The sequence below is a fragment of the Tursiops truncatus genome, chromosome 18 (genome assembly GCF_011762595.2).
Source record: "Tursiops truncatus isolate mTurTru1 chromosome 18, mTurTru1.mat.Y, whole genome shotgun sequence".
NCBI classification, from domain to species: domain Eukaryota; kingdom Metazoa; phylum Chordata; class Mammalia; order Artiodactyla; family Delphinidae; genus Tursiops; species Tursiops truncatus.
The window spans coordinates 72,767,640-72,834,272 of record NC_047051.1 but is presented as its reverse complement, the minus strand read 5'-3'; the positions used below and the strand labels follow the sequence as shown (position 1 = coordinate 72,834,272).

At 43.7% G+C, this 66,633-nt stretch overlaps 1 protein-coding gene and 1 long non-coding RNA gene across 2 annotated transcripts; one reads left to right on the top strand and one right to left on the bottom strand.

Annotated features, from left to right (window-relative positions):
* Positions 1 to 6,736: 6,736 nt before the first annotated feature.
* On the top strand, positions 6,737 to 50,147 carry EFNB2 (ephrin B2). The gene is made up of 5 exons (XM_004313156.4): positions 6,737 to 7,217; positions 30,021 to 30,304; positions 46,493 to 46,585; positions 47,312 to 47,425; positions 49,169 to 50,147. The coding sequence occupies exons 1-5, from the start codon at positions 7,096 to 7,098 to the stop codon at positions 49,555 to 49,557; spliced, it is 1,002 nt and encodes a 333-aa protein (XP_004313204.1). The 5' UTR covers positions 6,737 to 7,095; the 3' UTR covers positions 49,558 to 50,147.
* LOC141277072 (uncharacterized) lies at positions 40,503 to 45,909 on the bottom strand. Its single transcript, XR_012327774.1, has 3 exons — positions 45,746 to 45,909; positions 41,776 to 41,854; positions 40,503 to 41,078 (listed from the first exon to the last, which is right to left on the bottom strand). It is a non-coding gene; the product is annotated as an uncharacterized lncRNA (long non-coding RNA).
* Positions 50,148 to 66,633: the final 16,486 nt, after the last annotated feature.

The following is a 66,633-nucleotide window of genomic DNA, read 5'->3' as shown; positions in this document are numbered from 1 at the left end:
TTCAAAGTGGGCCATCAGAAAGAACTTAGCTTTGTACTTTTATAGAAGGCTTAGGTAGTCAAATCATCTTCAGTGTAGGGTACCTGCACGTTTTTTGGGGGGACAAACACATTTAAACTTACAAGCTTTTGTTTTGTTTTTGCATGTTATATCTTATGGATGACTTTGCTACACTAAAATCTGCCTCATTTATCTTTACATATGTTTAAGTGAACTGGTATTAAAACATTTATTCAAGAAAAGGATATGGATATAAAAATGCTACCTGAGATGCATAGATATGTCATCAAAGTAGAGAAACTTTCCAGTATTTTTGAGACAGTTTTGATCAGTCTTTTAAACGTGAAAACATAACTTCATGAGATGACTAAATGGTAGATTATTTTGTTTGTGCATGCTAAGAAAAATGCTGTTGCTTTAGTTTGAGCTCTTCCATAAGTCTCATTGTGGTAAGGAACAATAAAATAAGTTTACATATCTTTAAAGATAGGATTTTAAATAGGCATGAACTCGTGAGAACTGACTTTTAGTAAACATGATACCTATTACTCGAAAACATTCACTTTATTTACCTGAAGAATTTAGGTTAGCTTTAATTATTTCATGATTCTTACACTTTTTTTTTTTAATGTAACCTTTTTTTTTTGGTGCCAGATCCATTGTACCTAAGTTGTATATGCAAGTTTTTGGAAATGTTCATTTAAAAGTTGTTTTGGTACACAAGTGTTCTAAACATTGTATCTAAGAGAGTAGCCTGGACTTAAAAATATTAGAAATCAGCTTATGCCTGCCTTTTCGTTTTTAAAAAATTTCTTCCTGCCACATATAGTGTGAAATCACAGTAAGTTGCTTAGTAACGTGCTGCAGTATCTGCTTGCTGTTGGAGGCTCACATCAGATAATGGAACTGTTCCTGTGTCAGGCTGCAGGAAAGAGGATGTCATTGTTAATAAAACGCACCCAATCCTTTCTGTGCTACAGCAATGTGTAGTAATTTGTTTTCTTCATTTGTTTCCACTGGTTTTGTAAAAAGTTCAAATTCTTTCCCAAACTATTAGCAGTTCAGATGTTCCCTAATTTATTAAGTATGCCTTTATTCACAATTTGTTTTTTAAAGTTGCTCTTAATGCATTATAGAATTAACTAATGACTGTTTATTTTTATTACAGTATTTAATATATGTAGTTATTGCCATTTATATTGTGGAGTTTGCAGAATTAAATCAATTGTATAAACTAAACCTTTAAATTAGCTATGTGTGAGGACTCTTTAATGCTTGCAAAGAGGGGAAGGGGTTTGTAGTTAAAGGTTTACTGCTCCAGTTTCTCTTACGAAGATGTAGCAAATTAGGCTCTCTGTGTCCTCCGTTAATTTGAGTTAGTTGCGCTAGTAACATATGTTCATAGCTTTTCCGTATGGCCACCAGTACTTCAAGAATTTCCCCCCAAAATAACAAAAGTTTACAAAAAAAAAAATTGCAAAAGGAAGTTTGTACTTTTTAATTTTCTGAGGTAAAATAAGTACAGAATCCTGGCCAATTGAACTCTGTATGTTGTTTCTAATGCCTCATTTTATATTCGGGTCCTTCTTAACTAAAATTTCTCCAAAGCTGTTAATAAAACCAGAGCTTCTGTTACCATTTGTCCCAATTTTCTGCTCCTTTACCCCAGAACCATCCATCTGCTTTGTATTGGCCATAAGAAATTCTGAAAACAGTATATCTTAATTTTTGAGACTTGCCAGTCCATCCAGGAGTCTTATAAACAAATACCAGAGTGTTATTAATTAGCAGAAGGACCACCGAAGGTAAAAAATCTAGAACGGGTGTTGAAGCCCAAGCAGGAGGCCCCATTCTTTCATTTGTTGAATTGCCAGTTTTGATTCTTCACCATCACCTTTGTTATTTGTAATGTTTCTTGTTTACTCTTATGTTTTGAGGGTGGGTTTGGTTTTTTTTTAACGTTCTGTTGTCCATAGGGAGTTGCCAGTGGTGCGGTAATTTGCTAATAACACTGCACTGTATGTTTTGTAGCAGATTTGCCATAGTTGGTTTTTAGATGATTAGATGGCATTGTCTGATCTATTATATATGGTGTATCTATAATTACTAGAGTAACTGACTTGCAGCTAGGAAGCAATGGAAGGGGGATACAGAGGGCCCAATAGAAATTAAAGTTGGTGTCTGTATGATTGAAATGCATTTTAAAAGAAGATTGTTCCTTACTTGAGCCTCCAGTGGTTGACCAGAGGATGTTGGAACAGTCTTGTTTTTTATACATATTTGTTTATATTTCCACGTCTAAAGCCAGTAGGTTTCAGAGTAAAAGAGTAAAATCATCGTTCAGTGGTTTTACTGTCACTCAGGCAAAGGTGTGTGTGTGTTCAGTAGTGTCAGTATCTTCTAAGATTAATACAACTGCTGATCACTAAACCTGGTGTATTAGGGTTCGAATAAAATGGGCTTTTTGTTCTTTGTATACATTTGCATGCTGATTGTTGCCTTCCTCATTTTCCAGGCTTTCACCATCAATTAAATTTATGACAACATGAATTAACAAAGGAATATATAATTGCAATTGGCTCTGTTGAATAGCTTATTGTAAGGTGGGATAAAGGAGCAAAAATGGTTTGACGGACCCATAATAGGAGATGGGTTGTCTCCTTATGACTGCTGTCAGTAATACCCCTTATATGCTGAGAGCAGAATTTAACTTTATTATAACATACAGTATGTGTATATCATATCAGTCCGCAAAGTGGGAGTCACAGAAATGCCAAAGTTAATAAGTGATAAAAGTGCACAGCTAGCTGTTTTGTTACCTGCGTGTTTATCTCCACCAAACTACCTAGGCGAATTTGGAATGGTGACTAGAAATAGCTGGCCCTCTCAACTTGTTGGATTACATATAAGGAAATGAGGTCTTGAGCCAGGTACCCTACCTAGTTGGAGCCAAACCTGTATTCTTTCCACATAGGCTGCTTTTGCATTAATAACGTTATAAAAGCAATGATAATTTGAGCTAGAGATTTAAATTACTGTAGTGGAAAATAATGGTTATTTTGATTCCATAAAGAATAGGTATGGTCTGTAAGGTATGAGTTAAGAAACTTCCCAAAGGGAAAAATGATTCTTTTGACCAAGAGCCCCATGTAATGACTAATACTTTTCCTACCAAACTAATAAGTAGATACTAACGTGCTACAATGTGTAATAGGAATTTTAGAAGCAGATAGATGGACAGAATGTATGGCGAAGTTGATCTAAAGAGTTTTACTCTTGTTTTGAAAGGTCTTCCCGTGGAATAAACCAAGCAAAGTGTCATTTGTGGGAGAGTTCTAAAAATTTCAGTGACTTGTATGAGGTAAACTGCATGCAGTTTAGTAGAGTCTTCCAGCTATGTAGAAAGTTCATGGCTTGGACAAGATTTAATCAACATACATAAAGCACAATAATCTTTCTGTAACGTTACATTTAGATAAGGCTTTTGTTCTTTGTTTTTATAGGAGTTAAAGATGTCTTTCGAAGTACATCTTAGAATCAGTGGATTGCTGTACAAGGAATATGTAAGAAACAACTATAAGTTCTAAAGACCAAAGCTTGCGTATGGATTCAAAAGGGGCAGAAACCTGACTAGTAAGGCACACTTAGTTGGGCAAAATTCATTGCCCTCTTATTTTTGAATTTTTTTTTTTTTTCTTTTTTTTAGCGGTACACGGGCCTCTCACTGTTGTGGCCTCTCCCCTTGCAGAGCACAGGCTCCGGACGCGCAGGCTCAGCGGCCGTGGCTCATAGGCTCAGCTGCTCCGCGGCATGTGGGATCTTCCCAGACCGGGGCACGAACCCGTGTCCCCTGCATCGGCAGGCGGACTCTCAACCCCTGCACCACCAGGGAAGCCCTGCCCTCTTATTTTTAAAACTGGAACTATCCAACTTTTATATTTGCCACTTCATTCTACATTTATTCAAATTTATATCCATCAACATTTATACTTGGCTATGTCTTTGAAATCCCCCCAATTTTTATTAATTAGGCTTTTAGAAATTTCTTCCTTAACTCTGGAAACAGTTGAAGTAACTTTCTTTGCTGAAACAAAATCTCATTTTTTGATGTCGGGTTAAATATGTGATGGTAGAATTACAGATTTGCAAAAATAACCACGTTTCTCCAACAATTGTAAAACAAAAGTCCAAATACAAAGAGGTACTCAACTGATGTGACAGGATTTAAAGTTTCAATGTCTTGTACATGCAGATGTTGCTGATTTTTTTTCCTCGCATGATATATGTACAATAGATACAAGTGGCTTGAGGTGATGCTTTTAATTACTGAAATTACTCTCTAAAGAGCAGTGGAGTTGCTACTGCTGATACTTTTCACATAGTTTCTACAGCTAATTATATTTACTGAAAGTAAGTTAATACATATTCACACACTTAAGTTATACAATAGGAATCTTTGTGTAGGGATTTATTTTTTGGTCAAATACACACTTTGTTTTTAAAAAAAGGAAGCAGTTTAAACATGTACATTTACATTTTCCCCAAGGTGAAGAAGGGCTTTGGATTTGAGAGTATCAGATTTACTAAAAATGGGAGCCAGGGTTATTTTCAGACAATGCAAATTTCCTTTATTTCCTCTAGTTTACTTGGCGAGAGAGCATGTAGGTGCTAAGAGTTCACAACTTAAATTTCACAATATAGGTTTGCTAAATGTGAAACAGTTACTGAGATACACTCAGTTTTAGTTCTTTTAAAAGAATATATTAAACTAGATTTATATTAAATTTCAAATGAATCCTTTAAATGTTGTAAGCTTATTAGAAAACGACTCTTTTGCCTTTGTGAAATAATACCGCCTGCTCCTTCCTGGTTTTTCAGTCCTCTGGGAATCTGACGATGACTTCGAATCGGTTTACTGTCTTTGAGCCTTTAAAGAAAAATGTTTCTTCAAAGTGGAGGCTTTCATTTAAAACTAGAAACTGCAGAAAATAAAGTTGTTTTCTTCGTTCACATACTTGGAATAATATGAATGTATTCGGTGCCTCGCGTGCCTCAGTGTTTTCGGTCTTAACAAACTAGTCTTCACAAGTATGTAACACTCCCAGTTAAAACGTACATTAACGTTTAATGTTCAAAAAACGAATACTTAACTCACCCATAAAGCCCTACAAAAGTTATTACAAAGAAGAGTGAAAAGAAAACATAAGTATCTAAACGAGATGTTTTTACCATATATATTTTCTCTTTTAAATTTAAATTCGTGGATAATTTGCCTTAAAAACAAAAAGAATTTGTAGGAATACTGGCCGGTTCTTTGCTTTTAAAACATTAAGGATGAGAACTGTTACATTTGTACTGTGCCTGATTTGTGCCGAGCTCTCCTTGCTGTTGGTCAGGTCATTTCTGCCGACCCTCCTTCGGACCCTCTACGCGGTTAGCTGCGCGGGGTCTGGGTCCGGGTGGCCCGAAGAGTCGTGCTCTCGCCGGCAGAGCGCGCAGGCCGGCCGCTAGTGGGAGCTGTGGGTCCGCGGAAGCGGCGGCGCGGGGGCGCTCGTCCCAGAGGCTCTTAGGCAGGCGCTTCGCCGGGAATCCAATGGAAGAATTCCTGCCGCCTCCCTGTTTCGGCGCTATTCGTCACGGTCACCCCTAAATTCCCGGTCACTCTGGGGAGGTATGAGCGCGGCCCGGAGGCTAATTAAGGAGAAGATCCCGCGGCGGGCGCGGGTGTGCCGCCGCGCACTCGGGGGAGAGGTGCTGCCTTCGCGGGAAGCGAGGTGCGGAGGGAGCGGGGCCCGGGCGGCCGCGCCCCGGGAGTCGGCTGCCTCGCCGGCGCCGCGTCCCCGGGAGTCGTTTTGCGTCTCCCGGCCCCACTGACTTAGCTCGGGCCCCAGCCGACGTTCGGTACCGAAACCAGGTGTGAAACACATCACTGAGAGGCCTGGTGGGCGCGGCGAAGGGCTGCGCAAGCGGGGTGTGAGCCAGTCTACGCAGAGGGCGCTCTGCAGTGAAGGAGGGAGACCCACGGGAAGCCCACTGCCTTCCGCTCCGCAGGGAAAGTTTCGCCCTCGACGTTGTACCTCTGCTGAAGTTTGGACACTTGCCGGGCAATGAGAGCGCGTGCTGGGCGCGGGGGCAGGTGCCCCGGGCTGTCCCGCTCCCCACTCGCCCGCCCCTACCATCTCGGGGGGCGCCGGGTGCACGCGCAGGCCCGTCTCCTTCGCGGGCTCCCCCGCGCGCCGCTCGCGCCGCCGCCCGGGACAGGGGGCGGGGCTCACCTGTCAGCCCGCGCCCCGCCTCGCGGCGCCCAATGTCGGGCGGGGGCTGCTGACGGACCGGCCGCCCGCCCAACCGGCTAGCGGCTGCCGAGCGGCGGGCCAATGGGCTGCGCGGTGTGGGGCGGGGCCCCGCGTTTATAGTGCTCTGACAGCGCGCTGGCCGAGCTGACTCTCCTCGGCGGGGACGGCGGCGCTGGCTGAGGCGAGGAGACGCGCGCGGAGCTGGTCCCGGCGCCCTCCCCGCACACAAAGGCCCGCGCGCATCCGGCGCCCGCGGCGAGCACCGAGCCCCTCCTGCCTGCTCCGCGGGCTGGGAGCCGCGAGGACTGTGGAGGCTCCTGTGCGCCCGGAGACGCCCCTCGCCGCCCGCGCACCGCGCTCCGCGCTCCGGGACATGGAACCGCGCCGAAGCGGCGCCCGCGCGCTCGGGCCGCTGCCCGCCCCCCTGGATCTATAGTGCGAGGCGGCCCGCCGCCTCCGCCGAGCCGTCTCTTGGCCTTTGTGTCCCGGCCGAGCGCCCTCCCTGACGCCCCGCGCCCGGCACCCTGGAGCCGCACGGGAGCCGGCTGTCCGAGCTGCGTCCGGCGCGGCGACCCGGAGCCCCGAGCCCGCCGCGCCGCCGCGCCCCTCGCGTGCGCTCCCGCCCCGCGCTCTGAGGGCCCCGAGGGGAGCGCCACCGGCCTCGGCGCCCGCTGGAGCTGCTCGGCGCGCCCCGGAACTGCCTGCAGTCTCTCCCTTGTCTGCCCAGAGGATTGGGGCTCCCGGCCCGCACCTTGTCCCTCCGACGCCAGGAGTGCGCGGAGCTGGGAGCGGCTTGGCCATGGCCGTGAGGAGGGACTCCGTGTGGAAGTACTGCTGGGGAGTTTTGATGGTTTTATGCAGAACTGCGATTTCCAGATCGATAGTTTTAGAGCCCATCTATTGGAATTCCTCGAACTCCAAGTAAGTCGCGTCCACGACCCCCCTCGATCGCCGCCCCGAGGTCCGCCGCGTCGCGCTGTCCCGGCGGGAGGAAGGGTCGGGCTGCGGAGCCTCGGAGCCTGTTTCTGGACCCTCGATTCCTCGCGCCCCCGGGTCCCCCACCACATTTTACTTCGTGGAGACTCCGCTCGGCCTTCCAGCCGGAGCGCCGGCCCTAAGGGGCGCTCTCCTCGTCCTCCTTCCCCCTGGGAGCTCCCCGGCGCTAAAAAAAAAAAAAAAAAAAAAAGGCCCTGTTGACTCGGGTGTCGCGTCCGGGAAGGTGTCCGATGGCGAGGCCTGACCCTCACTTCCTCCAGAGGACGGGAAGCCGGGCCACCAACAGGCTGAGCGGCACGCAGGGGCTGGCGGGCTCCGGAGAGGCAGGGATGCTGCGCTCCTGAGGAGCGGCGGAGCGCGGGCCGGGGGCAGTGAAGCGCACCGCGGAGAAGGGAGCCTGTGCTCCCTGGCACGCCCGGAGCTCGCGCGCCTGGGCGCCGCGCCGCCTGCCCGGGGGGTGCGCGGGGAGCTCGCTTGCTCGGGACAACTCGGGCAGCGGGCCCTTTTCTCCTCGCCCGAGAGACGGGCCTTAGGCTGCTCCCAGGGAACCCTCTGCACGTCGGCCTCTCCCTTTGCTTCTGAACCGATGGCCCCGAATTCTGTGGTCCCGACAGCTAACTTGATTTTTTTAGGGACGCTGTCTGCAAAAGCTTAATTAAGGCCCTGCCCAGTCGACGCAGCTCCTGAAGCCTTCGCGCTTGGGGAGCCTGGGCGGGAATGGGATCCTTGGATCCGACTTGCTTTTATCAAACAGTGCAGCCGGGAGAAAGCCAGGCCTTGGGGAGGTTTTCAGTCCGAGCAACCAGAGTACATTTAGAATTTAGAAGAGGCGATCCATCCATAAATATGTATGGCCGTGACTCGTAGTCGTCTGTGCGTTCAGGGTTGCATATTACCTCATTCTGGGGATACATTTCGAATCCTAGCCAAAAATGTTTTACAGAATCATGGAATTTTAACCTTGGGAAGCTTGGGGAAAGTATGAAGACACTGGCTGTTCATACTTTGTCAGAAGCAAAGTCAATGACCTATTTGAAGTTGAGTAAATCGGCCATGGATTTAGAAATAAAGGGATGGGGGATCGATTTAAAGATCACATCGTAATTAAATAATTACATCCACTCTTAAGAGTGGTCAGTTTCAGATTCACCAACATGTTAACCAAGAATTCCCTATTAAAGGGCGAAAGACGTCACCGCTGTAAATTGGATGAAACAGAGATTCTTGCAGGATGCTGGTTGGCGCTTCCCAACACTGCTCCTGTGTAGAAGTTACTTAATGCAGCCTCCTTCCCTGGAGCCTGATCTTGGATGGACTTCTTTTTTCTCCCTGGGTGTAAGATCATCGTAATTGCTGAGAAAGCCGCGGCAGTGACGGCTCTCGTCCACCACCGCAGCGTGAGGCGACGGGTGGTGCGGGAAAGCGCGGGGCTGGGACCTGCGGCCTGGGAGCCGGGCCGGGAGCCGGAGGAGCCGCCGGCTTCGCTTTCTGCCTCCAGGGGTCACTCTTTCCTGCGCGATGCTCGCCGCGCCGGCCGCGCCTCTGCCCCCCAGGCCTCCTGATCTGCCCCGCTTGGCGCTTTCGCTCGCCGGCCGTCTTCGGGAGCCGGTTTTTGGTTTGGCGTTTCCCTCCCCGCCCCCCAACAGGATTTAATTTTTACATTTCTATCTTGTTTAAAGAAATTCCCATTAATCCCTTCAGCGTTCGGCTCAGTAGACGTTATCTGGTTTGTAGGATCACAAATACCTACTTGAGAAAAAAAAAAAAAGGTAGAGCAGTCATTATTTCAGCCTAAGGTTTCGACACGAATGTCTTCTTTCCCTCGTGCGCTGGGGGAAGGGAGTGACTTATATTTCCTCACTGATATTTACTCACTAGCCTCCTGTGAGAGTCGGGCTGTTTTTCTGAGCTGTGGCCACTGATTTAGACCGTCCTGGAGGCCTGCTTTTGGAGAAGCCTCCCTCCCCGTACAGACGATGTTGCTGTTGGCGTGATTGCTCCTGCCCTCAAGAGTAGAATTTCTTTTAAAATTCGCACGTAATGGCTGGCCTAGAGGAAGGGATCATTTGTCCCCTGGAAAAGGTCTGCTTAACAAAGTTATGCAGCTGAATGCTAGCTTGAAATATCAGAAAGATTTCTTCCTGGAGGAATGATATGAAAGAGCCTTTTCTAAGTTTGAGAATGAATTAAAAAAACCCAGAAAACCCCGGTGCCCAGGAGTTGCCTATTTGTTGGGGAAGTCTCATGTTTATTTCCAGGGAAAAGTTTCCGTCAGTAAATGGGATGTGGCAGGAAGGTAATCAAAGGCATTGAAGTTGCACATCAGTTCCTCGGGACTGTGGAACAATTCATTTGTAATGAAGCAGCCATCAGTAATTAGATTTGTTTCATTCCGAGGTCAGCTTTTTTAGCAGGTGGTGGACAGAGGGAGCGTGCAGCAGCTGTTTGGATACAGGGTCCAGAAAATCCTTTGTAAATTCACCGTCTCCATAACTACTTTAATCACACTGTCTGCCTCTCCCACCCCCGAGAGTTTTTGCAGTAGTGGGAAGAAGTTCCAAATACTGAAACGGTAATCACTGCACCCATAGGTTCTGGAAGAGTTGTGTCAGTTGTAGCCATTCAGGTTGTGTAGTTTGTTGGTTTTTTTCTGTTTTTTGGTTCTTTTTTTTTAACTCTGGAGAGAAAAGCAAAGCCTGGCTTAGCATTTCAGTAGAACAATTTTTTTCCAGCACGATGTTTTTGCCAAAGTAAAATGGTTGGCTCTTTTTTAAAAAAGTATTGGTATGGTATTCTAGAGTGAGTTACACTGACTTTGTTGAAAATTTCAGCAGAGCATTCATTTCTTACGTCTAGGGGTGCGATTCCCTAGGCACCATATACTAGTTAACCAAGCGTTTTGCTTTTCCCAGGTCATTTTCCCCTACATAATGGTGAATTCCTGGTATTGATTGCCTTGATACAAAAGAATGGCTGGATAATATCCAGATAACCTATAATACATGGGCTCCACCACAGTCAGGCTCTGAATAAATACGGATCTGTCAGAGATTGATAAAATAAACTACAATGGATAGTGCTGTTTAAACAGTCCATTCAGTACCATATATAAGCCAGCCTGCCTTCCATTGTGTCTGAAATTCTTATTTTTGTAGGTAAACAAATGCACATTCAGCACGGATTGAATAGCTCCTTGAACTGTGCTCCCCAGTTTGCGTTTGGGTTAATCTTGTCGGTTTTAATATAGAGAGGAAAAAAAGCCCAAAGCACCAAGGGGTGGAATTGTTAGTGCTTTCACATCTACATTCCTCACATTTTGTCAGGATGATAAACTGTAGGCAATGGACTGTCGCTGTTCCACGGGACGACTGAGAAGGGAGAGCACAAAGACGGGGCTGCCGCGAGGTCGCACAACATGTTTGGGAGCCGTCTTTTCAGATGAGGACAGAATTTATTTGGGAATCGTGTGTCCAGGGACTGTACTTTGTAACCTCAGCAATTACAGCTTCGAGCCTCAGAAACGGGAGCTGGAGGTTAAGATGATTCTGTTAAGCACTTGCTTCTAAATCTTTCACAAAGCGGAGCTCTTGACACTTGTCCCAGGATGCAAAGAAATGCAAATGACTCCAGCATTCCGAAGTGTCCCTGACTCCCAGGCTGAAGCAGGGAGACAGGTAAATTAGCTATCAAGCCCCAGACCAGCTGAGAACTGCCGATGGGCATGGTTTCTCCATACATAGTCAGCTGGAGAGTAAATGGTATGTTTAGAATAATTATCGGTAAACCCTCTTATCTGGAAATTTACAGAGAGGAATCCTCTGGTCGGTGGGTCAGCGTGATAATTACCCGCAGAGGGGCATCGCTACCTGGCCTTGCACTGAAATGCTTCAGGTAGCGCCGGGGAGGTTGAGGGTGACACCCACCATCTGGCAACTGTTCCCAGCGAGGTCACCTAATGGGAAATGATTTGAGATCCCAGCATGACTGCAGTGACGCGTCACAGGAATAGGAGTGGCGGGGGAAGGAAATACAGACTGGAGACCCTCTTCAGAAAAGAAAAAAAAAATCTAAGAAGGACATTACTTGAGCATTTCATGAAAACTTTATTCTTAAATTCTCCCACTGCAAATTAGACGAAAAGAAGGAGGGCTCTTGTAAGGAAAATAATCATTGAAATGATACTCGGGCCCACCCAATCTCCGCCTTCGCTGGCTGCTGACCTAAAGAGCCTGTTTTCAGGTCATTTATCATATATCTACATAGATTTGCTTATGAGCTCGCCCTTTGTGTGGTGGAGTAGAGCCTTAAATAGGAGTGTTCAACTGTTTAAAATATTTAGGTTAAAATATGCAGAACCCATAGAACTAGAAGCTTCTAGTCGGGAATTAGTTCTTTCAGGGAAGAGCTGCCCCCCATCCCAGTTTTTATTTATTTATTTATTTATTTTTTATTTTTTTTGTGGGGGGGGGAGGAATTAGAATGAGGCTGGGAGAAGGGTAGAAGAAAAGCAAAGAGGGAAGGGTAGGGTATGGGACAGGGTTCCGAACAGCTTGGAAAAACTCCTGTGGCTTCATTGTCTCTCTAAAGCCAAAGAACACAAAGACATAAGCAATTCAGCCCTTCTCCCATGATGGAAAATGTAAACCGTGGACATGGCTCTCCTGTTTGACTTGTTTAATTCTCATTTTAAATTCAGTACTATACGAGCCGTGTGAACTCTGAAGATTTCTTTAGTAATCCATTTTGTAGTTCCGAATCAAAAACAAAGTGAAAGGGTCTGACACAATTTGCTTTTATTTTTAGGCAAATCAACCCTGGTCATAGTTAATAAGGGGATTACAACCCAGACTGGGTCTTTACAGATGTAATGTAAATCAAGGGCAGAGTATAAAGAAACTGATCCCTTTTGATTGAAGTATGGTAAAAAGGCATAGAGAAACTAGCAGCGGTAATCTGATTGTATGGCAATAAAACCACCATTTTCTGTCTTTCAGATAAAAATAATGTGGTAAATCCATGCAGTTCATAAGATGTAAAGGCAGATAAAGGGTGAAGCCATGGCAACATATAGATTAGCTGGATGTCGGCAATGACATGTCTCTGAAAAGGGTGTAGAAAGGAAGGCCCTTGCTCCAGGCTGTTGGCTATTATGTGTGAGCCACACAGACTTGGAAACTCGGATTAGAAAGTATGAAAGCCCCACTTGTGGCCTGGGACGGTTGAAGCCGGGAAGAAAAGATGCTCAGTTCTTGCTCATTGGTGGCGGATAATATGGCAAAGGTAGATTCCATTGACTGCCTTTTCCAGAGATTGAGATTGGGGGCTGATTAAAAACTTCAGATCACTGCAGTTAGTTCAGGCCTGCAAGGTTTTCCTTTTTAGCTCCTGGCCTAACAGTGGCGGCCGTTCTGTAGGATTAGCTGCAGTTGGCGGTGCTCGCCTTCATCTCTTTAGGCTCCAGGCAGGGACCTGCTGGGAAGGAACAGAGCCCAGAGGGGCTAGGTAGGCCCAGAGGGATCCGAAAAGGAAACACAGACCTTTTGATTTCAGCCATCTTTCAGCCCCAGAGAAGCCGAGGTAAACATTATACATTGTCCCCCTCCCTCTTCCAGAGAGCTCTCCTCTGAGTTTTGTCTCTCCCACCCTGGAAAAAAACATATAATAAAACAAATAACAGGGGGAATTGAGTTGTCATTCAAATCGGTAGTAATCCAGTATGCCCAAACCAACGGGCCCAATGGAGATGGTGTTTCACTCCTGTGAGTTGAGCTGAATGGGACAGGCCCCCTTCGTGTAAACGATAGGATTATAAAAGTGTGAGTGTTGCCAGCTTGAAAGTTAAAAACAGCAGAAGCTCACCAGGCTGTTGAATCTTATTGCCCCCTGTCCTGAACAACTTTGTAAATGAGCTGGGCTTTTGTTTTGGCCGTCCACACTTTCCATTTTAGTCGTTACCCCAAATCAGCCATTGAAGCTGTGATTGGGGGGCAGAGTGGCATCGCAGTTGCGTCAAGCCGGAAAGGAGATTTGTGCTTTATTGCCCCCTATTTGGGGCCTTAGAAAAGTCCCAGCATTTCTTTAGGAAAGTCTGAACTCTTAAGACGCTGACAATACTGAAAGCTTACAATACTGAAAGCTTACAAGTGTCTGTCTTGCTGGCGTGGATGGAGGGGATTCAGGGCTGGTCTCTGAACATGGGAACTTTCTAGAGGAACACATTCTATGTCTGAAGATCTTCACTATATCCTAAACGTTCTATTTCAGACCCATTTCGTGGATTTTGTTGCTAATTCTCAGAGAGCTGACTCAACTGTTTGGAGCTATGGATTTATTGCATTTGTTGCCTATTTTTCTGGTCATCACTGTGTCGCTTTCACCATTTAAAAACATTTAAAACATTGCACAGAGACCTGCCCTACCCAGTGCCAGCTACTTTACCTTCCTTTCTAATTTAATTCAGAAAACATATCAAAAGATCCAGTGCATTTGTCCAGATTCATCAAAGAGAACGGACACTCCCTAATTTACAAGCTGGTCACATCCCAGCACCTTGCATTCTACATCTGACAATGATTGCTGATGGTCCATTCAGCCAAAGTATTTGCTTGTTAGCAGGGAACAGAGCATGATAAATGTCCAGCAAGCTTGCGGCCTCCTTCCGCCTTTCAGATGCAGACTGGTGCATATTTATGGTAGGCAAAGGACAAAAGGAGGGGCTGAATTGCCCTGGCCTCCAGCTTTCTATGAGGAACAGGGTTAAAATGATTAAAGAAATGATATAGGAAAGTCCTGCCACTTGTTTACAAACCAGCGTCCAACACGTAGCTTTGCGTTTTACCTGCAAGAGCCTATTGCAGGAGCATTAGGGATAAGGATGGTTGGATCCGGCGACCCAGTGAAAAGAGTAGGTGATAAATTATGAAATGTTTTCCATGCACACTGAATGCCAGGTGCACCAATTTCTGTGGCTCCTGCAGAGAATCAGCAGAGGCTCTTTATTTCCCTTTTGATGTATAGATATCAAATATGTAATTCTAGTCCAAAGCATTCTGTGGCTTTGGACACAGACATGCTGTTTTCAAATGAAAAACCATAGTAGGAGACAGCTCCATTGAAGGGAAACAAGTTGTTTCTGCTCTTAGTAATCCTCCAAACAAAATATGAAGAAAAAATTGGCAGTAGTGAAGTGTTAATAGTTTGCTGTTTCCATTCTCGAGAGCATGGGTAGGTAAACGTTCTAACTACTCAGTGGTGGGCAAGCATTCAGAAGGCTACGCATGAACTGTGCTTTGAAAACTTCATTTTCTTCATGTTTTCTATATGAAACTCTTAAACAATCCAGTTCATTTTCTCAATTCACGTTTGGTTGCATCCAGTTTTAATTACAGTCCTTGGATCCTTCTACCAGTACTTGTTGGTTAAGCCTCTCTTGCCTCTGAGGTGTTACTCTGTGCTTTTCACATACTGATGACTCCCGTATCCCGCCAGAGTAGTGATGAGTGCTACCCACATATCCCTGTGCACATCAGAAGCTCTGACCTGCGGAGCCAGTGTCTGAAATGCCACCTTCCAGCCTCTCTGCAGCCTCTCGTGTTCCAGCTGAGGAACCCGAGGTCCAGCGTGACACCACCACCTGCTGAAATGCTTCTGAACTCGGTCCTTGCTTTTTCCCCCTGTTAAGGTGGCTCACTGTGGTCTGAAACGTTTGTCCTGAATGAGAACTGTCTGATGAGTGAGTGGGGCTGAGCCAGTTACGTTCAAGTCCCGCTCAGAATGCATCTACCTGCAGAAGGAGTTAGAAAATGCCAGTTTTCACTTAGCTTACCAGAACTATATTTGGGGTACATTTTAGATAAAAACAGACTCTCCTAAGCCCTGCATCCCCCTTTGTCTATGGGAAAATGGATCTTCATGAGAATGGACTGTCCTTAAAGTTCACGATTTCCCTGAAATGACTGCTCTCTCTTTATGGTGTAGATCAAACATAACTTCTTTAAATCTTTTCTCTGTAATCCCACAGCACTTTAGTTAAATACCGAGGGCACTGGAGGAACATAGTACATGGCGCTGTCATGATTCGTATGCAAGTCTTAATCCCCTTCGCCACCCTGCCTATCCCTAAGAGGCAGGCACCAGAATGCTTTCATGTCATCAGTCTCTGCCGGCGAGCATTGACATCCAATGAGTATTAGTCGGAAGAGCAGACACAGCCCAGATGTCTGTTTCTGGCCGCTCCCATTAACAAATCACCTGCTACTGGAGATCTACCTCCAGCCCCGCGGCTCTAGAACTTTAGGGCATCAGAATCACTTGTTAAAACAGGCTTGCCGGCCGCCCCCAGAGATCCAGATTCCTGAGGTCTGGGTGGGACTTGAAATTCACATTTCTAACAGGCTCTCAGCTGGTGCTGCTCTGAGACCACACCTTGAGAACTGTTGCCCTGGATGGAATTCGTTGGGGTAACAACTTTTTTTGGGTAACAACTCAAGATTAGATGATCATCCTCTTAAAGGCTGTTGTGGATCCCTGAAGAAATCCGTGGCCCTTGCCTCCCTACTGTCGGCCTCCGTTCTTGCTTGGTTGATTGTTGACGGTAGATAATTCGTTGATTTGTTGGACAAGCATTTATGAACTGTGAGGTCTGTTACACGAAGCTCTGAGAATACAGTGAAGAGCAGTCTCTACCCTCAAGAGACTTCAATCCTAAGGGAGTAGGGGGACTCCCTGGTGCAAGAAACACGTTCTGTGCCATGGTGCATGGCAAGTGTGACCGTGAGAACAGAGGAAGGAAGGGGATGGAGTTCCTCCCGGGGGAGGGGAAACTGAGGCAGGAGAGACAGCGGTCCAGGGAGAGCTCCGAAACAAAAACCACAGTAAGCAAGTCAAAGAAACACATTTCAGGTAAGAGAGGCGAGTATCTACACTGTACTTCTGTAATCTACATTATTTCCTACGTCTGAGCAGAGCTCAAAGACAGATTCCCACAAATGAACAAATAGACCCTGTGGGAGAGCTGCCCCAGCGATTTCAGCCACCTTATCCTCATGAGAATTAGCAGTACCTTTTGGTTTTCAGAAGGCCTGTGCTGATAATGGGAAAGGTCAGGCAGTTCAGTTGAGCAAAGCGAGCTGGGCCAGTGCTATTTTAGTTTAGTGAAGAGGACTGCCGTGGAATCTGGCTGTATGAGTCTACTCCCAGGTTTGTCATTTTTTTAGCTGTGTAACTTTGGGAGCAGAATCCTCCGTGTCTCTCACTTGTCCCGTCTCTAAAATGGGGACAGTAATCTCACAGGACTGAAGAAAAGCAATAAAACTGTGGTCAGGATTTAAAGACCTTAGCTCTGGACTTAGCACAACGAACCAATAAACGTCAACTCTTGCTGTTGAAAGTTAATTGAGCATCTACTGTGTGCCTGTCTCTGGCTCAGTTTGCCTTCTACATACAAAGGCAGAATAAATAAAATGCTAGTAAAGATTATGCCATGGCGCCTGCACCTTTTCAAGCCCCTGATGTTATATGGTACCTTGCTTAGCTGCCAGACTTCCACTCATTCTTGCAGGCCTCTCTGCTGCAAGAGGCACCTTTTTATTTCCCTTCAGCTGCCAAGTTAGATGCTCTCTCCTCTGCTTCCTACCCTGATGCTTTGTTGTAACATTTGTAACCCTGAATTCATTCAGCTTCTCCACCATGGATGGGGGAGGGCCTGGGCTGAATCCCCTTTATGTGCAGGGTACAGTAAGGGATTGGGTTGTTCAATGAATACAAAAAGGCAACCCATAGGCATGAGCAGTGTAGCCTTTTTGCATTAATGTTACATGCTGTTTCTTATTAAGAAACCTCCTCACCGGGTGGACACAGTTTGTTTCATTTAACAATGGTGGTATAGAGCACGTACTAGGGACCAGTGGCTGTTCCAGCTGCTCCACAAATACTGACTCATTAAACCTTCATAATAACCATCTGAGGGAGATACTTTCATGATCCCCAATGGGGAAACCAAGGCAGAGACTGGTTCATTATCTTGCCCAAAGTCATATAGCTAATAAGTGGGTACCATCTGTATTTGAACCTGAGTATGCTGTGTCCGGGATCTTTCCTCGTAATTCTCCAGTTCTCTTTCTTAGGCTGTTGTATAGAGAGATTAGAAATCACATAATAAAATGAAGCATGTGTTTGCTCAAAGCAGTCCATATGAGGTGGATTAAAAGAAGGTTTTGCGTATAATTCTTCCCTTGTCCACCTTGATTTATAATCTTTCCTATGATGGGCATGCGATTCTAAATGGATCCTTTGAATCTTTGATAACGAGGTTCTACCCGGTGGAAACTAGATAGTTATGAAAGTCTATCATATTAATGCATTTATGGCATGCTATTCCTTTGACTCTTAACGTTTTCCTTTATAAAATGGAAACATCCGATTGTTTCTTTGCTGGGAGAAGACAAGATCAGGTTTCAGAGGAGAGTTCCATGAGGTTCGATGCCACGCGTGTGTCAAGCTAAGGAGATAGCATGACATCTTTTTTAGAGTCCAGTCACAATTAAATGCCATTTTATTTTGGATTTGGGGATCTGTGCCAGCTTCCAGCTTGTCAGAGCTGAGAAGACTCAAATCAAGTCCAGGCCTATTTCTACAGCAAACTGGGCTTCTGGCTCCCTGCCTGTGGATTCACTCAGTGTAGCCCATCTGGCTTTTGATGTTCTGCGAGTTCGGAGCAGCTTGTTTCGGGAAGCAGGGCCAGAGGATCGGTGGGCCTGGGGTGCTCTTGATTCCTGAGCAGCCTGTGGTTGCATCTCCCCAGGGCTTAGGGTCTGCTCACCTGCAGCCCTCAGGGGTCTCACACCACCAGGTCCTCCTTTCTTTCAGAGCTCAGGGCCTTGGGCGTCCTCTCACCTCTTCATGGTCCAGTTCCCGTCCCTGAGTTCAGTAGCAGCCTGAATAACTCAGGGTGTTTAACGTTGTGTTTGTTTTTTGGTCAAGCTCATTCCAGGCTGCTTGTGGCGACTGAGCAGGAAATGTATTGTCCCCAAAGTTACAGTGGTGCACCATTCACATTCCCCCCCCCCCCCCCCCCCCCCGCAGTACGCGGGCCTCTCACTGTTGTGGCCTCTCCCGTTGCGGAGCACAGGCTCCGGACGCACAGGCCCAGCAGCCATGGCTCACAGACCCAGCCGCTCCGCGGCATGTGGGATCTTCCCGGACCGGGGCACAAACCCGTGTCCCCTGCATCGGCAGGTGGACTCTCAACCACTGCGCCACCAGGGAAGACCCCATTCACAATTTTTTTTTTTTCCTGCTTTATGCAGTTTGGGGACGATCTGTGTAGGAGTCAGTCTCCCAGTCCGGGGTTTCCTCCTTTTTGACGTTCGCAGCGCAGACCTGACTTGAGAGGCCCAGGGGAACGGCTACTGTCACCCGCCCACAGCAGACCCGTCCCTGACCCTCTCTGGAGCCATGAGGAAGGAAGTGTCCAGGAGGCAGCCGTGTAGGTCGCTGTGAAGGGCTAGTGCACAGCCGTATAAATTGTGTTGGTAGATTATGCTTACCTGGCAAGGGGGATCTCTGCTTATACCAAGAGAGAACTAGAGTCTTGTCTCTTTTTTAAACCTTACTTATGAACGTGCTCCTTCTATGATTACACAAACACCCGTTCCCGGGGGTGTGGGATTGCCGGTGTCCAGCGGGGAACACAACAGGCTCAGTCCTGGGGTCACACTCCAGCCTGGAGAGCGAGCATCACATCCCCTTGGTGTGTACTTTCTTTCAGGGCTGTTTTCCCCACCAAAAGGAGAGGTGTCATTCACCCATAAAACATGGGTGAATGGTCTCTCTAAATAGGCAAGATTCTTTGAAGTTAAGAGGAAAAAAAAAGTGTTGATGGAAATGAAAGGGATGAGCAGGGTTGATGGAAAAGATGCTCCTGAGCGCTTGATTGTAATACCACGCTAAGATCTGAAGTCCATCCCTTCAGGTTCTTAAAATGCCAGTCCGCTTCTTTCTGTATGATGTCCACGTGCTTTGCTTCCCTGCAGCGCTCCCACTCAGGTAGATAAGCACAGGGATGTCCACACTTAGGTCTAAAAGAGCAGAGAACCAGCTCTTTCTATAGGAAAGCCAGTTTTCTTTCTGGGGCCTCACCTATGAATAATGAGAGTTCCAGCTTCCTTTGTAGACTCTTGCTAAGAGCATGGTTTGGAACAAGACAGCGCAGGTGCAAACAAATTACACTTGAGAAAGAAGCTTGCACCGTCTCTTGCCTCCGAGGGTTATGAAATCCCCGTTTGGATGATGGGGGTGCGTGGTCAGGCCAGCATGACAAAGGTTGGCCTCCGGGATTCACTCCCCAGCCGCTTTCCCACTGCATATCTCGGCATCCCAGACCTCCTTTTCCAGCACGGCCACCCCCCCTCCCCCCGCCCACCGCCGACTTTTGCCTCAGCTAGCTACGACATTCATGGCATGATTTTTTTTTTTGCAAAGTTTTGAGGAAGGAGATGTTTGGATCACTTTCATAAATAAAGACCTTGATTTTTTTGTTTTTTTTTGTTTTGAGTTAGGCGCTTGATTTTTGTTTTTAATTCCATGCCAGAGATTAACTAGTCTCTGTGAACCTGGGAAAAGAAAACCATGATCTCTGCCCATCACATGCTTAAAGTCTGACTTAGAATGAAGATATCTATTCCAGCGTCAGCTCGTTACAGGCAATCCTTCTGTGAATTGGAGGGTTTTGTTACAGTGGAAATTATGGTAGGGATAAAAAATTAAATACATACTTGTGTTATTTTTCTGAACGAAAATTTAAATGGTGAGCATCTTATTTATCTTTGAGCATTGGAAAATGAAATTTACTTTAGCCCCCAGCGTTTTGAGCATTATATTGCAAATAACAAACAAGATTAACATCACAAGGAGTCAGCTTCCATTCCATTGTGCAGCATAGTAGGCTGTGAAATTTGATATTATTTTGACTTGTATGGTAATTGTAGAATGACAGAGGGAAATGGATTAAGTTGAAATAGAAGGATACAGCACAGCGCACACAGACTGCCCAGTGCAGGTGGAGGTCGTTGGGCCAAGAGTGGGGCCCCTGAGCACTGTCCCTGAAGATCAGAATTTTATAAATAAAACTTTGCTTCATTCTGCACTTTACGGTTCTTTCAAGTGTCTACATAGATGAAGAGGCCACCTCCCCGGGAAGAGTTGCAAAACCGGCTCAGGGACCTAGAGGCTCACCACACCTGTGAATTTCAGTGCTTCTCATCTTTCCTTGCCTTGAAAAGATGCTGCTTGTCCTTGGTGTGAAGTCTGAAATTCACCCTGCCCCCCACTCTCAGCTCTCAGATTTGGAACCCGGTAATGGTCTAAATTGTAGAGCCTGCTTTTAGGCACCTCTTCTTTTCCTTGAATACATCAGTTTCATGTTGCCGATGATATTTGTTTTTAGAAAAGTGTGAAAGAAGGGGCACCTGTGAAAACAGACAATTGTCCCAACACCCATACAGCAGAAAATGCCAATTAAAGCCTCCAATTACTACCTTATTTCTTGGAGCTTTAAAGCCACTGAGAAGATAGTGGTGCATTTACTTGAAGTTTTAAGGTAATTACTTGTTCCTCCAAGCGTGGTGTCTGGTAACCTAATTCTGTATCAGCCTGACACCCTATAGCGACACCCCACTATCTCTCTGGTTTCAGAATAAGTTTGGGCAGAAACTTGTTCTGATATGAAAGTGCAAAAGGGGGCAGTAAAGTGCTATCCACAAAAACAGAAAAATTGTTTCCCCCAGTATTTCTTATGGTCGATATTACCTGAGTCTTTCTTGGGCCCCAGTTTTATTCATTTATGACAAACTCCTCTGTTTGGGGCATTTGGAGTTGATCTTATTAAGCCATAGCAGCAATCTAACATAAAACGGAAGTGAGGTGAGCCCAGATATCCTGCCTGTGGACGAAATATGCCATCAAATTCACATACTCGTGAATTTAAATCATTTTTTTTTCTGGGGGATTTATGTTCCCAAGTGTACAGAGCATTTCTGAAAGGAATGTCGGGCTTCTGTGTTAATGCTGTGTTAGCTCCACATAGAGCTGGAAGGCCTCAAGTGCATGGGGAGGTTATGGGGTCAAGGCTTTGGGCTCATCCCTAGCAGCGAGCATCTTTTGTCAGGAAGGACCTGGGAAGATGAGCCTCAGTGACAGCAAAGCAGCAATGGCTTGTCCTCATTCACAATTTCAGACGAACCGGTTTACAAACTGACTGCTCTTCCTCCGCAGCCTTTGACATTTAATTAAAACTAAAAGCACTTTCTGGGAAAAGTGCATGTTTTCCAAAATGTGGTAAACTCGAAGTGTACTCAATACAGAACTCCGGTTTGAGAATAAACCTATTCTGTGGTATGACTTGGGGTGTGCCAACTGCTAGGGTAATAAACTTGTTCCTAAAGCTGGGATTCAGGGTCCCTGAAATGTTAGCCAACTCCCAGATCTGTGCAGTTGAATGATTAAGCATAAACTGTACCCCATATTTTTCATCTATTTGAATAAACTGGTTGTGTGTTACTGCAGCTTTTGTAGATTCAAGAATTGATTTGTTAAATAGACCACAATTCAGAGAAGAATAATTTTATTTAGTTGCATTCTCAGAAAATACATCACAAAACAGTTAAAAAAGTCTACAGGCCTTGAATATTCTGTTTTAAACCAGAGTGAGGAAAGATTGCTCAAGAACATGATGGTTTGTTCCTTGAAACTGTACATTGAAACGTAATGTTCCAATCTGATCGCAAAAGCATTTGACATTTATTGCAGAAAATTATGAAAAATACAGAAAGCTAAAAATTACCCCAAGTCCACCATCCAGTAGCCCAAAGCAGCCGCAGATGAAGGCCCCGTGTTTGACCAAATCTGTGTCTGTATTGCCAGCAAAATGAGCAGAAGAACACACCACCTACTGTGTATGTGTGTATATTTTCAACTGAACTTAGCCATTTACTTAAAATAATCATGTACTCTAATGATGTAGTTTTGAAACGAAAGGAAAAATCAGTTCTCCATGGAAAAGTAAAGTCTGTTCACTCAGACAATGAGTCTTCTTTTGCTTAGCAGTTTGCTTCAGAGGGAGAAGAGTATCACCTGTAGGTCTCTTTCCCCCCAGTTTGCACATTGGCAGGATTCGCATTGGTCCTGTTACGTGAGTAAGATGGTCCTGTTTCTCAGGCGGATGATAGCGGCCATAAGTGTGCAGAAAGATTAGGTATTTAAATAGATATTACAGTTGTACGTGTACGACAGTACACAGAAATGGCTCTGGGTCTGAGCTGACACTCTTTAAATGAGAAGCACTGTGATCATGGCTGTCTGCAGGGGGTTTACGTGACCCGGTCATTTGTTTGGACAGAGAAAGTGGCCATTCCTGTCTACATCCTTTCATTCTGATCTCTTTCCTTCTGTGCCAGTTTGATAGTTTTGCATTTGGCTACAATATATTGATTTGCCCTTGTTTATACGGTAGTTTGGCATATCCTTCAATTATATGCCTCCACGTAGTATTTCCCTCAGGAGAACGAGGACTTCTTACTTCAAATCTCCTTTCCCAGACTCTTTCAGCATCAAGGGACCATAGTGCTTTGGCTGTTCTTCTAGGGTCACCTACTTATTTTTGGCAACCTTGAAGACAAGTGTAAGAAGTCGTTGCACATTTGTCCTGAGGTGCACGTGTTATGGTCAGCTGCAGATGCAGCAGCGGGAAGGGGAAAAAAGAGAAGCAAGGAAAACGGGGCATCCGTGGGGGGCTGGGGAGAGCAGCTGTGGCTCCACTACCCAGCGGGCCCCGAGCATCTCAGCTCCTTGCTCCCGTGGATCTTGCTGTTCCATCGGGCCAGGTTCAGGAGTCAGTCAAGCAACCACTGCCCTCATCTGATTTACCCTGTGACACCTGGGGATGCGATGCTGGTCTACAGAAGGGTCCAGACTTGAGAACAAAACGTGATGTTATGATCAGTCAGAGACAGTTGTGTGTCGTGATCCCTGAACTCTTAAGTGGCAGGTTTTGGCTTTAAATGCATGTTATGCTAGTTTTTTCAATGAGCATGTGTTCCTAGAGTGGGTTAAAACATTAAAGAATATTGTGTCGCCAGGGAACTCTAGTCAATATCCTGTGATAAACTAAAATGGAAAAGAATCTGAAAAAGAATGTGTATGTATGTATAACTGGATCACTTTGCTGTACAGCAGAAATGAACACATGGTAAATCAACTCCAACAAAGTAGATTTTTTAAAAGAGAATGCTGTGTCACATATGGCTGTATTATTTTAGAAGTTCCTACAATGATGACTATGAAGTATAAATGTCTAATTGAGATTATTAGAGATCCAATTTAGATTATTAAAGATTAAAGTCTAATGTGTGTTATTAGATTGATTCCCTGTGGAAGTATTAGAATCTAGTTTGGTGAATAACCTTTAAGAACTTGGATTCAGTTTGATAGGTAATTGGAAGGTAAAAACAGATTCTAATATCAAATCATTTCATTTCAGGGACTTCCCTGGCGGTCCAGTGGTTAGGACTCCGAGCTTCCACTGCAGGGGGCGCAGGTTCGATCCCTGGTGGGGGAACTAAGATCCTGCCTGCCACATGGTGTGGCCAAAAAAACAAAAAAACAATCACTTCATTTTGGGCAGGGAAACTTTGGAAACCCTACTCAGACTTTCCATTTTATTCCATGTTATACCGTCTCTGGATTTAGTTCAGAGTCATCACGTCTTATTGTCTTGCTTGGGAATGATTCACTGGGAAAAACCATAGGAGTTGCCTATTTCTGCTCAGCACACCCCACTGCTGTGGCATCCCAGGGAAGCCCTCCAGTGAGAGACACAGAACCACAGCACCAATGCCCAGGAAGCAGTCCTGACCCCAGACTCTCTTGATGGGGAGGAGATGCAGCTTCCCCGTCCCAGGAGCACAGCAGGGTGGCTTGCTCAGACTTGGAGTACGTGGCCCAGAAAGGGATCTGGCCTCCTGTGTTCGCTCTCCTGTATAAGACAAGAGGCACTGTGAGTCTCCTTTGTTTTTTGTTTTGAATTAAAAACCAGCAGATACTATTAAAGAAGACTTCTGACCACTTTTTTTTTTTTTCTTTTTGGATGTGGTTTAACAGAAACAACCTCACCTCTGTGGTATGGGTTACAAACATGGGGATTTTCCTCTAGGTGTCTTTGGCCACAAAAATGGACATAATCTCATCATACAAAAAGAAATCTGCATTTCATATTCACTAGGCAGAGTCAGTGTAGTAATTTAAAATTAGCTGGTTGTCACCACCCTAATTATTCTTTAAAAAAAAAAAAAAGGAAAACATTTCCAAAGTCAATAATAAGACAAGTCTTATTGACTATTACCAAATATTCAGGGCATAGATGTGCTATGTGGTCCGACTTGTTAAAGTCTCTGAGCAATCCTGAGGTAACAAAATCCAAATGTAAGTGACCTGGCTTCAAAAATAGAACTCTGTGGTTACTGGCTTGATTATAACCTACAGGACGCATTGCTTTCCATTCGAAAATGATATTATTAAAAAATTCACCCCGTTTCCTTTCCATGTACATTCTGCAATTCTCATGAATCATCTGGATCCATCTGTAATATTACATTTAAAACACAAGTTCCATGTGTGGTAAGTTTCTTCCTCACCCTTTGGTCCTTGGCTTCCCAGGACATGGCAGGGGTAGCAGATGGCCGCCCTTGTGATGGACAAGAAGATGAACCCATCTAGCTGCTGAGTATGCTGATCTCTGAAGCCTGGGCAGATGCCTGCATGTGGATGGACTTTCTCTTAATTTCCCTTAACTTCATGGCTTGTCTATGAAAAGCTCAATTTAGAAAAAGCTGCATTTCCCCAAACCAGATTTATGCTTTAACGCGATGCAGCGAGAGCTGAGAAGTGTGCAGGCAAAGGGGCTTTTCCCGTCGCATCTCACCTTTGGCCTGGCGTGTCTTCATCTGGTTTGCGTGTCAAGCACGTGTACAGGGACTGAATGAAGACAGTGGTGGAAGGTGCTTTGATCAGTGCTTAGCGAAGAATACATGCTCAAAAGCAGCAGTGCTTCTGTTATTAGTGCTTCTGGAGGTGGTGAATTGCCTTGCATTTCAACTAGGAAGGGATTCCAGAAAACTGCCAATATTCATAAATCCTGAGAGAACGGGTCCAAAACTCCATCCACAGTGCTGCTTGCCGTCCAGAAGCACCATCATACCGGAAGTGATCCTGCTGTGCTCTCAGCAACCCCCATCCCAACTCGAGCTCATCCTAGCTCATCCTATCTTCTGTGCCTGTGATCTGCAAATATCGATAGTTCGTGGCACTAAATTTGACTTAAATTTATTGTGTGTATCTTAGCTGCCATTTGTTCTTTCATATTTTAAGCATCTACCAGATGTCAGACCTTGGGCATTCAGTATTGAGTCAGCCACACGTGGGACCTGCCTGCCCTCAGGAAGCTGGATTGTAAAGTCCTGGCGATCCAGATCCTAGTTTTCTGTCACTCAGAGCATCTGGTGTGGAGGTGCCGTAGTTGTTACACTCACGTTACGCTGTTTGCTCCCATGTTGTGAAGCACATGGATGGACCTGGAGGGTATCATGCTTAGTGAAATAAGTCAGACAGAGGCAAATGCTGTGTGTGATCACTTATATGTGGAATCTAAAAAACAAAGCAAACTCGTGAATGTAACGAAAACGAAATGGGCTCACGGATATAGAGAACCAACTAGTGGTTACAGTGGGGGGGAGGGAGGGGGGAGGGGCAAATCAGGGCAGGGGATTGAGAGGTACAAACTATTACGTATAAAATAAGCTGCAAGGATATATTGTGCAGCACAGGGCATATAGCCAATATTTGATAATAACTATTATATATAATACAATCAATTATATGTATAATTAATTATATAACAATTGATATTAATATTATTATATTATATATAATATCATTGATTATTATATATAATAATTATTAATATTATTTAAATGGAGAACCTTAAAATTTTTGAATCATTATGTTGTACACCTAAAACTAATATAGTGTTGTAAATCAGCTCTATCTCAATTTGAAAAAAAACTGTGAAGGCCCCAGGGGAGCAAAGAGACTGCTGGGCTTGATGTACTTAGTGGTAACGTAAGAAACTTACCATTTGGGCTCTCACCTCAACCACAGCCTTTGTCTACTGAGAAACCATAAAGTCAGCAATTAAAGAGACTGGTGTGCTAACCAGCTTGTATATCTGTATACCTATATATGCTTAAAAAGTAAACCTCTAAAGCACTCCAATATTGGGTTCTTTTATATGGATTTAAATAAGGAAGCAAAAAAAAATTTTTGTTTTTAGTTATCTATTTTACAGCTATCAGTGTATATATGTCAACCCCAATCTCCCAATTCATCCCACCCCTGCTGCCCCCGCTTTCCCCCCTTGGTGTCCATACGTTTGTTCTCTTGAAACCATTTTTCACAGTGAAGGAGCAAATCCTTGCCTAACTTTTTGCCACAGTGTCTTCTGAAAAGTGAGCTAATGCTTTTCAAAGCATTAGGAATAGTGGGTTTTATCGGGATTCACTTTTTATGTGTATCAAATACGCTTATTGAAATTGAGATTCCTCTCTTTCTCTTTTATTTTGAAAAGCCATCCCATGGGTTGACCCCTCCGCATACATTGCTCCTCTGTCACTGACGGTTAAAGCTTTTTGAGTGATTAGTACCTTCTGAAAATACAGACTGAAGTGCAGAGATCCTTGTAGCCAAACCAGCCCATGTGTCCTCTGTTCTTGACTTGACCCCATCAGCCCCAGCAAAAACTAGAACTGGGATTTGGTGAGTGAAGAGAGAGTCATGAGGTTCTCACATGGGCAGGGAGGAAATCAACAGTGAGTCTTTGGTTAAGCAGGAAAAAATAATCTTCGTGAAGGAGACGGGATCTTGGGAGCATTTTGAATGAAGGAAGAGCTTGGTGAGCCCAGCTTCAGACGTAGGCGAGATGTGGGAGAATTCTAAGATGCGCAAAGATGATACACAGCTTGGGGGTGAGGGCAGGTCTGATGCATTCTCTTAAAGGAATGAACTGATGGACAAGAGGATGGACCCATCTGGCTGCTCAGGATCCTGATGTCTGAAGCCTGGATGGGCTCCCGGAGGAGGTGGTCCAGGGTGAAACTCGCTCAGTGTGGAGATCAGAGCTGAGAAGAGGCAGGTACCGGTGTCCAGGCTGCAGACTTCTGTTGTGATTCAGGAATACTTTTCACTACAGCTAACGTGGGGCTTGCTCTGTGTCGGCTGGTACAGAAGCCGGTTTAGGAGAGAAGATGTTTGGAACGGGGGTGGGAAACCCCAGACAGGAGCTGGCCTCTGGTTCTCGGGTGCAGTGAAGATTTCCTAAGAAGGTCGAGGAATAAAACATGAGGAGAAGGATGTGTCAGGAGGGTGAGCCTTGTAACCATATCTAACTTACGTCGACTGCCAGGCACTTTGCCCCTGCTTCCCAAGCCCAGCAGAATCACTGAGGCACGGGGGCGTGGGGCAAAGACTTAAGCCTCAGACATTCAGATTCAGTCCTTCAGTCTGTTCATCAGAAACCAGAGCTGTGTTTCAACCACAAAGATGATGGAGACCACTGGCCTTCGGGGGGGCAGGGAGAAGACCCCGGAGGCCTTCAGTCCCCTGGAGTTGAATTTCCCATGCGCCTCCCCAGAAAACTGCAGAAACGGCCAAGAAGTTCACAGAGAGGCTCTTACTAAGTGGTGATCTACATTTGTCAACAGTTCTAGAGAATCCTATAAGGGTGCACACATGATGGTCTGAAATTTGTCATTATTATAAAAAATAGTCATTTTGAGTTCTATTTCACAGAAAGATTTTGTTAGGTGATTCTCATTCACTTTTTCAACTTTTTTTTTTTAATATATGTCATATATCCTTGCTTTAGCAAGCTCAGTTTAAAAAAAAATAAGAAAGAAAGGGGGCCGCCCTCCCTTTGGGATTGTAAAAGAACACATTCCCAAGGAAGAGTGACAAGCCACTGTGTTCAACATGTATTTTTTTTCCCTGCCATAAAGAGTATTGGTTTTTAATATAAATCTGTAATGTAATTTCTGTTATGTTCTATGATGCTTCATAATCAACCTCATGCACTTTTCAGAAAAATTAATACCGTTCATTAACATTCATCATCATCTGTTCCCTCAGTATCAATTTGAAATTGGCGATGCCCGTCATCCTGGTTTTCTCTCCCTCCCTCCCTCCCTCTCTCTCTCTCTCTCTCTCTCTCTCAATCTCAATCTCTGTCTCTCCCCCCCCACCCCCGTGTCTGTCTCTCTCTCACCGAGTCTGTCTCTCCCTCTCTCTCTCTCTCTCTCTCTCTCCCCCCCCCCCGTGTCTGTCCGTCTGTCTCTCTCTCACCGTGTCTGTCTCTCTCTCTCACCATGTCTGTCTGTCTATCTCTCTTTCACCGAGTCTGTCTCTCTCTCTCTCTCCCCCCCCACCCCGTGTCTGTCTGTCTGTCTCTCTCACCATGTCTGTCTGTCTGTCTCTCTCTCTCCCTCCCTCCCTCCCTCTCTCTCCTCTCTCTCTGAATTATGACCCATTCATCGTCATGGCTGGTGGGCCTCCCTGGTTCAATAAGAGGTTGGATTGGAAGGACTCAGACGTGATGCTTTGTTCTCCGGCTTCAATATTTTAATGAGCCTGCAGGCTTGGCTCCTTCGGAAGGAACAAGAGGGGATTTCTAAGTGTGTTTTTAGTGTTAGCACTTGTCGAAGGATGTTCGTTACGAAGCTCTTGTTTCAGTTTCTCCGAGAAACTCCCCATTAGGAAAGATCTTTCCGCAGCATGGCTGGGAGAAAAGAGAAAGGGAAGGAGGGCGCTGTGGTCTGTGAGCACCAAGGGGATATAGTGTGTCAGTGGTTTGGGTTCTAAAGATTTGCTTCTAAGAATTAACTGGAGCAAATACATCTCAAGGGAGGGGGGAAAAAAGGTTTGTGGGGCAAGGACAGGGACAGTAGTTGCTGTCTTCCCCAGTCGAGGACTTTTCATCTTGCAGCTGAATCAATACTCCAGCTAATTATTTCTGGTTGTTTTTTTATGGGTTTGCAAGATGTTTCTTTTGTTTGGGGTAATAAAAAAACCATTATTTGATCAGTGACTGACTAATTATGATAAGTAATTTGAAACATTCTTGATGAAACTTGTCTGTTAATTAGCATCAACAGCAAATGGAAACTAACAGAACAACAAAGTCTTAGCGCATCCACTGCTCCCTGGAATTGCTACCCTCTTTCTGTGGCGTGCCCAATAAACTGAGGCTGCCAGTGGTTAAAAAATAATGAGCAGATGGGAAGGTCTGACTCACCACCAAGGAAAAGTCATTGTGAAGTTACACAAAGGAGCACTGAAATATTACAAGCGAGGGGGCGGTAAAGAAATGTCAGTAGGTTGCCTTGATCCTACTGGGTAAAGTCAGGAATGTGGTTTCTTTTTTTTCTTATTTTTTTTTTTCTTTAAAGCTTAATTCCTAAATACATTCATCCCATGCTGATCTGAACTCAGATATGTTTGGTCAATAAAAGTGTGGCTCTATAAAATTGTGGTTTGGAATTCTTGATGTTCTCTGGCCATATTGTCATTATCATTAATACTGTTACTTTTTTATCAACTCAGTGGCGCTTTTTTTTTTTATGCTTTTAGATTTCTGCCTGGACAAGGACTGGTTCTATACCCACAGATAGGAGACAAATTGGATATTATTTGCCCCAAAGTGGACTCTAAAACTGTTGGCCAGTATGAATATTATAAAGTTTATATGGTGGATAAAGACCAAGCAGACAGATGCACTATTAAGAAGGAAAATACGCCTCTCCTCAACTGTGCCAGACCAGACCAAGATGTAAAATTCACTATCAAGTTCCAAGAATTCAGCCCTAACCTCTGGGGTCTAGAATTTCAGAAGAACAGAGATTATTACATTATATGTAAGTATAATTCTATTCATTTATGTTATAGAAATTAGGATAAGCTAAATAGGTTTGTATCAATTTTTGTTTCCTTAAAATTATTACTGTGACAAACAATTGGGTGGGAATCTTTGCTGAAAAGTTTTTTAAAGAAGCCCTAATTGAATGAGGGACCCCTGTACTAGTACTCCTCATTAACATAGATACCCAAAGAGAAAACGCCTCCTAGAGTTTTTGTAGTATTGAAATAAGCGGATATATATGAATATATTCAGCATCTCTACTGACAAAACCATTTTTAAGAACCATTGGTGAGATTTTGATAGGTGAATCTTGTGCAATGACTTTTCTCTTCATCCATCCATTCATCCATCCATCCATCCATCCATCCATTCACTCATTCATTTAGTATTTACTCTGTGCCAGAAACTGCATAAATGCTAGGGGTTCAACAGTGAACAAGATGGTAAAGTGGTACCCGTTCCTCATGGAGCTTGTAGTTCCAAGAATGGGAGTTACAGGCAACCCACACTAGTACATGGGCGCCATTAAAACCAGGTTTGGAAGAATAAGAAAAAAACTTGGGTTTGTTCCATGAATTACTTTTTTATCTACCTATACAATAATTTGACACATGGTTTTAGGAACAGATACTGTGTATCCTTTGGGTCCTATCTGAGCTACTGTTCACTCCTGAGGCTGTGAAATCTGATGAAACACATGCCTACTGGGTGCAGGTCACCAGTTGGCACAGAGTTAGGATTGTTCCAGGCCCAGGGTCTGTCTGAGTGCAGTCTGGGTGACTAGGATAGCTAGCTGTTCACATCAGGCAAGCAATGAAATGGTTTTTCTTGGTTTCTTTGGTGGGAGTCTGCACTCACTCGTCATGAGGTACTGAGGTCGTCAGAGGTACTGAGCTGCTGTCTGCTGGGTGTGCTCTCCCATCTCTGGGTGATCAGGTTGAAACGCTGGCTTTCTCTACCTCCTAGCTGCTCTTGAGAGTGCAAAAGCAATAATTCATTGACTACTTATTAAATACTCAACAATATACACTCATTAGTAATTAAAACAAAGGTGATCATAGCCGTCTAATCCTTGTTCTTTGCTGTGAACCTGAAATGCCACAGAGGCTGAAAACGTAGTTTTAAACCAACGTGATACACATAGAATGGCTTAGTGAGAATAAGTAACAAAAAGAGAAAGTGGTGAATTATAGATTTTAAAGCACAATGATCATGAAATGAAAATAAAAGCACTTTGAGGGCTGGGACAAGCAGATGGGGTGGTAAAGTGTATGAAGTAAGAGGGAAATCTTTGAAAATATAAAATAGTCATTAGACAAAATAAATGGAAACCTTAAGCTTTTGGAAGTCCAACGGTGTCTTAAAAAAAGTCTTTTTAAGTAGGACTGTTTACCAGGATGTTTTTAGCATAGCATTTATAGGGACCCACCCTACTGAATTCATTAAGCAGGTTAAGACCCCTGAATAGGGTGGGGAAAAGGACGAGGGGGTGCCTGAAGATAGATGTTCCTCAGAGTGAAATACGTCTCTAAAACTGCACCTGCAGCCCTGGCTCCCGACTGGCTCTTCAGGGAGGTAAGCCACCACACCCGGAAAAGCACGTGGTAGCCCGGGATACAAGAATTGTTCTGAAAATAGAGATGAGGGTTTCAAGTTTGAATGCTGCTGGTTGGGTGGTTGTTACAGGCTGGGTGGGGAAGGGCCCAGAGCTCAGAGGGTGGCCGGGAGCCCAGGGAGACTCAGAGCACAGAGTTGAAAGACTTGCGCCACGTCACAGACATAGGAAGACACTTCAGATACTTCGGGAAACGCAGGCCCCGTTTCCCACCCATCCTCCAGCAAAGCCAATGGATGGACAGCTTTCCCTGAAAGGGAAATGAAGGATGAGAAGCACAACTCTCAAAAGAGTTGGAAAAAGTTAATGCTGACTTTCCATTGCTTCTTCGAGAATCAAACACCCAGACAATTAAGAGATTTTTCAGAGAGTGCTTTCCACAGCCAGTGATCACTCACACATACACACAGAGTCACACCCCACTTAAAACAGTGCTACACTAGGCGGCATGATGGAACACTGCCCGTAACACTGCCAATCACCACTTCAACTTTGAGAGAGTTAACAATGTTGGTATTTTTGAGTTGCTACAAAGTATATGACATGTGTTTGACTCCAAATCCTCCTGTCTAGCTAGTAAGCACCTTCATAACCAAGAGTATTAGTATGAACAGCATCGTTATTGTGTCCTGGTTTCTTTCCATAGGAGGGAAGAAGAGAAGTGATAGTTTGGGGCAGTGCTTCATAACCCCAGAGGGGAACAGTCCAAGTTGCCAATGGACTGACTTGGAATTGATGTTGTTCGGTCATTCCCTAGATGAACTGATTCCAGGAGTACTGGGCCAGGACCCCAGAGACCTGGGTTCTAGTCGTGCTGTGTGAGCTTAACGAGAAAGTCACTTCATTCCTTTGAATTTTGATTTCTTCTCTAGAAACTGCTTTTACTGTTGTTGTTGTTGTTGTTATTCTGGCTAACGATGGAAGTCTCTAGTTCCAAACCGTTTTATGGTTAGACATACACATCCAGTATGGGATCTCTCGTCAGGGTGGCTCTTCTCCAGTTGAATGGACAGGATCTGCTGTAAACTCTTTAAAGACATTGAATTTGATCTGTAGTGTTACCAGGTTTAAAATACAGGCATCACACTTTTAAGTTCTAGAAGTCAACATTACTTTTAAATTGGGAGTGTACTTTTAAACCTACGGAGTATCCACTAAATTCCCCTAGGAAATGACACGACAAAATGACATGCATCCTCATTAGTTTTTCTCCTAGATGATTATGTGCTTTGACATGTGGCAAAATGATATATATGGGTTTTCTTAATGTTGAGAATTGACTTTTTCAGGTGACCTGTTTCAGTCATTAGACTTGGGTTTAATTTGCATAATAAAATCTCCTAATATTAAATGATCCAGAGGTGGGGATGTTACAACCATTTGGTCTGTTTGTCATTACATTCAGATTCTTAATTGCCTTAAAAAGAAAGTAAACATTTTATATAATCTACAGTTGTTTTGATCATGTCTTTAAAAATTTTTTTAAGTTTATAAAATAACTATCTGTTCTGAAGTGGCCCATTGTCAAGGGAAGCTCTGTCTTAGAAAAACACACCAGTTAATACAAGGCAAGCATTCCTAACTGTGTTCTCAGCCTTCATACATAATTGTGTCAAAAGCTTTTCTTGTAGACACTTTCTGTGCTTGGTTTCCAGTTTCTTTTTAGAAGTGATAACCCGGAGCTGAATGAGTCAGAAATTCTGGTGTGGAGGCCCTTTGCAATATCTGCCCTTACGAAGGTTCCATGGCTTGGTCATCCAGCCTCAGCATAAAACCTTGCAAAATACCTACAAAGAGGTTTTCATCACACTACCAACATCATGTGAGTCAGAGATGGATGAAAATGAATGCCACTGTGTGGATACTTTTTAAGTGAACGATGGGCACAGCCCAGCTGTTGGAAAGAACACCTTATGCCCGAGGCACCTCCCAATTTAGCTTTGTGTGGTTTTTTACATTATTTTACCTCAAATCTGTAGCCAAGACATGGATTTGTGGAATAGTCTAAAAGTCATCATTTCTAATGCCTGTTCGATTAAACGTTGCTCTGAAACTACACCCTGCTGTGTTCACAGTGGTCCTTCCAAAAGCCACTCCTTGCTTTCCTTGCCTGGGAAAGTCTTCCTTGAGAAACACTGAATGAATTTGAATGAGTCACCATTTCTTAGGCCCTTCACTGGTTTCATTCTCCAAAGCAATTTTTAAAAAAAATTTTATCAGAGCATATAAAATTAGGAAACTCCTCAGTCAGCTTTGCTGTTTTTCAGACATCAACTCCACTTCTGAGCAAAAATGCAAAATAAATTAAAATGCTTGCACACAAATATAAGGAAACACTATTCTTAAAGAATCAAAACAGAAGAACAGCAGATTCCATTCCTGTATTTTTGTTGAGTGTTTGTTTTCCTTTTTTTGTTTGTGTTTTTCTTTTCTGTTTTTGATTTACTTATTTCTGGGAGTAAGTGTAGCAAGTGGCACTAAAATATACTGAATGTACTGTAAGCCCTTTCCCTAGCAAAATGGTTATGGGAGGTTTCAAATATACTTTTACATATAGATATCTTTTTTTTAATTATTTTTTTAAATTTTATTTATTTTGGGCTGCGTTGGGTCTTCATTGCTGCGCGCGGGCTTTCTCCAGTTGTGGTGAGTGGAGTGCTACTCTTTGTTGCAGTGCATGGGCTTCTCATTGCGGTGGCTTCTCTTGTTGTGGAGCACGGGCTCTAGGCGCACGGTCTTCAGTAGTTGTGGTGCACGGGCTCTAGAGTACAGGCTCAGTAGTTGTGGCACACGGGCTTAGTTGCTCCGCGGCATGTGGGATCTTCCCAGACCAGGGCTCGAACCCGTGTCCCCTGCGGTGGCAGGTGGATTCTTAACCACTGCACCACCAGGGAAGCCCTAGATTTATTTTAGAATATATGTGTGGCCTCTGTAACGTGATTATGTGCTTTGATAGATGAATTATTTATGTGATAAAGGTAGCAAAATCTACATTTCCATCACTAAACATCATCAAGTTCAAGGTCGTGACAACATCAGCCTGTCACTTATCTGGCTTTGAGGTGGGGATTTACGTTCGATACCTTGCATACCATTGGTGAATTCAAGCATTTAAACACATTTTTATTTTTAACCTACGATGGTTGGCTTTGTAATAGAATGGTCATCAGAATCTTGGGTGTTTGGAGGATACACACACACAGCACTTAGAGCGACAGATGAACATGGTAGTTAGCTGAGAGTCCCAAGTCAAGCAGATCTGGGTTCTTGAATGTCCTTCGGCAAGTAACTTACCCAGTCTGCCTCAGTCTCCTCATCTGTCAGCTGGGGATGATGTGCATTTAGATGGGGTGATGTATGTAAAGTGCTTGCCTCCATGGCTGGCACCAAATAAGGACAACTGAGGGTCTCTTTGTGGGGAGGCGAGGTGGGGGGCTGATGTGAGACAGCCTGGGCTCTCCTGAGAGCTGGCGGGCGGGGAAGATGGGCTCAAAAAGTGTCACTTATTTGAAATGCCGTCCACAAAATGAAATTCCAGTGATCGTCCAAGTTTCAGTAATGCTGCGTAACTTAATTATAAGATCTTCCCTCTTTTTTGTCTTTTTGGAGTGTTATAAAAGTTCTTTTGTCCTTGGGCTTTCCTTACCAAGAAACACGCATTTATGGATTTTTTTGTTGGTGGAATTGCCCAAGCTTGTTAGCAGATCCTCCCTAAGTCTCAAAAGAGACAGACTGGGAGGAGGGTTCTACACATATAATCATCCCCCACTTACCATCTCACCAGCCTTGCCAGGGCCTTTTCTCTGCTCCTTGTTACACAAAGGAAAGGCTTATTATTATTGATCATTTCAGCAACATTCCAATGTAGTATAAATATTCTTTTAGAGAAAAACGTACATGTCAGGGTTGCCTTGTCACTGAGACAAGCTGGGACACTACATCATTTCACTAGTCTGGTAATGAAAAGCATCATTTCTTTTTCTTTTTCTTTTTTTTTTTTTTTCAGCCGTGCCACGCAGCTTGTGGGATTTTAGTTCCCTGACCAGGGACTGAACCCGCACCCCCTGCAGTGGGAGCACGGAGTCTTAACCACTGGACCACCAGGGAAGTCCCCCGAATTTCTATTATTTTTTAACTTAACATAAAATCCTTTTCTGACCATACTGAAGGCTCTCTCCTAGAGTATATCAGTAAAGCTCCTTGTTCAATTTAATATGAATACAGCTTAAATTCTTTATACTTTAAGGAATAAAATCTCAACTTCTGCTCAGTTGCAGCTTGTGCTGAGAAGCTTCTGGCTCGAGGGTCTGATGGAGTCACGGTCATTGGGGTATTTATCCCGTATCTGTCAGGGTTTAGGAGGATTAGGCTATTGTAGATTGAGACTCTGTTCATATTCAACTGCGTCACCTAGGCAGTAGTGACAGCTTATCTCATTTAAAGCTAGACAGAGATTGCCCTGTGAGCACTGTTCCTTATTCCCAAAATAACTCATGAACGGACAAGATGACTGGTTCTTAAAGCAATGGGGAGAGACTGAAAACCTCCTATGTAAAATAAGAGCAGATGAGAAATGAAGGCGATTCCTTGGAAAAAAAGGATTATTTAGGAATCGCTCAGAGTAAAACTGCCTTTACTGTTTCATAAAATACATCTTAATATCTCTAGCACCTGTATTTATAGCTTTTGCAAAGTTTACTTAGACTTATAAATAACTGAACAGTCCTGGAGACGTCTTTGTACAAGCATGAGAATGAGTTCTTTCTTAATAGCCTTTAAATATTTATCATCAAAATTTAAAGCAAAATAAAGTACTTTAAGAAGTAGCCAAGAGGCATTAGACAGACATGAAAAGATTACTTGGCGAAAACTTATTTATATAGTTTTTAAGAGTCCCACGTTTGTTCCTAACGGTCTGAAATCTCAGGCTGGGTGTTTGATCACTTAGAGGGAAGTGTTATGGCCTCACACACTCTTTGAGACTGTCACTTTACAGTCTCAAAGGACAGGTGACAGAGGAATTTTTATCACTGTGAGAAAACAGAACTTGGAAAGTGTGAGTAGTTTAGTACAGTTCACACAGCCATTGAAATGTCAGGGGCAGAACTCAAACCGGGTTGTCAGACCCTTAGACCAACGTCATTAGTTTATGACAGTGTCTCCTGGGTCACCAAGCATATACATGTACACAAAGCAAGAGGAAAGATGGTCTAGTCCAAAGCACACTACTTACAGAGTATGGTAAAGAGAGTACGAGTACATACACGTCACATACATAGTGACAGTCAAGAGAGCATATGTACATACATAGTGCATACGTAGCAATGCAAGGATGCTACTCGAACTGGATATCAGACAACTCTGTGTTTGTATCAGACGTGTTGGGCCAGAGGCCCTGTCCTTTGTTGTAACGTATAACTAACTTCAGTCATGGGCCCCAAAGTTGACCTAAGAAATTCTACAGAGCAGTAGGAAAGGAGAAAGGGCCATTGGTTAATGGTGGCTGTAATAGAAATTTGTCGGGTCTCCTGAATTTTCTTTTTTCTTTTTAGAGCTACTATCAATCAATTCCATTTCATCAATAAGACTGTGCTTTGTGTTTTATCGAGTACGATTGACCCTTGAACAGCACAGGTTTGAGCTGCTTGGGTCCACTTACATGCAGATTTTTTTCAGTAGTAAATCCTCCAGCACTGCACTGTCTGCTGTTGGTTGAATCCGTGGATATGGAATAACTGCGGGAACGGAGGGCTGACTATAAATTGTACTCGGATTTTCGACTAGGTAGGGGTTGGTGCCCCTAACCCCCATGTTGTTCAAGGGTCAAATGTACTTTGAGCCCCTCAATGGGAAGTGGCTAAATAGTAAAATTAAAAATAATAAAAATCTCTCAAATGTACAAAAGAGGTAGTAAGAAACTTCAAATTTCCTTAGCCAAGTATACAAGTGCTACAGTTTGTGTGGGTGGATGGGTGGCTGGGTGGATGAGTGGACAGGTGGATGGATGGAAGGAGGGAGGGAGGGATGGATGCATGGGTAGATGGGTGGATGGATGGATGAGTGGATAAATGTATAGATGGATGGATGGGCAGATGGATGGACAGGCAGAACCTCTGTCAGGAGCGTAACTGATCACTTCACAGAGGAGCTAGGCTGTGTGTTGCTAAAAGACAGTCCTGCTTTGCAAATGGCTTTCTGCATTAGTGGAGTAACCCAGTTTCCTTGTTCCTGATGTTAAACCAGGAGATGAAGGTATTCTTTTATTGAAGCAAACATGTGGAAAATTGCTCTGCCTTCTTGGAGCATAGAACACATCCCCTGAACGGAATTAGGTTCATGTGTAGGGCAAATTCAGACAGGGCACTTTACCGGGGTTACCACTGGTCTCTAGATGGTCAAAGCAAATAACATCATGTCCATCTAAGCTATTATGCCATCAGAGTGGTGCATTTTCTCATCTACAGTGTTATGTTCTAAGCTGTCAGCAAACATTAATTCAGTCACTGGTGAAGCCCTACCACCCAGAGGTGAACTCTGCCTCAGATGGAGGTTTTCCACTTCAGTGCCGCGGTCTCCCAATTACTGGGTCATTAATATCATTGCAGGCGATTAGTGACAGCAGACTGAGCACGAGGCTTCTGGGATGTGTGCCCTCCCCACTGTGAACTTTTCACTCTGACCCTTCGCTCTCTAGACATTTCCACATCTCCACAAAGATATGTCAATGATGAAGACCGTCAAAAACTCGGGATGGGCTAGAAATAATTCATGCGAACACATGTATTTTCATGGCTCAGAATATTTTTATTAGATGTTATCACTATCTCTTGACCAGGACGTCTCATATTTAAAAAAAAATCAGAATGCTTAAGTAAAGCTAATATAGACAATAGGGAATTATCTTTTATCTTTAGAACTCTGACATCATTCTTTTTTTTTTTTTAACGTGAGTTTGGTCATTATATTGAAGTGGTCATCTGGCCCCCTATTTTTAAAACATGATTCTTCTTCCTTAGTAGGTTTCAGCCCATATTAAGGTTGCCTCTCATGTATAAAGGTAAATTATGCTTTAACCATTGACTATCACATTCTCACAATTCATTCTGAATCATTGTGACACTAAGATTAACTCCCTGAAAGCACGCTAGATGTAAAGTTTTCTAATGAAATCTTGTTGAAAATTTTTCTTGCCTAATGAGAGATTCTACCTGCATAAATCATCATAACTTGTAGCAATAAAATTTTAGACTCAGAAAAGGATGTTTTCCCGCAACAGAATTTATGAAAAATCAAGACATCAAGGTGTTGCAAGCAATATTTTGAGGGGAAAGAAAGTAAGCCACTCATAAATGATCTCGTGTGTTTAAGCATGCCTCTTGTAAAAAGAGGGGCCAGGTGATTTATTACCAGGCCTATTTGATCTTTCTCAGGAAAGTGTCAGAGCACCCACTGGGCCTGGAAGGTATTTCTGTCACTGACATATCCCTGCTGTGTGTGCATTCTTGCACACTCACATTTACCACCTGTTCTTTTCCACTCTGGTTGTATATAGTCAGTGGCTTTTCAGGACTGTCTCGTCAAAGATGACTATGACTCTTAGCATCTTCAGTGATTGTCACTACCTTAATTTTTGTATACACTTCTTAATGGTGAAGAGGTTTAATGAGTAAGCTGTGATGGAATTTCTTATGTTCTAGGGATGGTGTTTACTACCGTTCTCTCTATAGGCTGACCTCCCTCAACGTCCAAGTCTCGCATAACACGGGAGATAGGAAATATACTAACATATATTGGCACCTTTAGACTCAGTTCTTTGTATCTTTGTATCTTCCCTCTTCCCAAAAGAGTGAAGGTGGCAAAGTAATATGTCATCCAATCTTTCAGTGAATACAGAAACAAAAGCAGTTTACAAAAGTGTTTCAAGGTTACATTTCTCAAAACTCTCATTTCTAAGCTGTCAGTAAAATATCCTATCATTGCTCATGGTGAGCATTTAACATTGAGGAAATAATATTATACCATTTTATTCGAGAACATCCATTTACACGGGATACTTGGTATCTTTACTCATATTTTAATATGGAAGGATGGGCTAAATTGTGACTCTGGTTTTTTAACTCATTTTTCCAAATCGTTCTGTCTAGTGGAGAAACTACTTAATTGTGCTGTAAAGAAGTCACTGGGGCTAAGCTAGTTGTTACCTCTTAATGCCTGACTTACTGCTTTCAAATTTCAAAACACAACCAGAATGATGTGGGTTTAGTTCAGGTGATTCATCCCATTGTTCTGGAACACTGTTTCCTTGGGTGAAAAACACACACATCCTGTAACTTCCTTTGTATTTTTCTTTTGTCAAATCGCGGCCATTTTAAGAAGAATCTATAAAACTTTTACTCTAAGATCAGGCATTCTGGGATAAACTGCCGTATGTGTTGAAATACTGCTGAACTTTTTTTGATATTACACCAAGTAAAATAGTGAGGCCTTTGGAAAATCATGGTGGTATAGTCTCATTTCTTTGACTATAAATCCACAGAGAAAAGCATATAAAAAGGAAGAAGTTAGAAGAAGTGATTTTTTTCATCGTCCTTTCGGCACATTATACAGATGTTTTTGCTTCAGAAGTTTTTATTAATTAAAGAAAAGGGCATTTATTTTTGGCAGTCAGGGGTTGTTGTCATTTCCATGGTTAGAATTTTTCTTCTAAGTTGGTATCTTAAAGGATAACCGTGATACCCAAGGCATTGAACTACACTGAGTTCTAGAAATTGAATTCCTGTCTCTTTAGTACATTTTTTGAATGTGCATCATATATTTTGAATTTGAATTCGTGTCAGGGTGTGAAGTAGGGTAGATCTTAGCTTCCTGAGTTCTATATTCACATTAGGTAGTTATATTTTTATCAGCCTTCTGGTTTTCAACTTACATACCTCAGTTAATTTTTTGTTTTTAGACACTCAAAATTTGTCAGCCCTGCTAGAAGAAAACAGTAACCTAGTTTATGTGTCATATTTATTTTAATGTCATGGCTTTACTTTTCACGTTTCTCACTTGGTTCTGCTTCTTTTATTTCCTCAGTTTGCCAGGTAATAGGCATCTAGTTCTTCTAGTTCTTGAGTTGAGTTTCAGGAGACTGATGTGTTGAAAGGCTGCCCTAAGAAATCAGAATTAGCAGGGCCAGCGTATGATGACATGATGGACAAGAATAGTGCCAAGAAGATGATAGAGGATTTTCATAAAATGCTCTTTGTTGTGTAATCAAATAAGAGCAAATTTTGTCATGTGCAGTTTATATGAACACAAAGTTTTCATTCTTACTAAAAAATTGAACTCTCTCATTTGCCTGACCCTGTATGCTTATTATCTGTGTCTCTTTGGTGGACCTCTTTGATGAACTTCACAAAAACTATTTGCTTTGGAGTGTCCATCAACCCCCCACCCCATCCCAGCCCCATCCCAGTAAGCCACATTTAGTATAGCGACTTCCCTGGCGGTCCAGTGGTTAAGACTCCACACTTCCAACGCAGGGGGTACGGGTTTGATCCCTGGTCGGGGAGCTAAGATCCCACATGCCGTGTCACACAGACAAATAAAAAAATAAACAAATAAGTAAAATAGTATAAAATGTCCTCAATAGTATATTTTGATGTTTCATTCTTTCCATGATAACCTAAGAATACTCCTTCATAGGGATGCATTTACTCTGTAGAATTTTTTTCTGCTGCCCTCATTCCTAACCTCTTTGTGCATGGGACCCATATTTCGGCACACATCCAGCAGTTAATTCTCCATCTGACTACCGAAGTGATAGACTGAAATAAAAACAGCCAAGATCCAAGGCAGCAGCTTACCCTTTCTGGTGTGCAGAGCAGTAACAACCAAATGAAGACGCATTAAAATGCGATAGGACTTCCTCTCCGTGGGCACAGTCTAAAAAACACAGCCAGAAATATTCCTGCCCTTTCAGTCTGCTTTGCCCACTGGTTCTTCTTTTTTCTACTCAGATAACCAGCACACTGTAGATAAGTTCGTGTACAAATAAATGGGAACGCCCGGATGTTGGCGGAGTAGTTTTCGGATGTGAAGAGAACTTTTAGGCATTGTGAACTCAGGGTACTTTTTGCTGAGCGATGATCTCCACCCACTTAAAATCAGGCCCTGGGGGAACAATCTAGTGATTTCAGTGCACTCACTACATGCAGTTAGATCCCTGAAGCAAAAGCTTTTAAAAGCACGCTATAAAATGCCCATGTATCTTTATTAAACCTCTTTTCTAACTAGATACACTTTTCTAGTAATTTTTAATTTTATAAAGTCTATTTTTTCCCTGGACCAAGGAAAAAAAAAGGCCCGGCACTAAAAGCTTAGATATAGCAGTGTTAGTTTTTCTATCTCTAAATGATTAAATGCAGTTTCATACAGTTAGTACAGTAATACTGTGATTGTGGTGGCATTAGATGATGCTGCTAGAGAGACGCAAAGGAAAGCTAAGTAGAATGAGGTTAACCGTTTGTTTTTACTTTCTCCAAGTTAAAAATTCCCAATACATTCAAATCAACAATAAGAATAATTGCAAAACCGTCTCCTGAAATGGAGGTAGATTTTGTTCCCAAGCATTAGCAATTTCTTGTTGTATTCCAAAGTCAGCCACTAAGGCTTTTAAAGCTTCTTGATGACTGGCTGTTGCAGCAGAAATCAGAATATTAATCTTGAGGCTTTATTGCAGAATTCGCTGCCAGTAAAGAGGCGCCATGAGGACAGAAGACTTTGAGCTGCGCCATTTCTCAAGGTGGTGAGGTGGGCAGGCAGCTCTAGCGTTAGGCCCACGCTCTCTACTCTCCATGTTAAGCAGATCGTGGGGAAGAGACATTAATTTTTACTAGGAGATCAAATATAAAGTAAGTTGAAGTTACTCTGAGTTATTTTATAATTGAACTTGCTATGAAGTTGACCTTCTGAAGTTTCCGTTGGTGCTCACATCTTGAAACAGGGTTTTCCGAAATCAAGTTATCTGTAGTGAGGTGGATGGACCTAGGGCCTCTCATACAGAGTGAAGTAAGTCAGAAAGAGAAAAACAAATACCGTACGCTAACACATATATATGGAATCTAAAAAAAAAAAGGTTCTGATGAACCTAGGGGCAGGACAGGAATAAAGACGCAGACGTAGAGAATGGACTTGAGGACATGGGGAGGGGGAGGGGTAAGCTGGGACGAAGTGAGAGAGTGGCATGGACACATACACACTACCAAACGTAAAATAGATAGCTAGTGGGAAGCAGCCTCATGGCACAGGGAGATCAGCTGGGTGCTCTGTGACCACCTAGAGGGGTGGGATGGGTAGGGTGGGAGAGAGACGCAAGAGGGAGGAGATATGGGGATGTATGTATATGTATAGCTGATAAACTTTGTTATACAGCAGAAACTAAGACACCATTGTAAAGCAATTATACTCCAAGAAAGATGTTTAAAAAAAGCAAAAACAAAAACCAGGCTTTTCCCTGACTGCTTACATCATACCTAACTTGGGGCAAAAATCTTTCCTGGCGGAGCATCTAACCGTATTTTTTGGGGGTGGGGGGGCTGCACCACTCGGCTTTCGGGGATCTTAGTTCCCCAGCCAGGGATCGAACCCCAGGCCCCAGCAGTGAGAGCGCCGAGTCCTAACCACTGGACCACCAGGGGATTTCCTCTGAATTTTAAAGTTTAGCCCCCCTTTAAGCAGCCAAGTATTGGGAATGCTGTTTTGATGTTAGGAATGAATTTTTCAGTATCTTCCAGTAGCCTTTGCACCTTCGAAGCTGACTTAAAGGGGAAAGATGCAGAGCCCAGAATGCAGCAGAAGAGCCCTCCTCACTCCCAAAGTTCTGCCTCTTGGCCTGCCCTCCCCCTTCTCCCCTCATCCTCCCCCATCCCAGCAGTGGCCTCGGCCTCCAAGAACTCAGCAAAGGCAGCATTTTCAGGTGCCTTCTGTGCACCTCCAGGGCTTGAGGGGTTTTTTCCTCCCCCAGGCATAAAAAAAGTTTCCACTGTGAAAGATGCAAAGCCGTTTCATCTCACACTACCCAGTTTTCTTCCTACCATGTATAGTTTGTGGATGTTAAATTATAGATTGCAGTTTAATTTGAATGCTTTTGGAGTTCTTTACATTTGGGAGTTCTTCAGATATCACTTTGAGTAAACAAAAGGGAGCTCTCCACGAAGGCATTGGTATTCAGAAAAGGCACTGACCTACGCATTAAAATCAAAAGAAAACGCCACTCAGATTATGTGCACCTCTTGCACTTCCAGACTGACAAAGCAGAAGTCATCTGTAGTTTCTGCCTCTGCAGATGCAGTTCTGAATTCTGTTTACCAGGGACTGTTCTCTGCCATGCCTTGTCTGTCCTTTCTCATATTCCTTTATTTTTTTCTTTTAGACCTGAACCTTTTACCTTTTTATCTCAAGGTTAAAATAAATATTCAGTAAATCTATATTCCTCCCCACACACACCTTTTTTCTTTCTGGGTACCACCCTTCAGATCTTATTTTTATCATTTGTTAACTTAGTGTTAAACTTTTAGCAAGAAAAACTTAGGCATTGAACTTTGCATTGGGGTGCATTTATGTGTATATTAATTAGAAAACATGGAGATTCCACTTGAATTAAGTAAACTAAACCTTTGAAACTGTCAGCCAAATAAAGACATCAGCTTTCCACTGTTTCTTTCTATATAAAAGCATATCCTACGTCTTGAGAAAGATCAGATGAGAAAACTGTGAATAAGTGAAGATCATAGCACTGCTCTGAAATTGGCCAGAAAGAGTGCCTGCTTGTAGATATCCATACTGTTCTAAGCCTTTAGGAGGAAAGGATACTTTGAAATTTAGGTACATGTTTGGAAGAAACAAAAGGGAAAGAAGATGGAGAAAATGGGGGAAAAAAAAAAGATTTTTTTTAAGAGTCGCAGAAGCATGCAGAGTTAGTTCTTAGGTATTTGTTCTAATTTATCTGCCACACATTTTCTCAACAATCTACAAGAGGATACTATCTACTTTTCACCCTAAAAAACAAAAAACTGATGGCAACTTTTGCCCAGTTTCCCAGGAGAAACTCTGTGTCAGCAATAGAAGAAGAGTGAGATATGATTGTGAGGCTGGACTTTAAGGAAACACTCAGATAAGCAAAGAGATATTTTTGCACACAAGAGGCAGCGATTATTATTAAGGAAAACAGAGAAAGTAAAAGTCGCTAACTTGAGAACACAAAGACAAGTCAATCCTGGCCTTGTTTTCCAGCCAAGATAATTACCCACAGCATGCATATTTCCATGCATGCTTGTCCAACTTGTCTGCTGCCCCACCATTTGGAAAACAAACAGCCCATTAAAAGAATGTCTTTGGATGAATTTTTTTCAGGAAATCTGTCCCTTTTTCAGTGCTTTTAAAAGTATAGAGTTAGTTGACAAAACTTTGATAATTAAAGTAGAGAAGGATTTACCTGGCAGAATTGTTTATGAAACATTTACGTTCCCTGCCCCTTGAACTGTGGAGGAATGAAAACGTCTCACTCCCCACCTCCTTTTCTCTTCTGGAACTTGACCTGTAATTTAAATCCTGTCCCTCAGCAAGGTACCTGGCAGCCTATCTTTTTACAGCTTTAGTTACAGCGCTCTTCAGAGAACTCACCATCCTAAAGAGATAGAACAATGGGTTGAAACAGAGTAGGGCATAGGCTGTTGGTAAAAAACAGACACTGAAAATGGTCAAATGTTCTGTCTTTCCTCCTCCTTCTCGCGGTGGGAGGGGCATCAAGCTGGTGGACCTGAACCAAGTCCTCACCTTAGGTCCTGAGCCGTCCCAGGCCCCTCAGAGAGCAGTGGGCACCTGTGAGTCCCTCTGTGCATTCAGAGTTCTTCTGCACCAGGGAGCTCGGTTGAAGAGTTTGACCAAGGTCGATGGTGGTGGTAATAACACATCCGTTCTTTCGGGTCGAGTACAAAATGATGGAGGAAAACTCCAGAATTGGAAGACTTGCATTCTAGTACAACCTTTTAAGCTCAAGCAAAGCTGAGGAAAGAAAAGGGGCGTGGGAGTCTCCTCTCTAAGTGTTTATAGAAGTTGGATGCTTGACAAACAGGGAGCATCAAGGTAATTGTTCTTGAGGCAGGAAATCTATAGTAGAGGAAGCAGGTGCTGTGTGATGATTACCACGTTTTGAAATTACCGTATTTACTATTCTGCTTTTAGGAGGTTAACTCCAAAATAGTCAGGTTTTTGGAAGATGCTGTCCCTTTCATCTGTAGAATCAGACAAAATCCGTTAATTATAAAGGGAGGAGAAGGCACTTAAGTACATTGGAAACCAGAGGTCATACGTGCGGCAGTGTGGACGATATCCATCTTTCTTTATTTCTTTATTTTTTTCGTTTTGCCTTTCAGCATCCCATACTTTAAGAAAACTTGTGACTAAGGGTGAATTCTTATTTTCCAAATTGTTTTCAGACATTTCATGTTCATGTAAACTTGGCTTATTGATTTCCTGATTTTTTCTTTATTTTTTTGTTTTGTCCATTTTATTTTTAATCAGCTACATCAAATGGGTCTTTGGAGGGCCTGGATAACCAGGAGGGAGGGGTGTGCCAGACAAGAGCCATGAAGATCCTCATGAAAGTTGGACAAGGTAAAGACCGTCTGCTGCTTCACGGAGCCACTGATCTGGTCGAGCCCCCAGCTAGTATGGCGCCAGCGTTGCCCACACGCGCCTTCACTCACTCTGCAGTTTAGTTTCCAAAGTAAACTTTTCTCTGCACCTTGAGCCACTGACAGATTTCCTCAAGTTGTTGCAACCCACTTCTTTTACTGGAGATACTTGGAAAAGTTGAGGTCAGCCAGGTACAATGTCTATTGCCATGTCTGTATCTACAGATATATTTTTCCTTCTTAAAAGCAAAACACCTCTTTGGTTCACCATTAAAATATCCAGAATACAAACTAAGCTTCTGCCATTTTGCCCATTTCTGCATCTTGACTACAGAAGACTTGTGTTCACTGAGCCTTTTCACACAGAGATGACCTCTTGTGCAGAAAGAAATATTCTTCTAATTAGAAATTGGGATAGTAGTCAGTCAACTCACTCAGTTAAATTAAAATGTCATCTGCAGTGCTCTGCCTGCCAAATGCAAGAATCCCTACGGTTTCCACAGATGGCCTCACCATCTAAACCTCTGAAATAACTAGTAGAACCATTTTGTTTTCAAAGGAAAATTATATTCTTGCATCTCACAGTACTTTGCATAAAGAATCTTATGTTCATTTCTATTTGTGCCTCTTGAGATATAGATCCAGCTCCTAAAGCTAGAGCCCATCAGATGTCTGTGCTGTAAGTAATCGCTTGTTTTTCATATAGATGCGAGTTCCGCTGGGTCAACCAGGCATAATGATCCAACAAGACGGCCAGAACTTGAAGCTGGTACAAATGGAAGAAGTTCAACAACAAGTCCTTTTGTCAAACCAAATCCAGGTATAGCAGCGTGACCCATGTGTGCCTAGGTCTGTGTGTCCCACACTGCTCGTATCACAGCGGGTAGAACAGAGTCCAAGTACTTCTGCACCAGGAGGATGAACTTGTAGCTCCCGCAGTCAGTAATCTTTGCTCTCGGTCAGTTGTTGTCAATTACTCAACCAGAATAAAATAATTAATTCCCACAAAAGTCTTACATTCTAAAGAGTAGAATTCATCAGCTGTAAGTGCCAATTATTAGCACTGCTCTTTCAGATCAAAGCTGTTTTCATTGGCTGACACTTTATCGTGCTGTTTGCAAACCTAGCTTCAAGCCAGTGTTAACGTATATATAACTGTACCAGTGCTTCATCTAGTTATATCTAATCCACAGAGAGCCTGATTGATCCTCTTCTACATTCAAGATGGTAACATCTTAAAATGTTGCGTAATGCCGCATTTTTCAGGTGGTTTCGTCAAAAATTTTTTTTCACATTTTCAGTGTAGAATAAAATATTAAACGGATTCCTGGCAGAGGTTTAGAATACTGGATAAAACTGACTGCCGTTTAACTTCGGTTTTTTAGCGGTCTTTGAACAAACAGCTATGTGTTTGTTACCACGGGAATGAATTTTTTATATGGTGGTCGCTGAGCAGACGTCAGCAGTTCCGTATTAGGGATCCGCATGCCTAGTTGGTAGTCGTGCGAATTTAGCATCTGTAGCAATATTCCATCTCTTTCCAAGCTTCAAGGAGGAAAGTTGTTATTTCTAACTTTCAATGACAAGATGTGTCAAATTCTTATGACAAACTGATAAATGGATAATATAATGATGCCAGGCAATTTTTTAGTGCTTAACATTTGGGTTGGCAGTCTGTTCCGTGTGAGAGTTTTCTGCTGCCTTCCAAATATATTTTAAGTGTAAATCAAATAATACAAACGAGTTACGGGTTGAACGTTTTCCCAGGCCCCATCCCTCTTTGCAAGCTCTCCAGCCAGCCATCGGCAGGGCTTGTCTTTAAAGGCAGGCGGTTTGGATATTCCCATGAAGCCACGGTAGCCAGAAAGGGCACGAGAACAGCATGGCCTGGGCGGCAGATGCTGACCTGGAGAATCGGCCACTTCCCTTCTTCCTCCTGGTGGTGGCCGCAGGCTGGCTGACCTGGGTTAAGACGTGGGGCAAGATCAAGGGCTGGCTGTCACAACCTGTCCACGCAGCTGATGGATGATGATGTATAGAAGGGAAGCAATGAGGTCTGGGAGCAGCATCAAAGTCCCACCTGGAGTCCCATCTCCCCGATGGCTGGCTTCTGCCGTTTGCATTTAGCTATTTTTTAAAATTGAAGTATAACTGATTTACAATGCCGTGTTAGTTTCAGGTGTACGGCACACTGATTCAGTTATATATTTTTATATATATATATATATATATATATATATTCGGTTATGTATAGATATATTAGATATTCAGTTATATATACACACATATATTCTTTTTCCGATTCTTTTCCCTTATAAGTTATTACAAAATATTGAGTAGAGTTCCCGGTGCTCTACAGTAGGTCCTTGTTGGTTATCTCTTTTATATATAGTAGTGTGTATCTGTTAATTCCCAACCTCCTAAATCTACCCCTGCATTTAGCTATTGAACGAGGCGCTTGGTTTGCCAGTCTAGCTGCCAGGGAAGTCTCTGGCCAGCCAGCAGCCGGCCAGCCCCGGCGAGAGCGGTGACTCTTCCGGCTGCTCTTTCCCACCCCCTGCAGGTTCCAGCACAGACGGCAACAGCGCCGGACATTCTGGGAACAATATCCTCGGTTCCGAAGTGGCCTTATTCGCAGGGATTGCTTCAGGGTGCATCATCTTCATCGTCATCATCATCACGCTGGTGGTCCTGTTGCTCAAGTACCGGAGACGGCACCGCAAGCACTCGCCGCAGCACACGGCCACGCTGTCGCTCAGCACGCTGGCCACGCCCAAGCGCGGCGGCAACAACAACGGCTCGGAGCCCAGCGACATCATCATCCCGCTGAGGACTGCGGACAGTGTCTTCTGCCCTCACTACGAGAAGGTCAGCGGGGACTACGGGCATCCCGTGTACATAGTCCAGGAGATGCCGCCGCAGAGCCCGGCGAACATTTACTACAAGGTCTGAGCCTCGGCGGTGCCTTCGCTTTCCCGGAGGAAACTTACTGTCCCGCTGCCGCCCGCGGAGGGTCCGAGGCCCCCTGTGTCTGCGACGGACTGGCGCACAGCGGGGAGAGGGGACACTCCTTCTCGGGAGAGCCCTGTGGAGTCGGACAGCTTACTAGTCTGTAGCGTTTCGGCCGCGGTGACAAAGGATGCGCCCCGGCAGCTGGAAGACTCGCGTGGAAGATGCGTGTGGGGACCGCGCGCGCCCCGCCCCTCTCCTCTTCCGGGTACCACGGGCGTTCGGGCCTCCGCAGGAGCCGAGGGGAGACAGAGCGGTCGGTGGGCGGGAGCATCCCGGGCAGGTGTCCCAGGGCCCCCAGGCTGCTGGGCCTGGAAAGGCCGTCCTCCGCCTCGGGCGTGGCCCTTCCCCCCCCGAGCTGCACCCCGGACTTGTCTTGTCGCACAGACTCTGGCCGCGTGAGGCTCTCGGAGAGCGCTAGCTTTTAGTCCTCACTGTTGCACACACTCCTGTCATCCAGGGCGCTGCAGGCCTTCACATGAGATTTCTTCTCACGCCACACTCCGTATCACTAATGAGACATTAATAACGTTTGGCGTCTCCTGCTTCATCTGTTTGCAGCAGCTACCGCCGAATGGGCGATACAAGGATAGAAATTTTTGTTTGCTAATAAGGAGCCTTCCAGTCAGATACTAGGCTGTCAGCCCGGGAAGGTGAGGAGTTCACGGGAGGGAGGGCTGGGGGAAAGGCCGTCTGCAAAGGCAGTTCAGCTCTGCCACCTCTGAAGCAGAGTTGGGAGGGAAAACTCCAATTAGATAGCACAGCACTTTGGTTTTGCTAAGATTTTAAGAGGCAAGTAGGAGACACAACGACACATACGGTAGATTAGGGTGCATTTGAAGGAATTCACTCTTATCAAAGAGCAATGCACAGGAAAAAAAGAAAAAGAAATAGTCCCTCTACGCTGGGTGGAACAAAGGGGCATTGTTGGTAGAGGGCCAGGCTTGGAGGGATGGGTGGACACCGGCAGGACTCTCGTGGTACTGGCAATAGGATGTACAGCGGTGAAGCTGTAGGAAAGTCGTCGGTCTGCTTTGGGTGATGTTTAAGGCAGACTCAGCTGCTATACTTATCACATTTTATTCAACACAGGGAGAGCATTTAGGAGATTAGCAGAGAGCCAAATCTGACCTAGAAGTTTAAAAGCCAAAGGTCACACAGGCTGTAATTCCATCATCATCGACGTTATTAAGGCATTCTCATATATAAAAGGTAGGTCAGACTCCCCGGCCCCCCCAATGCCCCTTCCCCGCCGCTCCCCTCCCCACTGCGCCTTAGGACACTTTGGTTTATGGCGGTGCTGTCCTGGCCGCGAGGGCCAAGGGGTAGGTACTGAGCGAGGCCACAGCTCGGGGCCCTGTATCAAGGTGAGGCACACATGGCAAACCTCTTAGAGTCCCGAGGACCGAAATAAATTATGATGTCGAGGGGGAGAAGGAAGGTAGGATGTATTTATAATAGATATATAGAACACAAGGGATATAAAGTGAAAGATTTTTACTAATATATATTTTAAGATTGCACACGATCCACACCAGAAGATGGGAAATTCATTTGTGGCGATTAAGTGGTCCCAATGCTCCGTGCTTTAAAAAAAAAAAATTGGACAGCTACTTCTGGGAAAAACAACATCACTCCAAAAATAACAATAATGGGAGCAAACACAAAAATAACCCAGTCCTCTGAAGGCATCTTGCGTCACCGTAGATTAGGAAATGCAAGCCCCAAATACCAGGAAATCGGTGTTACTGCATCGTTTTCGACAATGACAAGACGTGCCGGCATTTATTTTCTGTGCTGTGTTTTCCCTTTGCCCTGTGGGCTGAAGTGTTCGCTAGAATCCACCGGGTCACATCGAGGGGGTTTCAGCTGAAAGTTCAGCCTGACCCCCTTCCTTCCTCTCTCCCCCTCCCCTCTCCCCCTCCCTTCTGGGAAAAGAAGTGAGTAAACAGGAAACCTACTTTTTATGTGCTATGCAAAATAGACATCTTTTAACATAGTCCTGTTACTATGGTAACACTTTGCTTTCTGAATTGGGAGAAAAGAATAAACGTAGCAACAGCATTTTAAGGTTCTCAAACCTCCAGTGAATACCTGCAAAAATGAGTTGTCACAGAAATTCTTCTCTATTTCCTGAACCTGAAAATGATGTTGGTCCAAAGTGCGTGTGTGTATGCGTGAGTGGGTGTGTGGTATACATGTGTATATATATGTATAATATATATCTACAATATATATTATATATATCTATATCATATTTCTGTGGAAGGTTGCCATGGTGATCGGCCACAGTACATATGTAATTCTTTCCATCACCCTAACCTCTCCTGTACGTGCATTCATACAAGATTTTCTTGTGAGCCATCAAAAATTACCTTTAGGATGGGGGAGAGGGGCAAGAAGGGGAAAAAATGGGAAATAGTCTGATTTTAATGAAATCAAAGGTGTGTATCATCGGTTGGCTACATTTTGGGTATATGCTAAACTGTGAAAAATCAGATGAATTGTTGAAGAGTTACCTGCAAGCAATTGACCAGTGTTCTGTGCGTCTGTTTTGTGTGTGGTGCAGAATATGACAATCTACCAACTGTCCCTTTATTTGAAGTTGGTTCAGCTTTGGAAAGTTACTGTAAATGCCTTCCTTGTATTCTCATCCCTAGTCATCCGACTTTGGAATTTGCACCATAATGTTTAAGTGAAGATGCTGTAAATAGGTTCAGATTTTACTGTATATGGATTTGGGGTGTTACAGTAGCCTTATTCACCTTTTTAATAAAAATACACATGAAAACAAGACAGAAATGGCTTTTCTTACCCAGATTGTGTACATAGAGCAATGTTGGTTTTTTATAAAGTCTAAGCAAGATGTTTTGTATAAAATCTGAATTTTGCAATGTATTTAGCTACAGCTTGTTAAACGGCAGTGTCATTCCCCTTTGCACTGTAATGAGGAAACAAAATGGTATAAAAGGTTGCCAAATTGCTGCATATTTGTGCCGTAATTATGTACCATGAATATTTATTTAAAATTTCGTTGTCCAATTTGTAAGTAACGCAGTATTATGCTTGAGTTATAAATATTTTTTCTTTTCTTTGTTTTATTTTGATAGCCTGTCATAAGTTTTTGATCTGCTTTAGTTCCACATTGCAGTTAGCCCCCCGAAGATGAAATCCGTGAAGTCACATTCCAAATCTGTTTCAAACTGAATTTGTTCTTAAAAAAATAAAATACTTTTTTCCTATGGAAAAAGCGCCTTCAAAGTATTTTCCTTTCCTTCTTGTTTTCTTTTCCTTTTTCTTTCTTTTTCGTTTGTTATTTTAATTTGCCTCCTCTGTTTCTCTGTGATTACAGTTATCAAGACCCTTCTGCCCATGGGCACGTGTATGCCCATTTTTCAAATCAGGCCGTGCACACACGCGAAGGTTAATCTTGCGGCGTTGCAGCATGAGCCCACTGGTTTCCCCATAAATCTTTTGAACTCACGTTTTAGCATAAAGTTTTATAAAATCCTCTTCATCCTGAGCAGTTTGACCTGCACTGAGTGAAAGTAGCCAGGAGAAGAAGAGGGACTTTTATCCCAACGCTTAGTTCAAGATGATCTAGTTTCCATTCAAGCAGAGCAGTTTGCTATCGACTGCTTTACTTTTCTTCACAAAATAATCCCAGGAGGAAGGAAAAAGTCTTAACGTACTGTCACATGGGTGAAAGCGCGTGTTGTGATACTGGATTGAGGCAAGTCAGGGGCCAGTGGTGAATTTAACCACCCTTTTCATTGTTGCCTTCCTGGGGAAACTGACCAGGTGCACTGAGTGTTTTCCCCACTCTCGTTGTCTTTGAGGTCTTAAGATTGATCATCAGACACCCACCCTCATCTTCCTATGAGATCTGAGGGCAGAGCTGTGCACGGCAGAAGCAACTACTAGTCACCATGAAGTGCTCAGATCTCTAGCTGCATTAACTCTGGTTAATCCTTACCTTAAGGACTGAAGTATTTTAGGTTGGGAGGATGAGAAAGGGCCCCTGAAGTAAGGAGCCAGAGATTGTTCCAGCCCAGACTGATTTGCCCAAGATCACAGCCCCAGTAAATGAAGAATCTGTGTGTTTCAAAAGCCCCTCAGGAGATTCTCATGAAAGACTGCATCTCTGCAGCACTGGCCCAGCAGACTTGTACTAAAGGAATGTTTGTCGAACAAACGCTCTCCTTCCAAATAACGAAAACAAAATTCTCCAGAGGCCCCCAGTTTCAGTTGATGCTTGAATAGTAGTTTCATTTTCTCCATCACGTTATTTCACTGTCCCTAACCGCCCGTTCACTGCAAATCCAAGTTTCGAGGCACAGTATACAGCCACGTCACTAAGCTGAATGCTGGACCCCACCTACCAGGGTCACAAATGATTAGTCTGAGTAAACGAAAACAATGACGAAATATTGCATTGACAACTTTGACTTTGTGACCCCTGTTACGATTTAAGTGTCATCTTTTCCACCTTGTTTTTGAAACCACACTTTCCCAACTGAATAAGCCAACCTCAACTGAGAAGAATAAAATGTGCCCGGTGTTTATTCTTTTCAACCAGCGAGAAGGAATCTCACGTACAGAAACTTCTCGCAGAGGTTGTAAAAGCGGCCGCTCCTCGTTTTGTTTGAAAAGTGGCCCTGCTGTTGAAACGTCCCTGCCCTGCGTTGCTAAGTGTTGACCGGCCAGCTGGTAACTCTTCGGAACATCTCTCACTGTTGTCCATTTCCTTTTCGGTAAAAACAGTTTGCCCGTTCAAACACTGTGATAAAGGTTCACAATGGAAATGAGAAAAAAAATCAATAAAATATCAGTGTCAGGACTCTGCAGCTTGCTGTCAGTCTCTGGACCCAACCCAGAGAAGAATCAGCGAAAGAAGAGAACAAATAAAACCCAGGGGCTTCCCTGGTGGCGCAGTGGTTGAGAGTCCGCCTGCCGATGCAGGGGACACGGGTTCGTGCCCCGGTCCGGGAAGATCCCACGTGCCGCGGAGCGGCTGGGCCCCGTGAGCCATGGCCGCTGAGCCTGCGCGTCCGGAGCCTGTGCTCCGCAACGGGAGAGGCCACAACGGTGAGAGGCCCACGTACCGCAAAAAATAATAAAATAAAATAAAACCCAGAGGAGTAAAACTGACTTCCTATTATATGCAGAAAAGGATAAATTACCCCACTTTTTGGTTGGGTAGCAAATAGGCCTTCAGGTGGTCCAAAAGGAGACATAATTGCTTCTGAAGTACAGAGGACCTGGATGTTCTTTTGTTTCTGTTTTCAATGAATTTGGCATTATGTTTGTGATATTTACACAACAGACGTCCTCGAAGGCAAATTTCTGTGTTGTAATAGAAGAGTATTTCCTACCCCTCATTTTTCCAGGTAGAGAATGATTTATCAAAGATTGGGGGGATATTAAAATATTGTATTTTTGTAGTAAAGTATAGCATACCAGGGAGACGAATCAATTTTTTAGTGATTAAACTGTGCCCCCAAAGCTGAAGATATATTCATCTCAAGATTTTTATACTGTGGTAAACGGACTGACTAATGGAACCTCTTAGAAACAATTCTTCATATGAAGTTAATTATATTTTATTTTATTAAATATCTTTATTAGAATATAATTGCCCTACGATGTTGTGTTAGTTCCTGCTGTACAGCAAAGTGAAACAGCCATATGTACACATGTCCCCATATCCCCTCCCTCTTGAGCCTCCCTCCCACCCTCCCTATCCCACCCCTCTAGGTGGTCACAAAGCAGCAAGCTTTGGTAGTGTATATATGTCAATGCTACTCTCTCACTTTGTCCCAGCTTCCCCTTAATTATATTTTAAGAAACAGCCAACCTCCTTATAAAAAATCTCCAGAGACATAAGTACACAGCATGAGAAATAATGATACCCACACAGTTTATGGACAATCATAAATTGTTGATAAATGTGTCCAATGAATGAAAGTGAGACCTGGCTTCCTGCTCTCTTCCTGCTACCGTTGTCTCCATGGCCTTTTAGCAAATTGCTTTGTGTTCTGCACCCCAGATCCTCACCTATAAAGCGAGAGGGTGGGCCTCCAACACACTGAAGGTTACTTTCAACTTTTTATAGGATTTGAAGCAAAGCCATCAGTCTTTTCAGCTGTTCAAAAGCATCTCGATGCAAGCTTCTATTTGTCCTGGCATCCCACGGGCAAAGCTCTGAAGACTGTTCACAGCCAGATCCCACCCCGCTTTGGGCTGCACTTGACCGTTCACCCTCTCCGCATCAAGAGCCCGCATCTGGACTCTGAGCTCTGCTGTTCTCCACCCCTTCCTTGTGTTAAATCTCAGAAAGATCCAATAACTAAGCATCTACACATACTGATTGAACTGGGAGCCCTGTTCTTGTGTTTTCAGGCTTTTGTCCATAATTTTCAAGTACAGGCACACCTCAGAGCTATTTCGGGTTTGGGTCCAAACCAAAACAAAGCAAATACCGCAATAAAGCGAGTCACATGAATTGTTTGAGTTTCCAGTGCATATAAACGTTATATTTACACTATACTGTAGTCTAGTAAGTGTGCAATAGCATTATGTCTTAAAAAATGTATAGACCTTAATTTAAAAATTGCTTTATGGCTAAAAAAAAACGCCAACACAATTATAATAGTAACATCAAAGATCACTGACCACAAATCACCATAACAAATACAACAATAATGAAAAAGTTTGAAATATTGTAAGAATTACCAAAATGTAACATAGAGACATGAAGTGAGCAAATGCTGTTAGAAAAATGGCTCCGATAGACTTGCTTGACTCAGGGTTGCCCCAAACCTTCAGTTTGTAAAACAGGCAAGCCAAGCACAGTAAAACGAGGCATGCCTGTAACTCTTTTGTCTTTATTTAAAAACATTGTCAGATCACTGCAAGCAGGCCCCCAGCTTCTATTTAAACATTTCTCAAGGGTCCACCGGGGCCAGGCAATGTGTTAGCTGTTGGCAGTGTTCTCTTCCACCAGTTAACTGAGCCCAAGTTTGCTTTGTCTTCCCTGCACTTGAGATTCATTTGTTTACTAGTCATTCTTTCCACACTGGTATCTGGAACACATGCTTATTATTTATACCTCCTTTATTATTTACACCTCTGATTCTGTAGTCTGTGGCAAAGAACTGCCTGACTAAAAAAAACACCCTTTGGTTGATAATGGAACTATTATTTCCTAAGTGCCATTCATGCTTAATAAAGAGATTAGAGTTTTTGTGTGTGTTTTGTTGTTAAAGCCATCGTGGCTCTATCTTAAAAAGTTCAAGAACAGTAGAGGAGATACACGTCATCAAAGAAAACTGCTTAAAATCGACTGAAACCTTAAGCCAAACACAAGACGCCTCTGAGGTATATCATTTTTGTATAGTAGCTTCATTAATGCAACATGAAAGGAAAACCAAAAAAGTAGTGGAGATGAATGTCTAGCTCCGGGATCTCCAAGTGGGAAAAACAACAACGCTACAGGAAAAGCTCCCAACTTGCTACATCCTTCACTGGAGTCTGTAAGTTATTTGGTCTGTTAGTTCTTTATCACCTGGGAAATCTGCATATCACTCAGGATGCTGAGAAAGGTGTAAGAAGTTTCTGTAAACATAACCCCAAATGTCTTTGTTTTGCATGTGTAATTTACTGTATTTGGACTCCTTTGCGTCCTTCTGATGAAGTGTCATCTGCCTGAGAGAAAGCATACACCCCACGGAACTGGGGCCCCCTGTCTGGAACTTCTGGGTCCTTGTATGACCCCCAGGCAAACTGCATAGCTGCCCCTCCCCCGAGGCCAATCATCTGCACTTGGATTCTTTGCGACCCTCACGGAGACTTCCTAAGGTTAAACTCAGTTACATGCATCTCATTTTGAAGTGTAGCTTATAAAACACAGCAACAAATCAAAAACTATTATGTCTGTAGCTCATCCGCAGTGAACACTTAATACACAAAGGCAGGAGTACCACTGGCTTCAGCCATTCTCAGTGAGAGCCTTTTCATCAGACTCTGGTCCAAGACACTAACAAGAGGCCCACCCAGGGCTTCCCTGGTGGTGCAGTGGTTGGGAGTCCGCCTGCCGATGCAGGGGACGCGGGTTCGTGCCCCGGTCCGGGAAGATCCCACATGCCGCGGAGCGGCTGGGCCCGTGAGCCATGGCCACTGAGCCTGCGCGTTCGGAGCCTATGCTCCGCAACGGGAGAGGCCACAACAGTGAGAGGCCCGCGTACCGCAAAAAAAAAAAAAAGAGAGCCCCACCGAAGCAGACCCTACACAAGTCTAGAAGCTTCTGTCCAGTGAACACCCCCACACACTTAATTTGTTCCCTTACCCATCATGCGTCTATTTAGCACTTAATATATGCCAGCCAGCGTCCCAAGCCTTGGAGAGGGCAACATGAAAGACAAGATTCCTCCTATCGGGGACCTCACGGTCCATTCGGCAATTCAAAACTTTCATGAATAAAAATGAAGCATCTCAAACACGTGTAAAGAAAAGAAGTAATAACGATAATAACCAATCTATGTGTTATTCCGGGAGCACGTTTTTTAAAACGTATTTGTCCAGTCGTAACCTATGTCTTTGTTACTGTGGTTTGCATTTCTTTCCTTTTAAATCTTTCATTACATATATGCCAAATGGCTGGTTCAGATGCTAAATTTAGTATAACGGTTCTTCAAAACATCTTTGGAGTTTGCTTAAGTGTCTGCCTCTGGCCTTAAAGGGCAAATTAAAACGTTTCCAATTGGTTTCCAGCCCACATTACAAAGTGTATGTGTATTTGAAAGACTGTTTCTTGGCTATAATTGGTGGTTTTCTTGTAGCTAGGTCTGAGGAAAGAATTGCAGCGAGCTTTACGTCTGCTAACAGTAGTGAGCACTGAGCTCAAAAACAGCAGGAAAAAAAAATGAAGTGTGAGCATCTGGGATGTTTGCCAGACTGACCTCCAAGTTGCGTGCCGTAGAAGAATTCCAGCCAAGCAGACACAGGGCCCTTCCTGCTGAGACCTGGGTCTCTGCCGTTTAACTTTTCTCCTTATAAAGGAGAGAGGAAAAGATAAGGGGTGCCTACCAACTCCCTTAACTACCTTAGATAAAAATAATGACGGTGTTAATCTCACTGTAATTGACACACACGGCTTCCACCATACTGTTGTCTGAGTGTCAGAGAAAGACAAAGACACGCCACATGTGTTCCTTCCAGGAGCACGTGTGTCAGGTTCATTAAAAGGGTCTCCAGCACGTGGTAGAAGCACCACTCACCACCCAAAGAGGAAGCTACGATTCACTTTGTCAGATGATGGAAAATACCCCTTGATGGTTCCTTCTCTCTGGCCACCTCGGCTCTGCGCCATGGGGACAGGGTTTGGCTGCAGCGAAATGAATGTGGGAAATATCAGGGTTTGCACGGAACTCAACGGGCAGGACTCATAAACCTCTATGTGCAGCATCATCAGGGATGCAGTGAGAGGCAGCTGTCAACTCTGATGGTGGCATCCCTGCCTCCCCGAGAATGACCTGGAGGGACATACCTTCTCCGCGAGTCACCACCACCCCAAGGACGCAGGAGAGGATGGATTACAGTCCTATGGCTTTTCATCCCCCGTGCATTTGTTTTTAAGAGTTTCCTTGACATTAACTTGAAGATCAGTTTCCAGAAAAGTGTTTGAAACAGGGCAACTGAATTTTTCAAACAGCAGCTCCAGCCAAGCAGGTACCATGTTTATGACAGCGATGAAGCAGTTTGAAGGGTCTGGTTTCGCTTAACAAGGTTGCCCAGCTTTTTATAGGCCTGAACAGAAATCCTTTTAGGGAACTCCTTCCACTAGACCGTTGTCACCACTGTTTCCTGTGATGTGTCTTGATTTCAGATTTTGATGCCTGATTTCTGACGTTTTAATATGGCAACCTCTAAATTCCATCTACCTCAGAAAGATAGGAGATTCGTGAAGCTCTCTGTTCGTAGGTGCTAAGCTTTTTATCATTTCATTTCATTTTCCTTAACTTTTTACTTTGAAAATGTTCAGATATCCAGAAAAGTTGAAAGAGCAGAGTTATAGGTCATAAGTTATATGCAGATATTTGCCTGTGTAGAGGGCCAGTGCCCCTAACCCCTATGTTGTTCAAGGGTCAACTGTACTAATTTGGGGAGTTTAAATGCTTAGAAGTATTTAAGTAATAATGTTTAAATGCTTGAAAACTCGTCTAAGTGGTTAAACCTGAAAGTTTTCATTTATTAGTTGTTAAAACAATTTGTACATATTTAGAAAAGTGTTCATCACTTACTATCTGAAGAACTATTCATCTGATAAATTTAAAAAAAGAATTAGTACTGTGCTTGCATCTGGGAAAAATTATGTTTCCTTTCCCATCCCTTCCTCCATTCCTTAAAGCAGCCGTCATAACCAGAATATTGTCTACCTGTTTCGAAAGATATTGTATGTACATACTTGCATCTATCTATCTATCTATCTATCTATCCATCTATCTATCTATCTATCTATCTATCTATCTATCTATATATTTTAAATGATGTCTCTAGAGATCACACTATTCACACTGTTCATGCTTTTTTTGTAAATAATACATCTAGGAGATCTTTCCTCATTGGTACATTCAGATTCAGTTTTTTTCAACCACCACACTTCATTTAAATCATCACCCACTAGCAAAATTTGGTTTTTAAGCTCCTACACACAATACATCACGAGTAATCTCATGGTTAATGGCAGAGACAGTGGGGCTCATCAGGTAATTACATACTCCTCTGTTTTCCTCAGGTTCACTTGCAATTAGGTTGAGGGCAATGGGCCACGATGGGGATGTCGTTTGAAGGACAAAAGAGCAGGTGTGGGATCCCAGGCTCCCTGCCCCCTGCTGCTTCGACGAGGATGTCACGAGTTCTGGAGGGCGCAGCTCAGAGGCGGTGAAGGCTCATCTGCCTGGGTCCCGAGTCATTGTATGGAGCAGAGCCTCCTGCTGGTCTGCCTTACTTACTGTGCTCTGTGTGTGACGACTCCAATTTACGCGGTAAGCCAGAAGATCCTGGGCGCTGTCTCTTACCGCAGCGTGTGCTGACCTGCCCTAATTTATACATGCTCACCATGGTGAGGTATTTTTCCAAGGATATCCTTAAGGTAAATTCCTAGTGGTGAAATTTCTGTCCAAAAGGAAATGCACATTTGAAATTTTGATAAATACTGCTGGGTTGCCTTACAATTTCCTTCCACTTTTCCTTTTTTTTTTTTTTTTTATGGTGTATCACATAGATTGATTTGCGTATATTGAAGAATCCTTGCATTCCCGGAATAAACCCCACTTGATCATGGTGTATGATCCGTTTAATGTGCTGTTGGATTCTGTTTGCTAGTATTTTGTTGAGGATTTTTGCATCTATGTTCATCAGTGATATTGGCCTGTAGTTTTCCTTCTTTGTGACATCTTTGTCTGGTTTTGGTATCAGGGTGATGGTGGCCTCGTAGAATGAGTTTGGGAGTGTTCCTCCCTCTGCTATATTTTGGAAGAGTTTGAGAAGGGTAGGTGTTAGCTCTTCTCTAAATGTTTGATAGAATTCGCCTGTGAAGCCATCTGGTCCAGGGCTTTTGTGTGTTGGAAGATTTTTAATCACAGTTTCAATTTCAGTGCTTGTGATTGGTCTGTTCATATTTTCTATTTCTTCCTGATTCAGTCTTGGCATGTTGTGCATTTCTAAGAATTTGTCCATTTCTTCCAGGTTGTCCATTTTATTGGCATAGAGTTGCTTGTAGTAATCTCTCATGATCTTTTGTATTTCTGCAGTGTCAGTTGTTACTTCTCCTTTTTCATTTCTAATTCTATAGATTTGAGTCTTCTCCCTTTTTTTTCTTGATGAGTCTGGCTAATGGTTTATCAATTTTGTTTATCTTCTCAAAGAACCAGCTTTTAGTTTTATTGATCTTTGCTATCGTTTCCTTCATTTCTTTTTCATTTATTTCTGATCTGATTTTTATGATTTATTTCCTTCTGCTAACTTTGGGGTTTTTTTGTTCTTCTTTCTCTAATTGCTTTAGGTGCAAGGTTAGGTTGTTTGTTCGAGATGTTTCCTGTTTCGTAAGGTAGGACTGTATTGCTATAAACTTCCCTCTTAGAACTGCTTTTGCTGCATCCCATAGATTTTGGGTCGTCGTGTCTCCATTGTCATTTGTTTCTAGGTATTTTTTAATTTCCTCTTTGATTTCTTCAGTCATCACTTCATTATTAAGTAGTGTATTGTTTAGCCTCCATGTGTTTGTATTTTTTACAGATCTTTTCCTGTAATTGATATCTAGTCTCATAGCGTTGTGGTCAGAAAAGATACTTGATACAATTTCAATTTTCTTAAATTTACCAAGGCTTGATTTGTGAGCCTAAGATATGATCTACCCTGGAAAATGTTCCATGAGCACTTGAGAAAAATGTGTATTCTGTTGTTTTTGGATGGAATGTCCTATAAATATCAATTAAGTCCATCTTGTTTAATGTATCATTTAAAGGTTGTGTTTCCTTATTTATTTTCACTTTGGATGATCTGTCCATTGGTGAAGGTGGGGTGTTAAAGTCCCCTACTATGAATGTGTTACTGTTGATTTCTCCTTTTATGGCTGTTAGTATTTGTCTTATGTATTGAGGTGCTCCTATGTTGGGTGCATAAATATTTACAATTGTTATATCTTCTACTTGGATCGATCCCTTGATCATTATGTAGTGTCCTTCTTTGTCTCTTCTAATAGTCTTTATTTTAAAGTCTACTTTGTCTGATATGAGAATTGCTACTCCAGCTTTCTTTTGGTTTCCATTTGCATGAAATATCTTTTTCCATCCCCTCACTTTCAGTCTGTATGTGTCTCTAGGTCTGAAGTGGGTCTCTTGTAGACAGCAAATATATGGGTCTTGTTTTTGTTTCCATTCAGCCAATCTGTGTCTTTTGGTGGGAGCATTTATTCCATTTACATTTAAGGTAATTATTGATATGTATGTTCCTATTCCCATTTTCTTAATTGTTTTGGGTTCGTTACTGTAGGTCTATTCCTTCTCTTTTGTTTCTTGCCTAGAGAAGTTCCTTTAGCAGTTGTTGTAAAGCTGGTTTGGTGGTGCTGAACTCTCTCAGCTTTTGCTTGTCTGTAAAGATTTTATTTCTCCATCAAAACTGAATGAGATCCTTGCTGGGTAGAGTAATCTTGGTTGCAGGTTTTTCTCCTTCATCACTTTAAATATGTCCTGCCAGTCCCTTCTGGCTTGCAGAGTTTCTGCTGAAAGATCAGCTGTTAACCTTATGGGGATTCCCTTGTGTGTTATTTGTTGTTTTTCCCTTGCTGCTTTTAATATGTTTTCTTTGTATTTAATTTTTGACAGTTTGATTAGTATGTGTCTTGGCATATTTCTCCTTGGATTTATCTTGTATGGGACTCTCTGTGCTTCCTGGACTTGATTAACTATTTCTTTTCCCATATTAGGGAAGGTTTCAACTATAATATCTTCAAATATTTTTTCAGTCCCTTTCTTTTTCTCTTCTTCTTCTGGAACCCCTATAATTCGAATGTTGGTGCATTTAATGTTGTCCCAGAGGTCTCTGAGACTGTCCTCAGTTCTTTTCATTCTTTTTTCTTTATTCTGCTCTGCAGTAGTTATTTCCACTATTTTATCTTCCAGGTCACTTATCCGTTCTTCTGCCTCAGTTATTCTGCTATTGATCCCATCTAGAGTATTTTTAATTTCATTTATTGTGTTGTTCATCATTGTTTGTTTCATCTTTAGTTCTTCTAGGTCCTTGTTAAATGTTTCTTGCATTTTGTCTATTCTATTTCCAAGATTTGGGATCATCTTTACTATCATTATTCTGAATTCTTTTTCAGGTAGGCTGCCTATTTCCTCTTCATTTGTTAGGTCTGGTGGGTTTTTATCTTGCTCCTTCATCTGCTGTGTGTTTTTCTGTCTTCTCATTTTGCTTATCTTACTGTGTTTGGGGTCTCCTTTTTGCAGGCTGCAGGTTTGTAGTTCCCATTGTTTTTGGTGTCTGTACCCAGTGGCTAAGGTTGGTTCAGTGGGTTGTGTAGTCTTCCTGGTGGAGGGGACTGGTGCCTGTGTTCTGGTGGATGAGGCTGGATCTTGTCTTTCTGGTGGGCAGGTCCACGTCTGGTGGTGTGTTTTGGGGTGTCTGTGGACTTATTATGATTTTAGGCAGCCTCTCTGCTAATGGGTGGGGTTGTGTTCCTGTCTTGCTAGTTGTTTGGCATAGGATGTCCAGCACTGTAGCTTGCTGGTCGTTGAGTGAAGCTGGGTGCTGGTGTTGAGATGGAGATCTCTGGGAGATTTTCGCCATTTGATATTATGTGGAGCTGGGAGGTCTCTTGTGGACCAGTGTCCTGAAGCTGGCTCTTCCTCCTCAGAGGCACAGCACTGACTCCTGGCTGCAGCACCAAGAGCCTTTCATCCACACGGCTCAGAATAAAAGGGAGAAAAAGTAGAAAGAAAGAATTAGTAGAAGTAGAAAGAGAGAAAGAAAGAAAGAAAGGAGGGAGGGAGGCAGGAAGGAAGGAAGGAGGGAAGGAAGTAAAAAAAGAAAGGAGCTAAAGTAAAATAAAATAAGATAAAATATAATAAAGTTATTAAAATAAAAAATAATTATTAAGAAAAAAAATTTAAAAAAAGAAAAACGGACGGATAGAACCCTAGGACAAATGGTGGAAGCAAAGCTTTATAGACAAAATCTCACACAGAAGCATACACCCTCACAAAAAGAGGAAAAGGGGAAAAAATCATAAATCTTGCTCTCAATGTCCACCTCCTCAATTTGGGAATGATTCATTGTCTATTGAGGTATTCCACAGATGCAGGTACATCAAGTTGATTGTGGAGCTTTAATCCGCTGCTTCTGAGGCTGCTGGGAGAGATTTCCCTTTCTCTTCTTTGTTCTCACAGCTCCCAGGGGCTCAGCTTTGGATTTGGCCCTGCCTCTGCGTGTAGGTCGCAGGAGGGTCAGACAGGACGGGGTTAAAGGAGCCGCTGATTCGGGGAGGGAGGGGCACGGAGTGACGGGCGGGCCTGTGGCGGCATAGGCCGGCGTGACGTTGCGCCGGCGTGACGTTGCGCCGGCGTGACGTTGCGCCGGCGTGACGTTGCGCCGGCGTGACGTTGCGCCGGCGTGACGTTGCGCCGGCGTGACGTTGCGCCGGCGTGACGTTGCGCCGTGCGTTCTCCCGGGGGAGGTGACTGCATCCCAAGACCCTGGCAGTGGCGGGCTGCACAGGCTCCCCGGAAGGGGGGTGTGGAGAGTGACCTGTGCTCGCACACAGGCTTCTTGGTGGCGGCAGCAGCAGCCTTAGCGTCTCATGCCCGTCTCTGGGGTCCGCGCTTTTAGCCGCGGCTCGCGCCCGTCTCTGGAGCTCCTTTAAGCAGCGCTCTCAATCGCCTCTCCTCGCACACGAGGAAACAAACAGGTAAGAAAAAATCTCTTGCCTCTTCCGCAGGTCCAGACTTTTCCCGGGACTCCCTCCCGGCTAGCCGTGGTGCACTAACCCCCTGCAGGCTGTGTTCGCGCCGCCAACCCCAGTCCTCTCCCTGCGCTCCGACCGAAGCCCGAGCCTCAGCTCGCAGCGCCGCCCGCCCCGGCGTGTGAGCAGACAAGCCTCGGGCTGGTGAGTGCTGGTCGGCACCGATCCTCTGTGCGGGAATCTCCCCGTTTTGCCTTCCGCACCCCTGTGGCTGTGCTCTCCTCCGCGGCTCCGCAGCTTCCCCCCTCCGCCACCCGCAGTCTCCGCCCGCGAAGGGGCTTCTAGTGTGTGGGAACCTTTCCTCCTTCACGGCTCCCTCCCGCTGGTGCCGGTCCCGTCCCTATACTTTTGTCTCTGTTTATTCTGTTTTCTTTTGCCCTACGTGGGGGGTTTCTTGTCTTTTGGGAGGTCTGAGGTCTTCTGCCAGCGTTCAGGAGGTGTTCTGTAGGAGTTGTTCCACGTGTAGATGTATTTCTGGTGTATCTGTGGGGAGGAAGGTGATCTCCGCGTCTTACTCTTCCGCCATCTTCCCGGAAGCCTTCGAGCAATCTCACTTCTATCCTTTTTATTTTTCTGGTTTACATATATAACTTCTGCTCCGCTCCATTGCCTCCTTTCTCCAGTTTGTTTACATTTTTCCTCTGTGATGTACTTTAAAACCTACAAGAGGGCTTCCCTGGTGGCGCAGTGGTTGAGAGTCCGCCTGCCAATGCAGGGGACGCGGGTTTGTGCCCTGGTCCGGGAAGATCCCACATGCCGCGGAGCGGCTGGGCCCGTGAGCCATGGCCGCTGAGCCTGCGCGTCCAGAGCCTGTGCTCCGCAACGGGAGAGGCCCCTGTACCGCAAAAAAAAAAAAAAAAAAAAAAAATTAGAACAGTAAAGAATTGTTCTAAGAATTATGACTCTCCACTGAAGTAGTTCTGTAAACTTTGATGCCCCATTTTAAAATAGAGCTTCCTGTACCTGAAACCAGAGGTTCAGGTTCAATAAGGGCTTGAATGTGACCCCGAAATCCTTTTTTTCCCAGCAAGCATGAAAGATTGCTGACACACCCATGTCTGATGTGTTTTTTCTCGCATGGGGGTGTCAATATTTCCTTTTTAAAAAGGCTTAATCTCTTCCATTAAAGGGCATTAACTCTAACATAATTCCAGTTATCAGATGCGAAGGAGGGACCGGGATGAGGAGATGTGGGTGTGTATGTACCTGTTTTCCTTGGACAATAATTTAGAACGCCTTAGAGCTAGAACTTAGATCTCAAACTCCCTAGACCACACTGCTTGTGTGGTTGTCCACTTGGTCTTGAGTAAGGCTTGTCCTAAGACTCAAAAGTCTCCATTTATGGGCAGACACCTCCTCTCCAGGCCTCTTCATTGCCCACCTGGGCCTCACTTGTCTGCACGTATTACAGATGGTTCAGAAACAGATGAAGCCAATAGATCAGAGACTTTACACAGAGGGGCCGGCGAGAGGATCAACCCTTAGAAAGCCAGCGA

What these genes read in the sequence shown, in the direction of transcription:
- EFNB2 (XM_004313156.4), top strand. Translation starts at nt 7,096, where the DNA reads ATGGCCGTGAGGAGGGACTCCGTGTGGAAGTACTGCTGGGGAGTTTTG. An exon ending in CAGAGATTATTACATTATAT is followed by an intron (nt 30,305 to 46,492) that starts GTAAGTATAATT and finishes ATTTTTAATCAG; the next exon opens with CTACATCAAATGGGTCTTTG. An exon ending in CCTCATGAAAGTTGGACAAG is followed by an intron (nt 46,586 to 47,311) that starts GTAAAGACCGTC and finishes TTTTTCATATAG; the next exon opens with ATGCGAGTTCCGCTGGGTCA.